Source organism: Aquarana catesbeiana, linkage group LG05 (genome assembly GCF_042186555.1).
Source record: "Aquarana catesbeiana isolate 2022-GZ linkage group LG05, ASM4218655v1, whole genome shotgun sequence".
NCBI lineage: Eukaryota > Metazoa > Chordata > Amphibia > Anura > Ranidae > Aquarana > Aquarana catesbeiana.
The window spans coordinates 376867836-376939924 of NC_133328.1; the positions used below are offsets into that span (position 1 = coordinate 376867836).

Below are 72089 nucleotides of genomic sequence, written 5' to 3' on the forward strand. Positions count from 1 at the left end.
GAAGGAAGGGTGTATACAAGCACTGTATTGAAGTGGTTAAGTTTGTATATATCCATCACCATGGCTAAGGTTATGTCATTAAATGTTCATGGCCTAAACTGCAACAGGAAAAGACATTTGGCGCTTAGGGGGTTTAGGCAGTCGGGGGCAGATATCATCCTGATTCAGGAGACCTTCTTTAATAAGGGGCACTCCTTCGCTTCCAGACATTACCCTCAGGTCGTTTACCCCTGCAAATCGGCCAGGGTAGCTACTTTTTTTAAACGTGGATCCCCGTTTACATGTTTTGAGTCTTTCATTGACCCGCAAGGACACTAATTATCCTGAGCAGACAATGGCAGGCGCAGACAGTCACTTTTTGCACCCTCTATGCCCCGAATGTCCACCAGATTAATTTTCTAACTAAAGTATTTGCACGCCTCTTCCGAACACCCAACTAATTCTTAATAGTAGGTGGAGACTTTAACCTATCTCACTCATCGGTGCTTGATAGCCACGTGGTGAACCCTAGGGATTCGCAAACTTGAGCCACTAGAGACTCAAAACTCTTTTGTCACATCACTAGGCGCTATGCCCTATTAGACTCCTGGAAGGTTCTCCACCCCGGGATCGGCAGTATACGTTTTATTCCGCCCCCCATCATATGCAGTCACGTATTGACTACCTCTTTGTTAATAATGCCACGCTGCGCATCACCCGCGCTGCTCAGATTCTCTTGATCTCCTGGTCAGACCAAGCCCCCATCCTGCTGACACTGGACTTAGGTGCCCCTAATCACAAGCCATGTCACTGGCAGCTGAACATCTTCCTCTTACAACACCTCCCCTCCAAAATGGAATTAGAATCCACACTGAAACTCCACTTCACTGAGAACAACACCCCTGACATAACCTTGTCCACTCTTTGGGAAGCCCATAAGGCAGTTCCCCGGGGTCGCTGCGCTCGCTTTGGCTATGAAAAAAGCAAGAGCCACCAAATCACAAGCTAAGAGGGAACTTAAGACCTTAGAACTTCGACTACAATCCTACCCATCCCTACCCCTACTCAAAAAAATCATCCGTCTCTGTATGACTCTTAAAGACCCAGCACTAGGCCAAATAGAAAAGGCCCTGACTAGACTAAAACAACTGTACTATGATAAGGGTAACAAAGTCCATTCTCTATTAACCTCGAAACTGGCTGAATGTTCTCACATGACTACCCTACATCAAATTGAAAACAGAATGGGCTGCCTCCTATCTCATAGAAACATTGTCCACTCCTTTGAGGAGTTCTACACTGCTCTACACAACAACCCTGAGATCCCTCATGACTCCCCTCCCCCAAACTAACTGACCACATGAACCACTATCTAGAATACCTTCAGACCTCGGACTTCCTTTCCTTCAACGCACCCATCACGGAAGAGGAACTCATGTCCACCATCAAAACCCTGCCTACGAGTAAAATCCCCTGGTCCAGACGGTCTCCCCTATTATAAATCTATTCTTCCCCTACTTCTGCCACATATGTTCAAACTCTTTAACGGCTTCCTTCAGCAAACTCTCATTCCCTCAGACATGCAAAGATCATTCCTCACTTTGATACCGAGACCTGACAAGGACCCCTCTTTATGCGCTAGCTATAGGCCTATAGTACTCTTAAACTCTGACCTGAAAATTTTTACCAAACTCCTCTCAATATGCCTGAACGCTATATTACCCTCCTTAATACACCAAGACCAGGTGGGCTTTGTCCCTCTCCATCAGGTAGGGGACAACACGAGAAGGGTTATTGACCTAATAGATGTGGCAAGCAGGGACAGCCTGGAGTCCTTAGTCCCCGGTCTGGATGCGGAAAAGGCCTTTGACCGCCTTGGCCACATGGGATTCCAGGGACCCTTTCTGCAGGCTATTCTACACCTCTATACCAACCCTACATCTCAAGTGAAAACTCCTTTTGCTCTGTCAACCTCTTTCCTGATTGCAAATGGGACCTGCCAGGGGTGCCAACTCTAACCTCTATTGTTTGCACTATGTGTTGAACCCCTGGCGACATCCATCTGCAGAAACCCAGACATTCGGGGTATTTCAGTCAGGGGAAAGAAGTTTAAACTCTCACTGTTCGTGGATGATGTCATACTCACCCTGACTCAACCTAGGATCTCCCTGACCAACTTGCATGCTGAACTTGACACCTATAGGTCCCTCTCAGGATATAAAATAAATGCGACCAAATAGGAAGCACTCCCAATTAACATCCCGGTAGCCGCAGTGCACCACCTGCAGCAGGTGCTTCCCCTCAGCCCTGAAATATCTAGGGGTTAATTCATCCCGACCTTTGCCACCTTATACTAAGCGAGCTTCCTGCCCGTGTTTCGCTCCATAAGAGATCTACTGCAAAAATGGAAGACCCACCATATATCCCTTCTGGGGTGAGTGGCCTCTATGAAGATGACCATTCTCCCTAAACTTCTGTATCGATTCCAGACACTGCCTATCCCTATCCCTTATATACAACTAAGAAAGCTTCAAGCAGATTTGATACGCTTTGTCTGGAACTACAGGAGGCACAGGATACTCCGCTCGGTCTTGATGGTGTTCCACTTCGATGGGGGGGTAGCGTTTCCTGACTTGATAAAATATTATCAAGCGAATCAACTGCGTGCCTTGACCTCCTGGTTCCCTCAACGATCCTATAATAAATGGACAGAGATTGAAAAGATATGGCTCGTGCCTATACACCCAAATAGTTTACTCTGGAATGCGAATGCGGAGGTGGGCCCTGGTAGGCTTTTGGGGTCTATGTCTCAACTCAGATCGCTCTGGTGCAAAATTTCCCGTGCATATGAGCTCAGCTCAGAAAAGTCACTGTTAACCTCTTTCCTCGGCAACCCCAAGATGCCTGCTGGTGTCACTCACCAGATGTCTTCACCCTGGGCAACGCGGAACTTATTCCACTTTGGACACTTGGTAGACCCTAGATCATGTAAATTGCTAACATTCACTGAACTCCATAAAAAATATGACTTACCTCACCAGGTGTTTTATGGATATCTGCAAATACACCACTATGCCCAATCACCAATCTTCAGCATCATCCCCCTTCGAGAGCTTAATATTAGAGAGCTACGCATGTCAGGTCTAATCTCCGACATATACCGGCTACTTAACTCCTACTCTAAACCAAATCAGGGCAAACATGCCTACATGCTCTAGTGGGAAAAGCTATTCCTGAGATGACGTGGCAGACAATCTGGTCCCAGGCGGCTAAAAGCTCCTTCTGAACGCTCTACAAAGAGAATGCTTATAAAATTCTTTACTTTTGGTACCTGGCACCGGACATACTCCATGCTATATACCCCTCTAGCTCTGATCTAGCTCTGATCAGTGCTGGAGCTGCCAGGGGGACAAAAGGTACCCTCTACCACATTTACTGGAGTTGCCCCATGATAGTGCCCTTCTGGACGGGGACACAGCACTTGTTGTCCCGCCTCTTTGGGGTACAAGTCCCCATGACGCCAACATTTTTGCTACTAGGTATATCACCATTACAAATTACCAAACCATCCAAGAAGCTACTTAGACGTATCCTGACAGCTGCACGATGCCTGGTTGCCCTCAGCTGGAAGCGGCGCTCCCCTCCCTCCTAAGAAGATCTGTACGCCAGAATAAAAGATGTGGAGCTAATGGAAAAAATGACAGCTAGATTACAGGATAGGTTGGAAGTGCACAATAAGGTCTGGGAGGAGTGGCACCAGGCGGGACAACCCACCCAGAGCAGATGGTTGAGCTATTACCTTACTTTCCCATCTTCTCTTTCTTATCTTACTTCTTCAACTCTCTTTATCCCTTCTCTCTTTTCTATCTTTTCTTTTATGTTTTCTCTCACACTCCTTAGGCTCTCACATAGCCTATGGCAAATTTCAATTATTATCTAACTGTTCATAGTGTGATTTAGCAATGATCCTGCACCAATTACTGCTACAATGTCTATACTGGCTATATTCCTGTTCTGTTCTATATGCCTGGAACTTACTGTGTTCTGTCTATGTTCTTTTACCTGCTGAGAAAACTAATAAAACTGTTATTAGAAAAAAAACCTACAACAGAATGCAATCAATGAAAGGGGCATTACTATTTATTTAAACCAGTTGGACACTGGATCTAATTTCTTCATCAGTTTAGGCCAATATGTATTCTGCTACATATTTTTGGTAAAAAAATTCCCAATAAGCGTATATTAATAGGTTTGCGCAAAAGTTATAGCATTTACAAAATAGGGGATAGCTTTATGGACTTTTTTTTTTATTATTGTTTTTACTAGTAATGGCGGCGATCTATGATTTTTAGCAGGACTGTGACATTTAAGCGGACAAATCTGACCCCAAGTGAAACTTTTTGAGGACCAGTGACACCAATATAGTGATCAGTGCTAAAAAAAAATGCACTGATCAATGTATAAATAATACTGGCAGGTAAGGGGTTAACACTAGGAGCGATCAAGGGGTTAACTGTCTTCCCTGGGTGTGTTCTAACTGGGTGGGGGATGAGCTCACTGGGATAACACAGAGATCGCTGTTCCTGATCACTAGGAACAGCAGATCTCCATGTTGTCCCCTGTCAGAACAATGGTCCACCTTGTTTACGTAGGCAGATCCCCGTTCTGCCTCTCTGTACCACAATTGTAGGTGGCTGGTGGGCATCGAGTCCGCCAGACCTGAGCGCGCGCTCCCCTGGAGTGCAACGGATGCGCTCGCAGCCACACTATCTCATGCACAGACCAACGTACAAGTATGCCAGTTTGCGCAGCCGAGCCACCTTGCCGCAGTATATCTGTGGAAGGCGGTCAGCAAGTGGTTAAACACTGTTCAAACACCAGAGAAAAAAATCATTGTTACTTTTGCATCAACTCTGTTTCATTCATCTGCAGATCAAATGGATAAGCTTAATATTTTTGTTTTCTTTTGTTTTTTATTAAAATGTATTCATTTTTCCTTTATTATTCCTTATGCCGCATACACACGGTCGGATTTCCCGACGGTATATGTTGGATGTGAGCTTGTTGTCGGAAAGTCCGACCGTGTGTATGCTCCATCGAACATTTGCTGTCGGACTTTCTGCCAACAAATGTTTGATAGCAGGTTCTCAAATTTTCCACCAACAAAACTTTGTTGTCGGAATTTTCGATCGTGTGTACACAAGTCTGTCACACAAAAGTGCACGCATGCTCGAAATCAAGCAGAAGGAGCCACACTGGCTATTGAACTTCCTTTTTCTTGGCTCGTCGTACATCTTGTACGTCACCATGTTCCCACGTTTGTAATTGTTGCCCAACATTTGTGTGACCGTGTGTATGCAAGACAAGTTTGAGCCAGTATTTTTCGAACAAAAATTGTTGGCGGAAAGTCCGATCGTGTGTACGGGGCATAAGTATACCCTAAATATCCCTAATTAATTCCTTCTTCTCCTTCTTCTGATGATTTTTTAAATTATATTTTTTTAACCATTAAATAAAAACTGATTTTTCTAAACTACAAAAGCTCCACACTATACAACCAAAAGAACCTCTCAATCTCAGCTGCTACATATATTAAACACAAGCCACATAAAATCTGTTACCATTGATAAATTGTGAACAATATGTATGTCGCAGTCATGCCCATCATTCTCACATGATAAAAGCAAAATAATCACTTATAAATTAAAATCTCACACCCAATAATTTGAACAGTTAATAAAAACAGTTCTTTAAAATCACCACACTCACATAAAATTAGTGCTTGCCAACAATGTATACAACCAGGGCCAGGATAAGGGCTGGGCAGAAGGGGTGGCTGCCCTGGGCACTGGGGTATCATGTGAGGTGGGGGGGGGGCACAAGGAGGTTGGGAGAAGGGAATTTGTGTTGGGAAGGGGAATTTGGGGGGTGGCAGGGGATAAGAATTGTTCTAGGAGGGGAAGTTTGGGGATGTGTGCTAGGAGTGATGATTTGAGGGAATTTGTGTTGGGATGGGGAAGAAGACTTGTGTTAGGAGGGGAATTTTGGGGAGTTTGTGCTAGAAAAGGTAATATGGTGGGTGGAAGAGGATGATTGGGGGTATTTGTGCTAGGAGGGGAAATTTTGGGGAGATTTGTGCTAGGATGGGGGATTGAGGAGAATATGTGCTGGGGGGGGGGTGGAGTGGGGAGAGGATTTGTGCTCAGAGGGGAAATTTGAGGGGTTGAGGATTTGTAATGGTAGGGGATTTTTTTTTTTCATGGTGGGGGAGTGAATTTGTGCTGGGGGCATATGGGGAATTAGAGCAGTGGCCTTGTTATGGGGGTGCCAGCCCCACCGGGTGACTCCCGCCAGAGAGGTGACACCGGGGTCGCTGCCCACCACTACACACTGTACTATATTGCTTCTGCTTGCACTTGCAGAGCTGCAGTGGAGAGGTGTGAAAAGGGCACCAAGCCGTGCTTGGTGAGGCTTCCTCTAACACTCCCCCCCATCTTAAGCTGTCCCTCGGGGATCTCCAATATTACCGGAAGCAGCCGGAGTTTGTGGGCGGAGCTGGGGGTGTGGCTGCCTCCTCCACTCCTCCCACAGACTCCTTCACTCTGGCTGATCCCACAGCTGAAGGAGAAAAAGGTGAGAACACAGCAGCCCCGGATGTCTTCATCTTCTGGCATGCTGTAAGTTACTGCACATTGTCTGTCTCTACATAGAGTCCTAACCTGCACTATACCACCCCAGCCTGCCCTATACCATCCCAACCTGGCACTATACCACCCCAACCTGCCCTTTACCCCCCCAACCTGCCCAATGCCACCCAACCTGCCCTATACCACCACAACCTGCCCTATACCACCCTAACCTGCCCTATACCACCCCAGCCTGACCTATACCACCCTAACCTGCCCTATACCACCCTATACTATCATTTACAGGGGACGTTTGGGGTGCCCCCCAGGACCGTGTCCTGCCTGCAGGGCGCTGGGCAGGATATACAGGCGGGGGGCTGACACTATGTTTTGCCACACCTGGTGACACCAACCCTAGTGACGCCACTGAATGAGAAGATTTGAGCTGGGGGTTGGTGGGGGGGGTATAAATTTGTGCTGGGAAGGGGATTTTAGTATGAGACGGTTTTGTATTGTGAGGAGGGGGAATTCACGCTCAGGGGTAAGCATGGCAATTGGCAGCTGTTTACAGTACAGATCTATTTATAATATGGGGTAGGGGTGTGGCTATGTCATTCCATCACATCATAAGTGCACCATGACATAATTTTGCATCATGATGTAAATATACGTTGTGCGTCATGCCATAAATACCCATCCAAAGGTCAAAATGGCTTCAATGTCCCAATGCATAACCTGCAATTCAATACAATCTGCGTCTGACGCCCTCAAGTGGCCATAAAGTATATTGCATTTTCCTATTAATTAGGGGGAAAAACATACTGCAAAACATATTTGTCATTAACAAGACTTCCTAAAACTTATACAAATATTTATGTTCCAAATTATGTTTCTGCTATATAGGGGGACATTCAGACACTCTATCATGCTCCATGATGCCAAATTGTTTGTTACTCAATTAGAGCTTTCTTTTGGTGGTATTTGATCACCTCTGCAGTTTTTATGTTTTGCGCTATAAACAAAAAAAGAGCAACAATTTTGAAAAAACAACAACATTTTTTACTTTTTGCTATAATACACATCCAAAAAAAAATGTAAAAAATCTAATTTCTTCATCAGTTTAGGCCAATATGTATTCTGCTACATATTTTTGGTAAAAAAATTCCCAATTAGCGTATATTGATTGGTTTGCCCAAAAGTTATAGTGTCTACAATATAAGGGATAGATTTATGGACTTTTTTTTATTTTTATTGTTTTTACTGGTAATGGCAGTGATTTTAGCAGTACTGCGACATTGCATCAGAGAAATGAAATGATCAGAGGTTTGCTAGAGAACCTTAGTGAACAAAGAGCATCATGAAGTTCAAGGAACACACCAGACAGGTCAGGGATAAAGTTGTGGAGAAGTTTAAAGCAGGGTTAGGTTATAAAAAAAATATCCTAAGCTTTGAACATCTCATGGAGCACTGTTCAATCCATCATCCGAAAGTGGAAAGAGTAAGGCACAACTGCAAACTTACCAAGACATGGCCGTCCACCTAAACTACAGGCTGGGCAAGGAGAGTATTAATCAGAGAAGCCCCCAAGAGGCCCATGGTAATTCTGGAGAAGCTGCAGAGATCCACAGTTCAGGTGGGAGAATCTGTCCACAGGACAACTATTAGTCATGCACTCTACAAATCTGGCCTTATGGAAGAGTGGCAAGAAGAAATCCATTGTTGAAAGAAAGCCATAAGAAGTCCCGTTTGCAATTTACTAGAAGCCATGTGGGGGACACAGCAAACAGAAGGTGCTCTGGTCAGATGTGACCAAAATTAAACTTTTTGGCATGAAAGCAAAAAGCTATGTGTGGCGAAAAACTAACACTGCACATCATCCTGAACACTCCACCCCCACCGTGAAACATGGTGGTGGCAGCATCATGTTAGGGGATATCTTTTCTTTAGCAGGGACAGGGAAGTTGTTCAGAGTTGACGGGAAGATGAATGAAGCCAAATACAGGGCAATCTTAAAAGAAAACCTGTTAAGAGTCTGCAAAAGACTTGAGACTGTGGCAGAGGTTCGCCTTCCAGCAGGACAACGACCCTAAACATACAGCCAGAACTACAATGGAATGGTTTAGATTAAAGCATATTCATGTGTTTGAATGGCCCAGTCAAAGTCCAGCCTTAAATACAATTGAGAATCTGTGGCAAGACCTGAAAATTGCCGTTCACAGACACTCTCCATCCAATCTGACAGAGCTTGAGCTATTTTGCAAAGAATAATGGGCAAAATTTCACTCTCTAGATGTGCAAAGCTGGTAGAGACATCCCCAAATAAACTTGCAGTTGGAATTGCAGTGACTCAGGGGGCTGAATACAAATGCACGCCATACTTTTCATATTTTTTTTTTTTAAATGTTGAAAACTATTTATCATTTTCCTTTCACTTCACAATTATGTGCCGCTTTGTGTTGATCTATCACATAAAATCCCAATAAAATACTTTTACATTTTTGGTTGTAACATGACAAAATGTGGAAAATTTCAAGGAGTATGAATACTTTCTCAAGGCACTGTATATGAATAAATATAGATAATGATTTCTGATAAATAATTATATATTTTTTATACAATGAATTTTTCCATACATTTTTTCCATGTATTGTGTTCATGCAATTTTTGCATATAATAATTTTTTATAAATTTTTCACACTGTGTCATTGGTTTCATAGGATGTTGTTTCTATTGGTTTTGTAGATTGTGAGACAGTGGGTTACTGATAATTGTCTGCGGCTGTGTCTCATTGTTCCATGAAAGATTTTTGCAATTAAGAGATTATCAAGTAAATCTGTATGTGTATACCGTATCTCACAAAAGTAAATACACCCCTCACATTTTTGTAAATATTATATTATATCTTTTCATGTGACAACACTGAAGAAATTACACGTTGCTACAATATAAAGCACAGAGTGTACAGCTTGTATAACAGTGTACATTTGCTGTCCCCTTAAAATAACTCAACAAACAGCCATTAGTGTCTAAACTGCTGACAACAAAAGTGAGTACACCCCTAAGTGAAAATGTCCAAAGTGGGCCCAATTAGCCATTTTACCTCCCTGGTGTCATGTGACTCATTAGTGTTACAAGTTCTCAGGTGTGAATGGGGAGCAGGTGTGTTAAATTTGGTGTTATTGCTCTCACTCTCTCATACTGAATAATAGGGGGGGGTTTAGGACCTTAAATGAAGCATACGGTGTGTGCCTTCATCCCTGGTTCAGGTATGAGAAAAGATGAGACTTTAAATGAGGCTATTGATTTGTGGGGGTGAGATAATTAGAAAATGTATTTAATTGGCATATTGAGTCTAACAATACATAACAATGATGCACATAGTAGAAAAGGTTTAATATGTATACACACACACACATACATGGTGTTGACCTCATGAATACATTACATATACATAACAAAGGGACCGCATATAAAATTGACAAGAGATTTAATATGGATAAAATGAATTATTGCAAATTCATATGTGTACGTGTCATCTAAATGGCACTATGCAGTGAAATCAATGGTAAAAAACACAGTATAATCATTTGGTTGTAGATACTGAGTCCGACTAGGTTCCTATCAGTAGGCGTGAGAATGCATCCTATAAGCCTGATGCGTTTCGTGGATAATACCACTCTTCAGGGCAGATGCATGCAACTCTATAAAAGATAACAAAACATGAGTAGACCAGTATTAGGGATGAGCCGAACACCCCCCTGTTCGGTTTGCACCAGAACATGCGAACAGGAAAAAAATTTGTTCGAACACGCGAACACCAGTAAAGTCTATGGGACACGAACATGAATAATCAAAAGTGCTAATTTTAAAGGCTTATATACAAGTTATTGTCATAAAAAGTGTTTGGGGACCTAGGTCCTGCCCCAGGGGACATGGATCAATGCAAAAAAAAGTTTTAAAAACGGTAGTTTTTTCGGGAGCAGTGATTTTAATAATGCTTAAAGTGAAACAATAAAAGTGTAATATCCCTTTAAATTTCGTAGCTGGGGGTGTCTATAGTATGCCTGTAAAGGGGCGCATGTTTCCCATGTTTAGAACAGTCTGACAGCAAAATGACATTTCAAAGGAAAAAAAGTCATTTAAAACTACTCGCGGCTATTAATGCATTGCCGGTCTGACAATACGCATAGAAGTTCATTGATAAAAACGGCATGGGAATACCCCACAGGGGAACCCCGAACCATTTTTTATTTTTTTTTAAATGACGTGGGGGGTCCACTTAAATTCCATACCAGCCCCCCAAAACACCTTGTCCCCATGTTGATGAGGACAAGGGCCTCATCCCCCACAACCCTGACTTTCTTCTTTCTTCTATCTTCTATCTTCCTTCCTTTTCTTCCTACATCTTCTTCTTCTTCTGGTTCTTCTGGTTCTTCTGGTTCTTCCTCCGGTGTTCTTGTCCAGCATCTCCTCCGCGGCGTCTTCTTCCCTTCTTCTCCTCGGGCCGCTCTGCATCCATGGCATAGAGGGAGGCTCCCTCTCTTCTCTTCATCTTCTTCTCTTCTTCATCTTCTTTTCTTCATCATCTTCTTCTCCGGGCCGCTCCATGGTGGCATGGAGGGAGGCTCCCGCTGTGTGACGCTTCTCCTCTTCTGACGGTTCTTAAATAACGGAGGGGGGCGGGGCCACCCGGTGACCCCGCCCCCCTCTGACGCACGGTGACTTGACGGGACTTCCCTGTGGCATCATGGGGAATGCCACAGGGAAGTCCCGCCATGTCCCCGTGCGTCAGAGGGGGGTGGGGTCACCGGGTGCCCCCGCCCCCCATTATTTAAGAACCGTCAGAAGAGGAGAAGCATCACACAGCGGGAGCCTCCCTCCATGCCAGCATAGATGCGGAGCGGCCCGAAAAGAAGATGAAGAGAAGAAGATGAAGAGAAGAAGATGAAGAGAAGAGCGGGAGCCTCCCTCCATGCCATGGATGCGGAGCGGCCCGAGGAGAAGAAGGGAAGAAGACGCCGTGGAGGAGATGCTGGACGAGAACACCGGAGGAAGAACCAGAAGAACCAGAAGAAGAAGAAGATGAAGGAAGATAGAAGAAAGAAGAAAGAAGAAGGAAGAAGCATTTAAATAAAGGAATTGTCAAAAACTGTCTCTTGTCATTTTTAACATTTTTGACAGATTTTTAGTGAAATGGTAGGCCCTTACCATTTCACACAGGGGGGGGCGGGATCTGGGGGTCCCCTTGTTAAAGGGGGCTTCCAGATTCCAATAAGCCCCCCGCCCACAGACCCCCACAACCACCGGCCAGGGTTGTGGGGATGAGGCCCTTGTCCTCATCAACATGGGGACAAGGTGTTTTGGGGGGCTACCCCCAAAGCACCCTCCCAATGTTGAGGGCATGTGGCCTGGTATGGTTCAGGAGGGGGGGCGCTCTCTCGTCTTCCCTCTTTTCCTGCAGCCTGCCAGGTTGTGTGCTCAGATAAGGGTCTGGTATGGATTTTTGGGGGGACCCCAAAAAAAAGAAATGTGTAAGCTGCAACCAACCAATTAGTGCTGAGACACCTATTGCTATAAATCAATATAAAATATGTTGGTGCGCTTATCAAACTATCCCCATCTGTTGGAGTGGTGCTTATATACAAAATCCTAAACTCTAAACCATAAAAATACCCTGATATCACAATCAATAAAGTGAATAAGTGCAAATAAATAATCAATCAATAAAGTGAATGAATGCAAAAAAATGCAACAAAAAAACATATACCCTGATATCACAATCAGTAAAGTGAATAGGTATCATCACATGCCGAACACTATGCAAAGACGTCACTGACTCCTTCTCCCCACGCGTATCATCACATTTGATGTGATGATACGCGTGGGGAGAAGGAGTCAGTGACGTCTTCGCATAGTGTTCGGCAAACACAGCGATAGCTGTATGAGTGGTGAAGCTGTCTGACCATTATAGCTCTGCAGGGGCAGGTTCAGAGGTGGTTGATGCCACGCCAGCTTAAGCCAGGTATAGTGGTTTGCGACAATGGCACCAACCTCATCTCCGCCCTCCGACAGGGTCAACTGACCCATGTGCCCTGTTTGGCTCACGTCCTTAACTTGGTGGTGCAGCGGTTCTTGGGCAGGTACCCGGGTTTACAGGATGTCCTGAGACAGGCCAGTAAAGTCTGTTTGCATTTTCGCAGGCCATATAATGCCAGTGCTCAGTTGGCTGACCTCCAAAATGAAATTTAACCTGCCCAAGAACCGCCTAATCTGAGACATGCCCACCAGGTGGAACTCAACGTTGGCCATGCTGCAGCAGCAAAGGGCCATCAATGAGTACCTATGGCACCAGGACAGGATCAGGGGACCTTGTATTTTTTCCCACGCCAGTGGGCTATGATCAGGAATGCATACACTGTCCTGTCACCATTTGAGGAGGCCACGAGGATGGTGAGCAGTGACAGTACATGCATCAGTGACACTGTCCCTCTTGTCCACCTGTTGGAGCTCACGCTACCTGGAATAATGGACAGGGCACTTGAGGCAGAACAGAGGGAGGAAGAGGAGGACTTCCTTACCTCTCAAGGCCCCCTTTATCCAGACAGTGTTCCTACGTTCCTGCTGATTACACAGGAAGAGGACGAGGAGGAGGATTGTGTCAGCATGGAGGTGGAGCCTGGCACTCAACATCAGCAGCAGTCTTTAAGGGATCATTTACAGTCCGAAGAAACCCATGGACTTGTACGTGGCTGGGTGTCAGGAACGGTGTCATCTCCGGTTTCTCCTGCTGGTGGCACTATTACATTCAGCACCAAAAGGGTGTAATTCCAGTGGCCACCAGCGGGGGTCTCCCTGCCTGGTCTGCAGACTTGCCATCAAGCACACCTGTCATGGTTTTGCTGGACTATATAAACCCGCCCTGAACTAACCTCCAGTGCTTCAGTATTCCTCTGCTAGCCCTTGTCCCTGCCAGTACCTGCTCTTGTTCCAGCCTGTTCCTGTTTGTTCCTGAACCCCGTTTGTGTATCCTGTCCTTGAACCCTGTTTCCTGTTCCCTGTTACCTGCTCCTTGGTCTGCTTCATTATTCCTGGTTTCTGTTCCCTTGTCGCTTTGGCCCATGCCTTATATTTTGCATGTTGGTTTCCTTGCTTGTGTATTATATTAGTTAGATAGATAGTTAGGTTGGTTTGGGGGTTTGCTGTGTTTTCACCATTTTCTTGTTTTTGGTTTGCTGTCTTGTTTTCACGTGTATCGTTATCATTATAATAAACATACTTTCTTTATTTACTCGTTTGTCCCTGATTCCTTGGTGCAGCCCAGCGATCTGATCACCTGCATTGGATGTTGTGTATAACATCCCCTGACAGAATACTGAAGCCATACAATCAGATCGGTTGCACCTGGGAATTGGGGCCTGAGTCCCAGCTATTGTTGAAATATGGATTTTGAAAGTATTTTGTATTTATCGCTCCTGGCAACTGATGACAGAGACCTTTGTTATCAGACATTGGCTGCATACACTAGGGAACAGTTGTTAGAAGGCATCCGCCTAGCTCATGTTTTCATTGAGCAAGGCAGTTTTTTGTTTGAAGATGTGCAACCATTCATTTGGATCTGTACTGAGTTGGCCCTGTCTGATGTCGCTGAGGGAGGTGATGACTATACACCCCCTTTTAGTGCAGCTCAGGTAGAATCTTTAGTTTGGCTGTTGGAGGATGACTCAGCATTCTTTTTTGAACAATATTCAGCTTGTCCCCAGCAGGTGCTTGCAAAATGCATTGAATCAGTGCAGTCTCTGGTCAGACAAGCCAAGTGCAAACCTGATGCAGTGCAATCATTAATACAGGCCTGGTCAAGTCTGTTGCATTCAGCTTCTGTTAGCTCCAAATATACTTCTCTACCAATGAAATACCAGTACCCTGTTTCCTCCTGTTGCACCTACCCTGCCTTTAACTCCCCTGATGCTTCTCAACTGCCTCCATCAGCTCCACTAAATCTCCCTTCAAAACCTACTCCCTCTGTCTTGCCATCCTTTCACTCTTCGCTTCTACCAGCTGCATTCCCTACCTACAGCCCTGTACCCACTTATAGATCCCTAGTGGCTAAAAGCAAAAAGAAGCGGAAGTTTTTTCCAACCCATACCATCATGCCAGTATCCAATCCTGCCTCCCCACCAGCTGATCTGTTCCAGCCTGATGTGCCAGCACCTGTGCCCACTGTCCAGTCTGAAGTTCCAGTACCAGCTGCCCGGTTTGAAGTTCCAGTACCTGCTATCCAGTCCGATGTACCTGCTGTTCAGCCTGTTGTGCCAGTACCTGCTGTTCTGCCTGATGTGCCAGCACCTGTGCCCACTGTCCAGTCTGCAGTTCCAGTACCAGCTGCCCGGTTTGAAGTTCCAGTACCTGCTATCCAGTCCGATGTACCTGCTGTTCTGCCTGATGTGCCAGCGCCTGTGCCCACGGCCCAGTCTGAAGTTCCAGTACCAGCTGCCCGGTTTGCAGTTCCAGTACCTGCTATCCAGTCCGATGTACCTGCTGTTCTGCCTGATGTGCCAGCACCTGTGCCCACTGTCCAGTCTGCAGTTCCAGTACCAGCTGCCCAGTTTGAAGTTCCAGTACCTGCTATCCAGTCCGATGTACCTGCTGTTCTGCCTGATGTGCCAGCGCCTGTGCCCACGGCCCAGTCTGAAGTTCCAGTACCAGCTGCCCGGTTTGCAGTTCCAGTACCTGCTATCCAATCCGATGCACCTGCTGTTCAGACTGTTGTGCCAGTACCTGCTGTTCTGCCTGATGTGCCAGCACCTGTGCCCACTGTCCAGTCTGAAGTTCCAGTACCAGCTGTCCGGTTTGGAGTTCCAGTACCTGCTATCCAGTCTGATGTACCTGCTGTTCAGCCTGTTGTGCCAGTACCTGCTGTTCTGCCTGATGTGCCAGCACCTGTGCCCATTGTCCAGTCTGAAGTTCCAGTACCAGCTGCCCGGTTTGCAGTTCCAGTACCTGCTATCCGGTCCGATGTACCTGCTGTTCTGCCTGATGTGCCAGCACCTGTGCCCACTGTCCAGTCTGCAGTTCCAGTACCAGCTGCCCGGTTTGGAGTTCCAGTACCTGCTATCCAGTCCGATGTACCTGCTGTTCAGCCTGCTGTGCCAGCACCTGTGCCCACTGTCCAGTCTGAAGTTCCAGTACCAGCTGCCCGGTTTGAAGTTCCAGTACCTGCTATCCAGTCCGATGTACCTGCTGTTCAGCCTGTTGTGCCAGTACCTGCTGTTCTGCCTGATGTGCCAGCACCTGTGCCCACTGTCCAATCTGAAGTTCCAGTACCAGCTGCCCGGTTTGAAGTTCCAGTACCTGCTATCCAATCCGATGCACCTGCTGTTCAGACTGTTGTGCCAGTACCTGCTGTTCTGCCTGATGTGCCAGCACCTGTGCCCACTGTCCAGTCTGAAGTTCCAGTACCAGCTGTCCGGTTTGGAGTTCCAGTACCTGCTATCCAGTCCGCTGTACCTGCTGTTCAGCCTGTTGTGCCAGTACCTGCTGTTCTGCCTGATGTGCCAGCACCTGTGCCCACTGTCCAGTCTGAAGTTCCAGTACCAGCTGCCCAGTTTGAAGTTCCAGTACCTGCTATCCAGTCCGATGTACCTGCTGTTCAGCCTGTTGTGCCAGTACCTGCTGTTCTGCCTGATGTGCCAGCACCTGTGCCCATTGTCCAGTCTGAAGTTCCAGTACCAGCTGCCCGGTTTGCAGTTCCAGTACCTGCTATCCGGTCCGATGTACCTGCTGTTCTGCCTGATGTGCCAGCACCTGTGCCCACTGTCCAGTCTGCAGTTCCAGTACCAGCTGCCCGGTTTGAAGTTCCAGTACCTGCTGTTTTGCCTGATGTGCCAACGCCTGTGCCCACGGCCCAGTCTGAAGTTCCAGTACCAGCTGCCCGGTTTGCAGTTCCAGTACCTGCTATCCAGTCTGATGTACCTGCTGTTCTGCCTGTTGTGCCAGTACCTGCTGTTCTGCCTGACGTGCCAGCGCCTGTGCCCACGGCCCAGTCTGAAGTTCCAGTACTGACTATCCAGTCCGATTCACCTGCTGTTCTGCCTGTTGTTCCAGCACCTGCTGTTCTGCCTGATGTGCCAGTGTCTGTGCTTGCTGCCCAGTCTAAAGTTCCAGTACCGGCTGCCCGGTTTGAAGTTCCAGTACCTGCTATCCAGTCCGATGTGCCTTCTGTTCAGCTTGTTGTGCCAGCACCTGCTGTTCTGCCTGATGGGCCTACTGCCCAGTCTGAAGTTCCAGTACCTCCCGCCTGGTCTGATGTCTCGGTGCCAACCCTCCAGCCTGATGTCTCTGTGCCAGCCCTCCAGCCTGATGTCTCGATGCCAGTATTCCAGTCTGAGGTGCCAGTGTTCCAGCCGGAAGTACCAGTGCCTGCTCTCCAGCTTGATGAGTCCGCTGCCCAGCTCGATGTGCTTTTGCCTGCTGCCCAGCTCGATGTGCTTTTGCCTGCTGCCCAGCTCGATGTGCTTTTGCCTGCTGCCCAGCTCGATGTGCTTTTGCCTGCTGCCCAGCTCGATGTGCTTTTGCCTGCTGCCCAGCTCGATGTGCTTTTGCCTGCTGCCCAGCTCGATGTGCTTTTGCCTGCTGCCCAGCTCGATGTGCTTTTGCCTGCTGCCCAGCTCGATGTGCTTTTGCCTGCTGCCCAGCTCGATGCGGATGTGCTACTGCCCAGCGTGATGTACCTCTGCTTTCTGCTCAGCCTGATGACATGGTGCCTGCTAAAACTGTTCCTGACTGATGGCCATCTTGCCGCTGGGTCAATCCTGTCTGTCGCCTGGCTTGAATGTAATGCTCCTGTGTGGTCTGCCTCCGATGGTTTCTTTCCCGTTACCCTGCTAATTTTCATCTCCAGATCCAAACTTCCTGACCCGGGTGGTGGGGTACGTGTCCTATTTTCAGACTCTGATGGCACGTCCCCCATTGAACTAAAAGACTCTGACCTTGGAAGTGCGAAGAAGTCCGCAGACTCTGTAGGGAAACATTTTAAGGTGTTTCTGCACCCACTCGGACTGCCGTACCCAGGGCTGAATGGAGTGTCCGGAGGCCACTCCTTTAGGAGGGGGAACTGTCAGGAACGGTGTCATCTCCGGTTTCTCCTGCTGGTGGCACTATTACATTCAGCACCAAAAGGGTGTAATTCCAGTGGCCACCAGCGGGGGTCTCCCTGCCTGGTCTGCAGACTTGCCATCAAGCACACCTGTCATGGTTTTGCTGGACTATATAAACCCGCCCTGAACTAACCTCCAGTGCTTCAGTATTCCTCTGCTAGCCCTTGTCCCTGCCAGTACCTGCTCTTGTTCCAGCCTGTTCCTGTTTGTTCCTGAACCCCGTTTGTGTATCCTGTCCTTGAACCCTGTTTCCTGTTCCCTGTTACCTGCTCCTTGGTCTGCTTCATTATTCCTGGTTTCTGTTCCCTTGTCGCTTTGGCCCATGCCTTATATTTTGCATGTTGGTTTCCTTGCTTGTGTATTATATTAGTTAGATAGATAGTTAGGTTGGTTTGGGGGTTTGCTGTGTTTTCACCATTTTCTTGTTTTTGGTTTGCTGTCTTGTTTTCACGTGTATCGTTATCATTATAATAAACATACTTTCTTTATTTACTCGTTTGTCCCTGATTCCTTGGTGCAGCCCAGCGATCTGATCACCTGCATTGGATGTTGTGTATAACATCCCCTGACACTGGGAGGAGGTGGCTGCGGATCATGTCATCCTTAGTGACCCAGAGGACTCTGGACCGAATGCCTCAGCAAACCTTCACTGCATGGCCTCCCTGATCCTGCAAAGCCTGCGTAAGGATCCTCGTATTTGCAGTATCAAGGGGACGGATGATTACTGGCTGGCAACCCTCCTTGATCCACGTTACAAGGGTAAGGTTGCGGACCTTATCTTGCCGTCGCAGAGGGAGCAGAGGATGAAACATCTTCGGGAGGCCTTGCAGAAAGGTTTGTGCAACGCGTTTCCAGAGCCTGGGAGGTTACAATTTCCTTGTCCTCCTGTACAACGTGTTGCTGAGGCTTCGGTCAGTCACAAAAAGAGCGGTGGAGAAGGTGGCCGTCTGACTGATGCGTTCAGACAATTTTTTAGTCCACAGCCCCAAGGTCTGATCGGTTCCAGCAACCATCGCCAGTGTCTGATTCACATGGTGCAGGATTACCTAGGGGCAAGATCAGACTTGGACATCTTTCCCACCGAAAATCCTCTGGGTTACTGCGTCTTGAGGATGGATCACTGGCCAGACCTTGCACAGTATGCAATTGAGCTACTGGCCTGTCCTGCATCCAGCGTTCTTTTGGAATGCACATTCAGTGCTGCTGGAGGCTTTGTAACCGATCACAGGGTGCGCCTGTCCACCGAATCGGTCGATCGGCTGACCTTCATAAAAATGAATCAGTCTTGGATCACCAGCTACCAAGCACCTGATGCTGATGTAACCGAATAATTTTGGAAATGCCATATTTTTTTTTTAATGTGAGATCCCTTCAAGACTGCCTATGCTGATGCTGAGTGACTATCCTGTTATGCTGAGTGACAATCCTCTTCCTCCTCAATTTTCATGCTGATAGCTTGTAAGAACATTTTTGGTTCTGGGCACAGCCACCAGTGGCCAAGGCCCAATTTTTCTGCCCCTGTCTAACAGGGGCATGTAATTACAATTTTTGATGCAATACTTTGCAGCAGGGCTCATTCCTGCGCTCCAACTATAGCATCTGTGAGGGGTTGCAGTGTTGTGGCACCAGTGCCTAAGGCCCAATTTTTCTGCCCCTGTTCAACAGGGACATGTTATTACAATTCTTGATCTAATATTTCACAGCAGGGCCCATTCCTGCTCCCACCAACAGTAACTGTGAGGGCTTACAGTTTTGTGGCAACACCACCACCAAAGGCCCAATTTTTCTGCCCCTGTTCAACAGGTGCATGTAATTACAATTCTTGATATAATATTTCACAGCAGGGCCCGTTCCAGCTCCCGCCAAGAGTAACTGTGAGGACTTACAGTGTTGTGGCAAGAGCACCACCAAAGGCCCAATTTTTCTACCACTGTTCAACAATGGCATGTAATTACAATTCTTGATCTAATATTTCACAGCACGGCCCCTTCCTGCGCCCACCAAGAGTAACTGTGGGAGCTTACAGTGTTGTGGCAACACCAACACCTAAGGCCCCAATTTCTGCAGAGTATATAGGGCAGGCCCCTACTTTAAAACATCCAACTTACAAACGACTCCTACTTGCAAACAGAAGGAGACAACAGGAAGTGAAATGAAATCTACCCCTAGGAAGGGAAATTCTCTCCTGTAAGAGTTAATATGGGAAAAACGTGTCTCCTCTTCACTGATGCTTTATCACCAATCCTTGTTTCACTAAAAAAAAACAAATTTTCAAAAAACATTTGTCATTGGGACAGAAAGTGAGGTGAAATCTTCTGAAGAGGTGCACAGACAGCAGAACAAATGTTACAGGGGTGATAACCCTTCCCTATGTTTTCCAAAAAGCTTAAAAATAGATTTTTTGGCTGGAGCTACACTTTAAAAATGTACCAGTTCAAAATTACAAACATATTCTACTTAACAACAAACCTACAGTCCCTGTCTTGTTTGCACCGTCTGTATACTGCTGTTCAGAGTATATAGGGCCTGGGGGCCCCACGCCTTTCCTTTTTTTAATTTGCATGCGGGGTTCCCCTTAATATCCATACAGGACCCAAAGAGCCTGGTAATGGACTGGGAGGGGGGGTACCCATGCCGTTTGTCTCACTGATTTTCATCTATATTGCCGGGACCCGACATTACATTAAAGCCGCAAGCAGTTTTAAATGACTTTTATTCCTTTAAAAATGTAATTTTGTGGCGGGACTGTTCTAAGCACGGGAAACAAGCGCCACTTTACAGACATACTATAGACACCCCCAGGTACAATATTTAAAGGAATATTTCACTTTTATTTTTTCACTTTAAGCATCATTAACCACTTGATCACTAGGCACTTAAACCCCCTTCCTAACCAGACCAATTTTCAGGTTTCGGTGCTCTCACATTTTGAATGACAATTAATCAGTCATGCAACACTGTACCCATATGAAATTTTCGTCCTTTTTGTCACACAAATAGAGCTTTCTTTTTGTGGTATTTGATCACCTCTGGGTTTTTAATTTATTGTGCTATAAATGAAAAAAGACCAAGAATTTTGTAAAAAAATGAATTTTTCTTCATTTCTATTATAACATTTTGCAAATAAGTAATTTTTCTTCATAAATTTGGCCAACATTTATACTGCTACATATCTTTGGTAAAAATAACCTAAATTAGTGGATATTATTTAGTCTGTGTGAAAGTTATAGAGTCTACAAGCTATGGTACCAATCACTGAAAATTGATCACATCTGATCACACCTGATGTATTGAGGTCTATCTCATTTCTTGAGGCCCTAACAAGCCAGGCAAGTACAAATACCCAAAATGACCCCTTTTTGGAAAGTAGACATTCCAAGGTATTTAGTAAGAGGCATGGTGAGTTTTTTGAAGTTGTTATTTTTTCCCACAATTCTTTGCAAAATTAAGATTTTTTTTATTTTTATTTTTTTCACACCAAATTGTCATTATAATAGGTTAATTCTCTCACATGGCATGTACATTACACAAATGACACCTCAAAATATATTCTGCTACTCCTGAGTATGGTGATACCACATGTGTGAGACTTTTACACAGCCTGGCCACATACAGAGGCGCAACATTGAAGTAGCACATACAGGCGTTCTAGGAGCATAAATTACACATCTAATCTCTCAACTACCTATTACACTTTTGAAGGCCCTAGAGCACCAGGACAATGGAAACGCCCACAAAGTGACCCAAATTTGGAAAGCAAGCACCCCAACGTATAATCAATGAGGCATGATGAGTCTTTTGAATGGTTCATTTTTTTCCAGAAGTTTTTGGAAAATGTGGGAAAAAAATGAAAACACATTTTTTTTACACAAAATTGTCCATTTCTAAGATATTTCCAACACATAGCATGTACATAGCAAAAATGACAACTCAAAATATATTCTGCAACTCCTCCTAAGTGTGGCGATACCACATGTGTGAGACTTTTACACAGCCTGACCACATACAGAGGCCCAACATTGAAATAGCACATTCAGGCGTTCTAGGAGCATAAATTACACATCTAATCTCTCAACCACCTATTACAATTTTGAAGGCCCTGGAGCACCAGGACAATGGAAACGCCCACAAAGTGACCCCATTTTGGAAAGCAAACACCCCAAAGTATAATCTATGAGGCATAATGAATCTTTTGAATGGTTAATTTTTTTGCAGAAGTTTTTGGAAAATGTGGAAAAAAAAATGAAAACAGATTTTTTTTACACAAAGTTGTCCATTTCTAAGATATTTCCAACACATAGCATGTACATAGCAAAAATAACACCCCAAAATATATTCTGCTACTCCTCCTGAGTATGGCGATACCACATGTGTGAGACTTTTACACAGCTTGGCCACATACAGAGGCCCAACATTGAAGTAGCACATTCAGGCGTTCTAGGAGCATAAATTACACATCTAATTTCCTTACAATCTATCACATTTTTGAAGGCCCTTCATATTTCTACCACATAGCATGAACATACCAAGAATTACACCCTAAAATAAATTCTGCTGAGCAAAGGGTAAACAAAAGATTACCTGTGGTTTTAGTAGTGCAGTTGTCCACAGGAGGAGAGCCCTGATCCAGGCAGCAGGCAGGCACATGGTCAGCGACAGTGAATGGAATTGTCCAGGAAGCAGGCAAGAATATTGTCCATAGTCAGTACAGGCAGGGATACTGTCCTTATACAGTCCAGGGTCAGTGCAAGTAGAGACATTGCCAGCAGTGCCAAAATATTGGTCCTGGTAGTAAGCAGGAACATGGTCCAAGTAGCAGGCCAGGAAAGAATGGGGACAGGGGTAGAGGCTTCTCCCACCCAAATCTCTTTGAAGCCTCCGAGTCTCCAGACTCTAAATCTGGGAATGAGAAAACTAAAAAAATAGTTTTCTTCATCCAGAAAAACATTTCTGGAGCCCCTCACGTATGTGAGACCCCTGTGTTACCACTAGCATAGCAGGGTAAATGATCAGTCCGAGACAGGCAAAAAAAAGTGGTCAAACAGTCCAGGGTCAGTTCCAGAGCAGGCAGAGGTAGGTACAATTTAGTGTTAGGCATAAGCTTGGTTGTATAACAGGCCAGGGTCAGTTCCGGAGAAGGCAGAGGTATGTTTATCGTTAGGCAGAAGCTTGGTCGTATAACAGGACAGGGTCAGTTCCGGAGAAGGCAGAGGTAGGTACAGTTTAGCGTTAGGCAGAAGCTTGGTCATATAACAGGCCAGGGTCGGTTCCGGAGAAGGCAGAGGTATGTACAGTTCAGTGCAGTGGCATAAGGGGTGTGGAGGAAAATGACAGGAAATGAGAATTACGTTTACCATACTTCCCTAATAGTGTAGAGAAGTATGGTAACGTTGGAAACATTCACCTATACAGAGGCCTGGTTGGGAAGGACATTGGGGACAATAAAACATGGTGTCTCTTCTAATTCCTCCTCTGGAGCACACCCGGCATCTCTTCTGACGTCTGTGGCCTGTTTCACTGGGGATAAATTGTTTGATGCCCAGCCTGCCGGAGAATTTTACAAGGGACTCATGCACGGAAATATTCTGTTTGGGGGTATATACAGTCAGGTCCATAAATATTGGGACATCAACACAATTCAAATCTTTTTGGCTCTACACACCACCATAACAATGGATTTGAAATGAAATGAACAAGTGCTTTAACTGCAGACTTTCAGCTTTAATTTGAGGGTATTTACATCCAAATCAGGTGAACGGTGTAGGAATTACAACAGTTTGTATATGTGCCTCCCACTTTTTAAGGGACCAAAAGTAATGGGACAATTGGCTGCTCAGCTTTTCCATGGCCAGGTGTGTGTTATTCCCTCATTATCCCATTTACAAGGAGCAGATAAAAGGTCCAGAGTTCATTTCAAGTGTGCTATTTGCTTTTGGAATCTGTTGCTGTCAACTCTCAATGTGAGATCCAAAGAGCTGCCACTATCAGTGAAGCAAGCCATCATTAGGTTGAAAAAACAAAAAAAACCCATCAGAGAGATAGCAATAACATTAGGTGTGGCCAAATCAACTGTTTGGAACATCCTTAAAAAGAAAGAACGCACCAGTGAGCTCAGAAACACCAAAAGACCCGGAAGACCACAGAAAACAACTGTGGTGGATGACCGAAGAATTCTTTCCCTGGTGAAGAAAACACCCTTCACAACAGTTGGCCAGATCAAGGACATTCTCCAGGAGGTAGGTGTATGTGTGTCAAAGTCAACAATCAAGAGAAGACTTCACCAGAGTGAATACAGAGGGTCCACTACAAGATGTAAACCATTGGTGAGCCTCAAAAACAGGAAGGCCAGATTAGAGTTTGCCAAACAACATCTAAAAAAGCCTTCACAGTTCTGGAACAACATCCTATGGACAGATGAGACCAAGATCAACTTGTACCAGAGTGATGGGAAGAGAAGTGTATGGAGAAGGAAAGGAACTGCTCATGATCATCAGTGAAGCGTGGTGGTGGTAGTCTCATTGCGTGGGCATGTATGACTGCCAATGGAACTGGTTCTCTTGTATTTATTGATGATGTGACTGCTGACAAAAGCAGCAGGATGAATTCTGAAGTGTTTCGGGCAATATTATCTGCTCATATTCAGCAAAATGCTTCAGAACTCATTGGACGGCGCTTCACAGTTTAGATGGACAATGACCCAAAGCATACTGCGAAAGCAACCAAAGAGTTTTTTAAGGGAAAGAAGTGGAATGTTATGCAATGGCCAACTCAACCACCTGACCTGAATCTGATTGATCATGCATTTCACTTGCTGAAGACAAAACTGAAGGGAAAATGCCCCAAGAGCAAGCAGGAACTGAAGACAGTTGCACTAGAGGCCTGGCAAAGCATCACCAGGGATGAAACCCAACGTCTGGTGATGTCTATGTGTTCCAGACTTCAGGCTGTAATTGATTGCAAAGAATTTGCAACCAAGTATTAAAAAGTGAAAGTTTGATGGATAAGTGTTAATCTGTCCCATTACTTTTGGTCCCTTAAAAAGTGGGAGGCACAGATACAAACTGTTGTAATTCCTACACCGTTCACCTGATTTGGATGTAAGTACCCTCAAATTTAAGCTGAAAGTCTGCAGTTAAAGCACATCTTATTTGTTTCATTTCAAATCCATTGTGGTGGTGTATAGAGCCAAAAAGATTAGAATTGTGTTGATGTCCCAATATTTATGGACCTGACTGTAAATGGGGAAATTTTTCAGAGAAATAATTTAAGAGTGGACGAATTTTGAATAATTTGTCAAATGCTGGGTCATTTCGGGGAGGGCACTGGGTGTTGTCATTGTAGTGGAGGAAGCGCAAAATTATAAGGTATCTTGATCTTGGCATAATCGATGAGAAGAGTGGCATGTAGTGGATGGGGTTAGTTGACCAATATGAGTACATTTCGTTTTTTTTTTTGTGAGTCCCACAAGAATTTTGAATTCCTCTATGGTAAGCTCTCTCCACTCCTAGGGACGGGAATAACTAGAGCCAGGGTTGCTTACTATGTACTGCTGTGCATAGAGGTTGCACTGGGCTACAAAGGACGATAGTAAATCTTCGGTGAAAATCAAATAAAAAAAAATCAAGCATGACAAAATCATCCGTGTTCACCTGGACACCTGGCTGGGCGGTAAAAGGGGGGATATTTGCTGCTCCGGAATGAGGGGGGAAGCCACAGGGGGTTTTGAAGGGCATAGGGAAGGGTGGCATGGCCTCTATCCTTTTGGGGCTGAGAGGACACCCTACTGGTACCTGGCCTTTGTTGCAGTGTCACTGCGCTTGAAGTGGACGGCACTGCTCTTGAGGTGGACAGCACTGCGCTCGAGGTGGTGGTAGGCTGCTGCTCCACGCCAGAACGCCTTCTTTTCATGCGCACATGTTCCTTTTCCGATTCTGTATCAGACCCGCTGTTTGTTCATAGGCTGAATCTGAATTGGACTGAGACTCAGAGAGCTCCCCGCTGCTCTCATCGGTCATGCTGAGACACTGGTTGGCCTCCTTGGCCGTAAAAATTTATTTTGCCATACTGGTGGCTGGTGAGGTTGATGTGGCTCGGATGAGCACTGATGGGCACAGGTGGCACTGATGGGCACAGGTGGCACTGGTGTGGCACTGGTGTGCACTGTAGTGGCACTGGAGTAGCTCCGGTTGCACTGGTGTGGCTCTGGTGGCACAGCAGTGGCTCTGGTGGGCTCAGGTGGCACTGGTGGGCTCAGGCAAAACTGGTGGGCTCAGGTGGCACTGGTGGGCACAGGTGGCACTGATGAGGCACTGCAGTGGTGCAGATGAGAACAAGTGGCACTGATGGGGCACTGGTGTGCACTGTAGTGGCACTGGTGTGGCTCTGGTTGCACTGGTGTGGCTCTGGTGGCACAAAGGTGGGACTGGTGGGCTCAGGTGGCACTGGTGGGCACAGGCGGCACTGGTGGGCACAGGCGGCACTGATGTGGCACTGCAATGGCGCAGATGAGCACAAGTGGCACTGATGGGCACAGGTGGCACTGATGGGCACAGGTGGCACTGGTGTAGCACAGGTGTGGCACTGGTGTGCACTGTAGTATCACTGGTGTGCACTGTAGTATCACTGGTGTGGCTCTGGTGGCACAGGTGGTACAGATGGCACAGATGGCACAGATGTGGCACAGTTGTGGCACAGATGACACTATTGTGGCACAGATGACACTGTTGGGCACTGTTGTGGCACTGTTGGGCACCGCTGTGGCGCTGTTGAACACTGATATATGGTGAAAAACTCATAGATTGGCACCGTAAAGCTCTCCTCTCCTCTCACGCTGCATTGGTGTGAGGTGAGGAGAGCGGTGAACTCCTGATGACCCTGCTTCCCTGCTTTGTTGACATTTGTGATCGCTCCGTCATTGGATGGAGCGATCACATGGTAAAGGGCCGCTGTCATTGGCCCTTTACCGCGATCCGTGTTGCGCCGGGTCCCGTGGACCCGGCAAACACGGATGTTCCCGAGTGCACGCCCCGGGGGGGCGTGCGGGAGCGGTTTTCCGGTATCACGTCATATGACGGGATCCCAGAGTTATCCAACCGCCCTGCTGCCGTCATTCGGCTATGGGCCGGTTGGCAACTGGTTAAAATCACTGCTGCCGAAAAAACAGCTGTTTTTAAAACTTTTTTTGCATTGATACATGTCCCCTGGGGCAGGACCCAGGTCCCCAAACCCTTTTTAGGACAATAACTTGCATATTAGCCTTTAAAATTAGCACTTTTGATTTTGAACGTTCGAGTACCATAGACTTTAATGGTGTTCTAAAGTTTGCGCAAACTTTCGGTCCGTTCGCAGGTTCTGGTGTGAACCGAACCGGGGGGTGTTCGGGTCATCCCTACTCCTACAGTGGTTGCAACATTACCCACACTACTCCCCATAAGTGATCAAGCCTGAGCGGCACACTATACTAACTGTGGTACACAATATCAGAGCTGGTCTTAATTGCTGCTAGTTTGCAAATCTGGCAGTAATTCTTTAAAGGAGCTATTGCAGACATAGTGGCAGGTTTTTTAAGTGCCGCTGAGAAGAACTTTATGTGTTGGGCTACACTGTGGAGCATTACAGCTTAAGTGTGTTTGGGTGCCATTTACAATGAATTGCACTGCAGTGTATCAACACACATGCATCAACACACATAAAGTTTGGTGTGAATGGGTCCTAGGAAGAACAACACCAGAGCAGACATAAGTTATACGCCGTTTTATTGCATAAAATTAAATTTAAACTCAATGTGAGCTGCAAACATTTATGCACAATTACACTTCAGATTTTGCTTTACTTATCACAGATTTTATGGAACAAGAGCCAATATATTGGAGAATACACATATCACAAAGTCAGCAGATACCCAGATCTCATTCAAATCTTCATTAAAAGTTTTCAATCCAAAAATGTTTACAACCACTTTAAGCAGCACTTTCTCCAGCTAAACAGGTTCACTTTAAGAAAGCCAGCCAGTTGGAGGTATATTACTGTAAATGAAAAGCAATATCATTAACATTTCCATTCTTTGACTTCCACTTGATAAAGTAAGATCCTACTTTAAGATTCATACTCTGAAATTCCTGAGTGAATCATATCTCCTTGTTAAACTAGATAATTGTTGGTGTGCTTTGCTCTTGAAAGAAAATCTAGAAGGCAACTGTAAGGTTAGTTTAGCTTGATGTGTTAATTGTTCTGTTGCTGTTTGAGTCATCAGTCTCATCATCTTCCTCCCTAAAGGCGCTTTGGAGGGCTTCCTGGATTGAGTGAGGGGTCTTTTGTTTCCATTTATTTCCAACAATAAAGAAAATGTAGTGATTGATGGTCCAGTTAAGCACTGTGCAATAATTTGTTACATAGAAATGAATAACTTTTGCCGAATCTGTTGGTGTTAATTTGAAGTATAATAAAAGCGACAAAAAACTAAACGGAAGAACTGATAGGATGAATACAAGAACTGCAATAAGGATGATGATGTACAGTTTAGGTGTGTATTGCTGCTTTAATGACCTCTTTACTTTGATGAGCAAGGTGAAGCTGGAAATGACCATAATTGGTAGGCAGATGCCAATGGCTAAAATAAAAACTATGATTTGAACTGCTGAACATTGTGGGGTTTGTTCCAAGAAAGCATCTGCTATACACACAAGGTTCTTAAGAAGACTTTCCAAAGAGCCAAGAATCCAAAGAGCAGTGCACATAATAGTGGACAAGTTCCTAGGGCGATGGCGTGGGTACCAAAAGGGGAACAGAACAGAGTTACATCGTTCCTTGCTGAAAGCTGTAAGGATATACATTCCGGAAAACTGCATAATTTCATAAAATATTTCTATGAATAAATATAAACTCTCCTTCCCTATAAATTCAGGATATGTAGCAATGATTGTATTTATCTGGATCATAAGCAAGGTAGTAAATACAATAAACAGAGCATCAGCTACAGATTCATAATATACACTGCGTATTTGTTTCTCTGGATCTTGAAGCACAGGTACCAAAACACAATAACATTTCCAACCAGGCCAACGATACAAAGACAGTGCTACAACGGCCACTATGGTGAAATGTATGTACGAATATTCCGAATAGCTGCTAGAGGGTTCATCCAGGGTGTCATTCATGCTGGTTACATTCATGTTTTCTTTAGTATTGGTATAAATATTCCAACTGTGTTATTAAAACGTATCTTCTTTTTCCATCTGTGTAAAATACATTACCACAAATCATTATTAGTAAATCAGAAGTCAGTACCTTAGGATGGATAGATAGATAGATAGATAGATAGATAGATAGATAGATAGATAGATAGATAGATAGATAGATAGATAGATAGATAGATAGATAGATAGATAGATAGATAGATAGATAGATAGATGGTAACTATGGTAAATTAGTTTGAATCTTATAGAAAAATAGTACAAAGATAGTGATTTTACTTTTCCATTTAATTTAGATATTTATATCCTACCAAATAATGCAACAGCATAAAAGTGAATTGTTTTAGGACAGTAACAACAATAATTGCAATCTGTTCTCCATAACCACCAGATCAGATTTATCTTTTCATCTTTGCAGAGCAGGTTGCAATATAAGAAAAACATAACAACATGCTGGTTGACAACAAGTGAGAAAAAATATTTCCAAACGGGAAACATGCCAACTTTTTTTGTCCAAATTGGGAGATTTCACCTCTACTCCTGTTCAAGTGACCACTGGAAATACTGGAAGATTGTGACCATCTTCTTTATATATTACCTTTCTATCTTTTCGACAATGGTCACCAGCAAAGAAAGTGAATCTCCCACCTGGGAACACAGACAGCAATAAAAAGCCGACAAAGGTTCCAACCCTTCTCCACTATGCTCACGACTAAAGATGTCTGGGCTGGAGTTTCACATTAACCAATGTATTCTTTATGACTGCCAACATTTTATATATATATATATATATATATATATATATATATATATATATATATATGTACATTGTTATGTAAATTCACCATGTTGTACTCAAAAACTTACGTGTATGAAACTACCACCAATAGTGGAAGTTTCATATATGTAATTTATTTAGCACAACACTATGCATTTGTATTTTTTGTATTTTAAGATGATATTCCCTTTTGTGTTTGCAACTTATTTTTATTTTCAGTTTATTATTTTCAGGGCCAATTCACCCGTGGACATCGCTGGATAGAGATGGGGCCCAGGTAAGTTTTGGGGGGCTGAGGGGGGCTGCTGCACACAGAAGGCTTTTTATCTTAATGCATAGAATACATTAAGATAAAAAACCTTCTGACTTTACAATCACTTTAAGTGCTGGTTCACACTAATGCGGTGCAAATCTGATGCAATTTCACAGTGCGATTTCTTTTGTGACAGGTGTGAATTTAATGCGATTTCTGAGGGTACTGGGCATAGCTGAAGATTGAATTTACACAGAACCCGTACTAAACTTGCACAGGACCCTTTTTGTAACTGTATCAATATTGCACCATCTGGATGTGAATGATCTTCATTGGAAATAATGCTTTTTTAGATGACATATGAATCTATGCTTTTCAGATTGCATTTGATCCGCATAGAATTGGCTTAGGTGTGAACCAGCATTCAAAGTGCCATGTCCTGCTTGTGTTAGTTGCTTACTGATAACAACAGAAGACAGAACTAGTGCGCAAAAACCACACTCACTAATAAACGTGGAGCCGCCAACATAAAAAAGTGTACTCGAAAATAATTAAAATAAATATGTGGCGCTACCTCACCCTAAGTGCAACAACTAATACACCAATATTAAAAATAGAAATATTGCAATAAATGCAATAATGGATGATCAATAAATGACATGTGCAATGATCAATGAGTATAAAACATTGACAATGATAAAGTGCAATAGAGTAATGAAATAACCTCAATCAAGAAAGTGCAATGTACACGAAAAATAAAAAAATAAATATGAAAAGAATACATATAAATATATAGATGTGCAAAAACTGTGTGAGCTAATAACACATAATATCATATAATGAATGTCCAAACCGGATGTTGATGAGTATAAAAGCAAAAAGTACAATTCAAAGAAGCATACAGTGCGACTCCCAACCTCAATCAGGAAAGTGCAATGTGCATGAAAAATAAATAAATAAATACGTAAAGAATATAAATATAAATATAAGTATAGATGTGCAAAAATGTGTGAGCTAATAACACATAATACCAAATAATAAATGTCCAAACCGGATATAAATAAGTAAAAAAGCAAAAAGTGCAATTCAAAGAAGCATATATTGCGACTCCCAATATCAGCACAATGCAATCTTCTATGGGTGATAAAAAAGTGCAAGTGCAGTGAGCAAACACTGTGATTTCCAATACAAACAACAATATGTACAAAATTGTACAGACGTTTGCTAAAATCCTTTAAACGTATGTATGTTACCAGGGGAGGTTTTTTTGAAGCAAAAGTGGAGTCAAACTATTGGCAGGTTTACTGTAAATGTTATAATGTTTTACTGCCTTCTGCATAACTGAATTTTTAAAATCCAGCACTGGGGTCTTAATCACTACCATAATTACAAAACAGAAAAAATGCATCTATTTTCTAAAGTTGCCATTCTTATCCAATAAAAGCCTTAAAAACTCACAAATAGTCTATATCTTTAGAAATGTCCCACGTTAATGAAGGTCTGCAAAGTTTATATTCTGTACATCTTATACAGTTCTGATTAGCAATTATTTATTTATTTTAGAAATCTAAGCTAACAGTGATTTAAAAAAAAAAAACATTTATAAATGATATAAGCCTAAATTAGTAGATCTCACCTGTAATATGTTGTTTTTATGTTTCCAGGTAACTACAAATACTGAATATAGTTACACCATTCCAGGATAACCCGTAAACTGCTGTCTTTGTAATAGATGCATCTATATGAGATAAATGACTTAAATAGGCAGATGTGTGTAATGCCCTGTACACACGGTCGGATTTTCCGACGTAAAATGTGCGATCGGAGCTTGTTGTCGGAAATTCCGACCATGTGTGGGGTCCATCGGACTTTTTCCATCGGAATTTCCGACACACAAAGTTTGAGAGCAGGCTATAAAATTTTCTGACAACAAAATCCGTTTGCATCAATTCCTACCGTGTGTGGACAATTCCGACGCACAAAGTGCCACGCATGCTCATAATAAATTCCGAGACGGAACTGCTCGGTCTGGTAAAATTAGCGTTCATAATGGATATAGCACTTTCGTCACGCTGCAATGTTTTAAATTGTTTAACGCAGCGCACTCTCTTCTTCTTTATAATGCTAGAAGAAATGAAGTTGTTTTGTTGCTCATATTCACACAGACTTCTCACAAACTTCTTTCTTTATTATTTATCATGATTTCATGAATATAATATTTTGATTAGTCACATCTCCCGAAAAGAAATTTTTTTTTTTTATGTTTTTAGATTTTGTATTATTTTGTTTTAGTTTGTTAAATCCTGATCTCCTGTTATTTTTTTTATTAATTTTTTTTTACTCCAGAATATTTTTGGGCGTGTTTTGTGTGTCAAGTTACCACAACACGATTATTATCTTGTATTATTTAATCTCAAGGAGATTGTTTGGTGTTGGTGTCTCTTGTTAATTTCACATTGTGTTTTTGAAATGTACCTGCCTCCTCACAAACAAACTGTCCAAACACACATAGGCGAGTATAATAAAACAAACCAAAAATGTATTAAGGGGTACTAACCAAAGAAAGAGGGAGGCAACGCTGGAGAGACAGCAGAAATTGGCAAAGCCTTTGGCCCCCAGGGCACACATCAATTATTTTACTGCAAAATTGGTGGCCTGAGGAGTCCATATATAAGGGAGTACAATCTGGTCCAGAAGTTCAAGAGATCATGAACAGCAGCAGATGACATGTATGTCCCCAGGCTGTGGTCATACAAGAGCCTGCATCTTTTGTCAGACCAGACTGAACCCAGGTCATCACTTTCTTGTCTTCCTTCCACTCTTTCTTCCACGCTGTGTCTGTGGTGGTGGAGTTGTGGCAGGAGGAGGAGGAGGATGATGCAACTCACACAGGTGGGTATTGGGTGTGATTTCGCCCTTCACCCCCTTAGTTAATGTTTTATAAAGGATGTCCTCACCCTTAAGCGTTGGCCCTCCTGCATGTCCTGCAGTTTTGTGGCAGTCATGCAGGCAAAGGCCTCTTCATGAGTGGGGGTTGCTCTGAGGAATGCAGAAGCCTCCTGAATCAGCCTGAGTGCTGAATCCTCCATGTTACTCCCCTTCCTGGCTCTTTTGTTTGGAAGGTGGCGGGGAGGAACCTGCAATTCTGTAAGGCTCCTACTGCAAGCATACACAGGTTGCCGTAAAGAGGCCTTGCAGCTTATGCATGTGTTTGCAAATGCGTGCTACCTAAACCCCTGTTTTTAACGCAGACTGTTGGACAGGTTAATTTGGTCAGACTGGTTGGTGAGTTGAGCTATGGAATGTTCTGTTTTTGTCTTTCATGTGATAGCCCTTCCATGTGCTCCTTGCTGTGAAGGCCAGTTATAGGTGGGGGCAGGGGCCATTTGTTTGTTACTGGTGTATATTGGTCCAGGAACACACTGTACAACTTTGCTGCCATTGTGCTCTTGCTGGGTGTCCAGTGTGCTCCTGTTGCTTTAAGGGGGATTGGGCTGCCTCCAGGCCCACCTGCTCCTCATCTATCCATTTAATGCATGTGCTTCCATTGTGGAGACACTTATAAATTCAGTAGTGTTAGGACTGCAAGCATACACAGGGTGCCGTGAAGAGGCCTTGCAGCTTATGCATGCGTTTGCAAATGCGTGCTAACTAAACCCCTGTTTTTAATGCAGACTGTTGGACAGGTTAATTTGGTCAGTTGGCAGACTGATTGGTGAGTTGAGCTATGAAATGTTCTGTTTTTGTCTTTCATGTGATAGCCCTTCCATGTGCTCCTTGCTGTGAAGGCCAGTTTTAGGTGGGGGCAGGGGCCATTTGTTCGTTCCTACTGAGCCCGGCCTTCTCCTGGCTAACACTTAGCCCCGCCTCCTTCTGGCTGCCACTAACCCCGCCTCCTCCTGGCTGCCACATTCCACAGCCTCCTCCTGTTTGCCACATTCCACAGCCTCCTCCTGGCTGAGGTCTTCCTGTGTATGAAAAAGGGACATAGTTTTAGTTTTTTCTACATCAATCACACACAATTTTCAGCTCATGACTGTTGCAAATTGAATGTTAATAAATAGAAAAGACTCTCATTCTGAGCCCAGCATTTTTCATTCTTGTCCCAATTCTTTTTGCCCACTACTGTCTATTGATATGTAAAACACTTTATTAAATCAGCAATTAGTGATCAATAATAACATCTAGTAAACATCATTTATTTATTGACCAGAAATCTGTAGAAGAATGCTACACCTGGCTCAAGCTGGGCTCCCCCACTTCTTCCTGGCTGGAAGTCCCAGGTTGGACATCGGAAGCCTCAGCTGGGGTGGAAGATAGGGTGGAAGGAAGAGTGGAAGGAAGGGTTGAGAGGGATTCCCTGACTTCAGTTTGGTCTGACAGAAAACAAAGTCTCTCATAGTACCACAGCCTGGGGACATAAATGTCATCTGCTGCAGCTCCGGATCTCTGGGAATCCTGGATCTTCTTGCACTACCTAAGATAAGTACTCCTCAGGCCACCAATTTTGGCTTTTAAATAGGGGATGGTTGCCGTGGGGACCACCAGCTTCACCAAATCCAGCAGTTTCTCCAGCGCTGTCTGCCTCTTTTGTTTATGATTATAATGCGGGTGTTTCACCTGCCACAGACAGGGCAGCTCCCTGTATTTGTCTATGAACAGGGGGAGGAAGTTGTGGTAATTGAAGCCATCCATTTTATCTGCAATACACAAGACAAACCCTAATGTCAGGCTAAAGTCTCCTAATCTTGTCCCAATATAGGCCTCAATCTATAAGCAGTATAGGCCCAAGTTTAAATGTTACCTTCATTATCACGATCGGCGCTTCCTTATACTCCTTCCTCCGCTCACAGATCGTACGTACGACGCATGCTTGTTACGCTTTATATACACTGCGCATGCGTGAAACTCAGCCTGCCCCTGACGTTCTTTCTAGTCTATTCCCCGCCCCTTCTCGTTCGGCGAAGTGGGGAAGAGCACATGGTGGAGACAGAGCAGCTGCGTGCTAATTACAGCAACGAGGAGGAGGAGGAGGAAAGGCCGGAGCCAGAAACGTCACGATCCCGGAGGAGACGATTTAAGGCCTCAAATATGTTCTTTGTAGAGATGGTGGAGATGGTGGACATACTGAAGAGGGCCGACTATGATAGGAAGTATGGACCCTACCCCAAGCCAAATGTCAGAAAGGCCAAGATCATGGTGAAAGTTGTGAAGAGGAAACGGTGGTCGGACCTCAAAATCAGAGAGCATGATCAGTATAGAAGGATCAGGAGAGTGCTGCAAAAAAGTAAGTAGTTGTGCTGTGTTCCTATTCGTTATTTTTATAATGTTCGTGCTGCTCCCTGTGCTTTTCTTTACTGTTGTACAGTTTAAAATGGCAGTTTTCATGTTCATGGACACATTATTTGTTCGTAGGAAACATTGTGCGTTCGGGCCAATAAAACACCATGTTTTGTCCAGATGCAGTTCAGTACATTTTTTATGGTCTACTTCTCTTAAAATAATTTTGTTGTCTAGATGGGTTAGTAACTAGAATGAAATGCAAACTAAATTCTGTGTAAGGAGAGGACACTCAGCAGCTGTTTACACATCTGGACGCTGGAACACTAGTGTGGAACACCAGAAAACCCTTTTTATTAGGGGCCCCACACAGGTGCTCCAGTGTATACTATAGGGGTGCCTCCATCTGTGAAGCTTGTACAAAACAGGTAAGTAGTCAAGCTTGACAAAGGAAAAAAATATTTCTTTATCTTGCAACTCTGCCAAAACAGACAATTGTACCCCACTTCCACGCAATGTTTCATATTCCTATTTCTGCCATCAGATATCTGTGTGCTAAGTATACCTATTTTTTTAACATAGGGGAGAAAAGACTCGGAGGACACCACTCATCAGAGGAGACAACAGACCCCCCACCTCATGAAGAAGTGGAAATCCCCCAAACCCAACCAGAGGAGGAGGAGGGAGATGTTGTGGAAATAGTCACCACAACAGGTGAGTGTCTGCGACCACAGGCTCAGGTAAGAGATGGATGCCGGCATATTTATAATACATGGTGTGTTTTTGTATTTTATATTTTAGGTGATCATGAGTTTGTGGAAGAAGGTCATTTCACCAGTGAAAGTGCCCACATCCTGATCGGGGAGATAATGGGGTGTAATAGGGACTTGGAAAACATCAAGCAAAACATCAATGATGTTCAAAACAAAATGAAGAACATCATTGATGTTTTAGGGAGAATTTAAAACCCCTAGAAATCCCTAACTTATTTCTGCTTTGTGTTTTTTTTTTCTGACAATTTAGAGACAATTTTGTAACATATTATAGAAAAGCCAAATTTTAAAGATGCACACTTTGTGTCAACATGTGCTATCTGCCATCACAGGAGATCAATGTACGCATTTTGAGGGTGCAACCCCTTCCTCAATAATAAAGTAGCTGAGAGGAAGGGGTTGCACCCACAAAACACATCCATTGATCCCCCATGATGGCAGATAGCACATGTTGACATTAGGCAATTTGTGTGCATCTTCAAAATCTGGCTTTTCCAGGGGTGACTTCGCCCCATCTGCTGAACGCAATATCAAACACAGTTTATAAATACTCATGTCTGATATTGCCTTCACTTTCTATAAAAGTTGAACTTTGTAAGTTCGAGAGTTGTGTATTTCTTTTTGGTTTTAAACATGCCTGTTTTACCTTAAAAGGCAATTTCTACTTTTAATGTGACGTAAAAAATTGTTATACAACAAACATGTTGGTTTGTTCTAAAAACCTTTTATAAATGCACATGTGATTGTGCTTTGATTAAAAAGATTGATAATCAACAATGTGTGGCTTCTTCTTTCAATGCTCAAAAGCATTTTTTGCAGTAAAGTTGGTGTATTCAGTGACAAGGGGGGTTATTTACTAAAGGCAAATCCACTTTGCACTACAAGTGCAGTTTCAGTGTAGTCTCAAGTGCACTTGTAGTGCAAAGTGTATTTTCCTTTAGTAAATAACACACAACAGTGCTTTCTAATTTTACACAATCACGCCATTTTCAGGACTCCCCAAATTTCAGTCATGGTCAGCTAAAAGAAAGCCAAGCCGTAAAATCAAAGCAAATATTTGTTCAGTTTAAAATATATTTTTATTTAAAAAATGTCTCAGACATTGTCTGGCATATCGATGGCCCCCCTACCCGCAAAGTATTCCATGTATCTTAGACGGACCCCGTGGGCACTCTGGGAGGGCAAGCCAAGATGGCCAGTTTTAAGCGTCGTCAGGGTTGGTTCATTAATATGAATTCCGGCCTCAGGCCCAACTGAGCCAGCATAGTTCCAAGAATTTCTCCTTAAAAAGTTGTGGAAAACACAGAAATCCAGGATGATGTGATTGAGTTTATATTCTGCCATGTGTATCGGTGTAAGAAATAGGCGGAACCGGCTGGCCATTATTCCAAACGTGTTCTCCACCACTCTTCTGGCTCTGGCCAGCCAGTAATTAAAAACCCACTGGTCCGGGGTGAGGGTCCTCATAGGGAATGGCCGCATAAGATGGTCCCCCAGCACAAACGCTTCATCCGCAACAAAGACAAATGGGAGTCCTTCCGCATTGTCTTCTGGAGGTGGCAAGCCCAAGCTGCCATTCTGGAGATGTCTTTGGAACTCCGCGTGGGCGATGACTCCACCATCTGACATCCGGCCATTCTTCCCCACGTCCACATACAGGAACTCGTAAGTAGCCGACACCACCGCCAACATCACAATACTATTGAACCCCTTGTAGTTGTAATAGTATGACCCCGAGTTGGGGGGTGGGACGATGTGGACGTGTTTCCCATCAATTGCCCCGATGTAGTTAGGAAAGTCCCACCGCTGGGCAAAGTGGGATGCCACAGTCTGCCATTCCTGTGGGTTGGAAGGAAACTGTGGAGTCAAACAAGAAATATAAATTAATAATTTTGCACATAAACATGGAAAGCAGATTAGACACAAACATTCTTGGCCAACATCAGTATAACATTTATTTTAGGGAGTATTTAAAGACAAAGGAATAAGGTCCACCTATCAGATCCCCCCCCCCCCCCAATGGGCCATTTTAAAAAAAATTAGGAGGGGGGGTGTTTTGGCCACGTAACCCTCTCCACTTCATTGAGAGATGAATGCCTTAATAATGTGTATTACTTTGGCCAGCCCCTCCTTACTTACACTATTGTCAGCCCACTGGACAGGTAAGAAGTGTCATAATACAAAGATATAAATACACACTGTACACATTTTAGCACATTTTTACATTCTGCTATTACCTATCAAGATAATAATAGGATACAACAACTTTAAACAGTACCATTTGAAAGTATTCAGGCAGGCCCTTGCACTACATGCTTTGAGGAATTCATTCATAAATCTGACCACAAAAGAGGTAGGTATAACGTGTATGGGGTTGGCAAAGTCAGCAGATAGAGGATTGGTATCAGCTGAGTTAGCAGTTGGGGGGGAGGGAGGGCTCCAAATGATTTTGGGACCCCCCAAAAAAAGCCTCTGCCTGAATTTAAAGCACAAATCACAATTTTACACATTTTAGGGGATATTTAGGGTAAAGCACTACTATGGAGCTGACAAAATACATTGTTAATTGACTAGACGAAGTGGATATAGGCCCAGGAGAGCATGCTGGGGAGGTACGTGAAGGCAAATATGTATGAAGGACAAAAAAAAAAAATCCTGCATGCATGAGGACAAAGGGGACATTCACAGCATATTACAATCATGGTAGGGAATGAGGAAAGAAATACAATACATTATAAAACATTAAATACAATAAAATGTGATGTTAAAGGATAAAAATCTTACCTTAATATACCTGAATAATGGCAAAACAGGTCTCTGGGATAATGACCCCCAGATGCCTGTCGAGAACTTGAGGTCCTGCAGGCTTCTCCCCGTCGCCAAGTACTGCAGGGTGGCGACTAGCCTCTGCTCCGCAGTGATGGCTTGCCTCATGCAGGTATACTGCCTGCTGATATAAGGGGTCAGCAAAGCAAACAACTGGTGAAAAAAGGGGTCCCTCACCCGGAGAAAGTTCCTGAAATCGTCAGGATTATTCTCACGGATCTCACGGAGCAAAGGCATGTGACAAAATTGGTCACGCTGGAGCAACCAATTCTTGGTCCATTAAGAAGCCCAAAGGGTGCCGCGCATGGTATTGAACTGCCCTTTTATAGTCTCGTCATACGTGGTGTATGGCACCGCGTTCTTGGCGTTCGGAAATTCCGACAACTTTGTACGACCGTGTGTATGCAAAACAAGTTTGAGCCAACATCCGTCGGAAAAAATCCATGGATTTTGTTGTCGGAATGTCTGATCAATGTCCGACAGGGCATAAGAGATGGAGTCATAAAAAGCACAGAGGTGGAGCTACAGCTGTCATAATTAGGCACCAAATTTAGAAATTGAGGTACGTCAGGTTCTCTATAACACCTTATCTTGTAATTATTGGGAAATACAAGGAAGTAATAAGATTTACATACCAGTGATATGTACGCTACCGGACCAGTTTTGTGTTCTGCATACACCTAGGAAAATGCACATATGGTTTTGAATTTACAGTATCTCACAAAAGTAGTACACCCCTCACATTTTTGTAAATATTTTATTATATGTTTTCATGTGACAAGACTGAAGAAGTGACACTTTGCTACAATGTAAAGTAGTGAGTGTACAGCTTGTATAACAGTGTAAATTTGCGGTCCCCTCAAAATAACACACAGCCATTAATGTCTAAACTGCTGGCAACAAAAGTGAGTACATCCCTAAGTGAAAATGTCCAAATTGGGCCCAATTAGCCATTTTCCCTCGCTGCTGTCACGTGACTCGGTAGTGTTACAAGGTTTCAGGTGTGAATGGGGAGCAGTTGTGTCAAATTTGGTGTTATCGCTCTCACTCTCTCATACTGGTCACTGGAAGTTCAACATTGCTCAGCATCATATCCAGAGGTTGTCTTTGGAAAATAGACATATGAGTGCTGCCAGCATTGTTGCAGAGGTTGAAGGGGTGGGGGGGTCAGCCTGTCAGTGCTCAGACCATACACCGCACACTGCATCAAATTGGTCTGCATGGCTGTTGTCCCAAAAGGAAGCCTCTTCTAAAGATGATGCACAAGAAAGCCCACAGACAGTTTGCTGAAGACAAGCAGACTAAGGACATAGATTACTGTAACCAGGTCTTGTGGTCTAATGAGACCAAGATAAACTTATTTGGTTCAGATGGTGTCAAGCGGCAACCAGGTGAGGAGTACAAAGACAAGTGTGTCTTGCCTACAGTCAAGCATGGTGGTGGGAGTGTCATGGTCTGGGGCGGCATGAGTGCTGCCGGCACTGGGGAACTACAGTCCATTGAGGGAACCATGAATACCAACATGTACTATGACATACTGAAGCAGAGCATGATCCCCTCCCTACGGAGACTGGGCCGCAGGGCAGTATTCCAACATGATAATCCCAAACACACCTCCAAGATGACCACTGCTTTGCTAAAGAAGCTAAGGGTAAAGGTGATGGACTGGTCAAGCATGTCTCCAGACCTAAACCCTATTGAGCATCTGTGGGGCATCCTCAAACGGAAAGTGGAGGAGCGCAAGATCTCCTTGTCAAAAGAAGTTTATTGAGTATACAATGTTATAAAGATACATAAAGTAAGTTTACAAGGATCTATAAAGTAAGCTCATTGTTTTACAGTAGGGTTTATATAGGTAAATATCATGAAATTTCAAATATTAAACATTAGGTTCACGTAAACCTAAATTAAAGATATATATCATTTCCTTAGTTACTTTTGTAGGTATTTAAATGATTTATACCTACTATACATATTGTTTACAAGTAGAGTGTATATAGGTCAAATAAATTCTGATAATGAGCTTTAATCGTAAGGTGGAGAAAAGGAAAGAGAAAGAAGAAAAAGGGTTGAAAGGTAGAGGTATGGTCCACAAGGTTGTCCCGCTCGTCAGTTTATTATTCTTTTTAGTTCTCTTTGAAGCCTTAGAATGGGTGTCTCTGTAAGTCATTTAATCTGTTACCATGGCAACAGGACAGAGTCATTGAAGTTTGACAGGAACTGTTGTTTTATCCAAGGATGCCAAAGTTTTTCAAATTTTGGAATTTGATTTTGATCGATGGCAACCATCTTAGCATGGGACATTGTATTATTCATTCTGTGAATTGTTTCTGCTAGTACCAATGTAGGAGATTTCCATGCCTTGGCCACTGTTTGTTTTGCAGCCGTTATTAGTTGGATCATAAGTTTGAATTGAGAGAGTGTTAACCATTCCGGTTTTAGATTAAGTAAAGTTAAATATGGATCTGGTTGTATTATTTTTTTAAATATTTTAGATGCAATCACGAAGACTTCCTTCCAGAAGGTTTGGATTACTGGGCACGTCCACCATATGTGTAAATATGTGCCTATTTCTGGGCATCCTCGAAAACAAAGAGCTGAGGTATTAGGTGAATATTTTGCCACTCTAGCGGGTACAAGGTACCAGCGAGTTAGGACTTTATAATTTGTCTCCAGTGCTAAGATGTTGGGTGAAGATGACTTAGATGTGAGCCATATGTTAGACCAGTCCGTTTCTTCTAAAGTTCGTCCCAGGTCCTCCTCCCACCTCTGAACGTAAGAGGGTCTATTAAGATTTGCTACTCCATATAATTGATTATAAAGTGATGAAATTGTACCTTTAGCAAATGGATCTTTTGTACAGATTGATTCAAAAATGGATAATTGGGATAATGGTGTATCCCCCTTTAGGAATGGTGTATAGAAATTTTTGATTTGGAGATATCTAAATATCTCAGAGTTTGGTAGATCATATTTTTCTCTAAGCGATGGGAATGAAAGGAATGATTTAGATGCTATGAAGTCATTTAGTGTCTGAATGCCTGATGTTGTCCAAGCTTTAAAAGAATTTGGGTAGATCCATGCCGGATAAAAGGCCGGATTTCTGATAAAAGAAAGGAGAGGATTGTGTGGAGATTGTAACTGATATTTGGTTTTTAGTTTATCCCAGAGAGATAAGAAGTGTTTAGTTATGGGATTATGAATTTTAAAGCGGTCTTTAGGATCAAGCCATAATAAATTTGATATTAATAGAGGGTCATTTTCTGAAGCCTCTATAAATACCCATAATGGGATTTCCTGTTTTGCATGGTATTTGGACAGACTGGCCAAATGTGCTGCTCTGTAGTAGTTAGTAAAATTAGGGTATCCTAGGCCTCCTTTATTTTTGGGAAGATGTAGTGTGTGTATAGGTATACGTGGTTTAGAAGAGCCCCATATAAACGAAGTTGCTCTTTTTTGTACTATTCTCAAAAAATAGGAAGGAATTGGAATAGGGAGGACTCTGAATAGATAAAGCAATTTGGGTAGAATAGTCATTTTGATTGCATTAATCTTCCCTATCCAGGATAAAGGAAGTTGCGACCATTGTTTTATTAGATTTGTGATCTGTCTTAATACAGGAGGATAATTGGTTGAGAATAAGTCAGAATGAGATGCTGTTAAATGAATTCCAAGATATGGGATTGATTTTTCTGCCCATGTGAATGGGAGTGCAGCCCTAGCCGGGATCAATTCCATGTTTGTGAGTGAAATATTAAGCACTAGGCATTTCTTAGGATTAATCATAAGGCCGGATAGGGCTGCAAATCCATCAAGAGCTGGTATTAAGTTAGGACCAGAGACCTGTGGTGATGATAGAAAAAGTAATATATCGTCTGCAAATATACATAATTTGTGGGTAATACCTCCTACTTCAATGCCAGTTATAGTTTGGTTTGTTCTGATGTATTGGGCCATGGGTTCGAGTATAAGGGCAAATAATAAGGGAGATAATGGGCAACCCTGTCGGGTACCTCTTTCGATATTAAAGGCTTCAGATTTGTATCCAGCATATTTTATATAGGCTTTGGGTTTATTATATAATGCTTTGATCCATGTTAAAAAGTGGGGTCCAAAACCCCATTTTTGTAATGAATATTGCATATATTGCCAGGATACTGTGTCAAATGCCCTCTTAATATCGAGAGATAGAAAACATAAAGGGATTTTCCGTTTTTTAGCAATATGTGCCAATAACACTGCCCTGCGTACATTATCGCCTGCCTGTCTATTTGGCATGAAGCCTACTTGATCTCTATGTATTAATTTTCCTATAATGCTATTGAGGCGTTTTGCTATTATTTTTGCTAATAATTTAATATCGAGGTTTAACAGAGAGATAGGCCGATAATTCACACAGGAAGTATCATCAGAAAGGGGTTTTGGGATCATACAAACAATTGCCATTAGTGTTTCTTGCCGAAAAGAATGTCCATCTGGAAGTTTGTTAAAAGTTTCAGTGAGAATGGGAGAGAGTATTTCTGAGAATGTTTTATAGTATAAAGCCGAGTAGCCGTCTGGGCCTGGTCTTTTGTTAAGTTTTAGGTCTTTTATGGCGTTAGCAACTTCATCTATAGTTATAGGCTCATCCAAACTGCTTTTTTGATTCTGAGATAACTCAGGTAAGGTTATTTTTGAGAAGAAGGATTCAGCCTCTGTAGGATTAAATTCATTGTTTGTCTTGTATAAAGTTGCGAGATGTGAGTGAAATTTATGGACTATTTTAACTGGATTACAAGTGTAAACATTTTTTGATAATTTCAAACGTATTGGTTTGAAAGATTTGTTAGTTGAATTTAATGCCCGAGCCAAATATGTACCTGGTTTGTTTGTATTCATGTAGAAATTGTGTTTGGAGCGTTTGAGGGATTTATCAACTGACTCAGTGAGAAATAGATCGTATTCCAATCTAGATTTTTCCAGATGAGATTTTGTACTCTGAGATGGATTATCTTGAAATGATATGTAGGCTGCATTAAAATTGAGTTCTAGTTTTTTTGCTAGATTTTTGCGTTCCCGTTTAAATAGTGCCATTTGTCTTTGTATTGTACCACGCAAGACAGGCTTATGAGCTTCCCACAGTGTTATTGGGGAGATGTCTGTTGTATTATTAATTGATATGTATTCCTTTAAAGCTTGTTCAATGGCCATCTGATGTAGTGGGTGTTTGAGCATTATGTCCGGTAAGTACCACGTTGGGTCATGCGCTTTTGGTATGGCTGAGGCTATAGTAGTGTATACTGCATTATGGTCAGACCACGGAATCGGAATTATATCTGATGCAATAATTTCTGGTATCATTCCTATTGTTAGAAAAATATGATCTATTCTGGTGAAGGTTTGATGAGGGTGCGAGAAATAAGTGAATTTCTTTTTCATTGGGTTACTTTCTCTCCACGAATCTACCAGATTGTATTTGGAAAGAAGTTGAGAAAAAGGTAATCTAGAGGTTATTTTGGATGGTGTAAAAGGTGATTTATCTAGAAATGGGAGGAGGACCTGGTTCGAATCCACACACATTATCACTGTTCCTATTTTGTGTTAATCACTTGTAATATATGTGAGAGGAATGGTGTAGGTTGTTTGTTAGGAGCGTAGTAGGAAATCACCGTGATTGCTGTATCCATTATATAACCCATGAGTATCAGGTATCTACCTTCTGGGTCTTTAATTTCTGATGATAAGGTGAATGGTGTGGATCGGTGAAATGCAATTAGAGTTCCCCTTTGCTTGGTACAGGCAGAAGCCGTGTAAATTTGTTGATAAAAAGGAGAAATATATTTTGGAGTAGAATCTTTGGTGAAGTGTGTTTCTTGGAGGCATACTATGTGAGCCTTCTTGTTATGGAAAGTACGGAAGGCTTTGGTCCTTTTTTGAGGGACATTTATTCCCTGAACATTCAGGGAAAGTATATTCAGTGGTGCCATGGCAACAGATCAAATAGTTTTGACTTACTTTTTGTTCTGCAGAGCTGACTGCGCAGATCAACCTGTGTGGACTGAAGAGATGAATAGATAGAAAAGAAACCAGTGAATTCTGGAGTAAAGAGTAAACAAAAAACATATGAGATTAGATGATACATTGTATAAATTATTTTTTGCAAGTAATCACAATTTACCCGTGAAAGAGAATAAATATCTCTCTCAGGGGAATAAGTGCCTTCGTCACACTCCCACATAATATGGTTGGGAGAATGAGGAGGGCTAATGGGGGTACACGGATCTTCCGCTTACAGGAGAGAAGTGCTATGTCAAAAAACATCAAAATGATGTTTCATTAATTGGAGTGCAGAATATAGTTTTTGTTGAAATGATTTACTCAAGGGTGGTTGTATATGGTTAGTCTTGCCCTAGGCTAAATAATTCAGTTAGAAAGGTACTGTTAATAACTTTGGTATTGATGAAGATAGTTTGAATTATTTTGGGAATTTAACCCTTTTAGAGTAAACAATTACATATTTTATTCATATGTAACTGTTTAGATATGTTAACTCATAAAATTGAGGTTGTATTGCTTCAGATTAGAATAAACAAAAACATAATTCTAGGAACTAGTTAGGTAATAATATATTTGTTTTAAGAAAAGAAAGAAAAAGCTTCCATTACTTCTGGGTTATTGAACATATTTGTCTTAAAAAGTAATAAATCTATTGTTATTACCTGATAATATATAACTGAACAAGAATTTCCTTATTTCACTTATATATTCTAAGGCTATATGAATCAGAAGTAATAAGAAATATAACTGGAATGTAACATGATCCCACACAGTGTGTGACTATCAGAATGCAGTTACATTCAGTTATAAATATAGGTTTTTTATAGAGAACCATCTCTTAGTATAATAAATGAAGAGATATCAGGAATTAGGATGTCAGTCCATTGAATCTTCTTGGTCCATGGATGATGTGGCATAACGGCCTTTTTTGTGAGAATGATGCTTCTCATTTTGTTCTGAAATTTTCTGGGTGCTGCCTGAAGGTGAAGATGATGCCATTCTTCTGCGTGTGGGAGTGTTGCTGCTTGTGGGTTCTGTCAGATTTAATTTTAAAAGGGTTTGTTGTAGTTCATCTGCTGATCTGCTTCTGTAAATTGTACCTTGGTAGTTAAATCTGACTGAAAAGGGGAAGCCCCATTGATACATAATGTTGTGGCGTTGCAGTTCCATTAGTTGGGGTTGCATGGATCGTCTTTTAGTAATAGTAAGTTGGGATAGGTCAGCAAAAATTTGATAATTGTGTCCTTGAAAATTAAGTTCCTTTTTTTCTCTTGCAGCAATTAGTATTTGTTCTTTCGTTCTGTAATAATGAAATTTTGTGATTATATCACGTGGGGGTCCATCTTTCTTTTTGGCTGTGAGGGCTCTGTGTACTCTGTCCAGTTCTAAACGTTCAATAGGGATATCTGGCTTTAGTTCTTGTAATAGAGCAGTAATAGTAGATTGCAGGTCTGTCACAGTTTCAGGTATTCCCCTTATGCGCAAGTTTGAACGTCTGGCTCTATTTTCGTAATCTTCGAGCTTAGTTTGAAGTATTAAATTCTCTTTTTTTAATTGTTCCAATTCTGTTATATTTTCTTGGGTTGTAATTTCAATTTCATCCATTTTTATTTCTAGGGCTGTGGTGCAGTTTCCCAGCTCTCTTATTTCTTTGGTTAGGCTTTTTGTTATTTGGTCTGAGGTTTGTTTTAAAGCCTTATGAAGCATCTTTTCAAATTGTAATAATATTATTGGGGATGCTGAGGAGGCTTGTGGAGAAGTTTGTGAGAGGATTTGTTCTGTATCTGACTCAAATGGAGAGTCTTGCTGTGACATTTTCTGTCTGTGAGAGCGCCCTGATGCTGTATCTTGTGAGGTGACTGGAGCTGCTTCAGCTGCAGTGAGTGCCTGTGAGCTCTTTGTGAGGTGATTTTTATTTCTGCCACGGTTTCCTCCCAGTACCATATTTCCTGCCCAAACTTTCACAGTTTGTTCCCAGGGGCAAAAAGGTTCAAATGGATACCTTTTGAGCCTGCAGGCTCCGCTTTGTCCTTCTCTTCTCTCCTCAGCGGTGTGGAGCTCTAACAATGCATGTCTGCTCTGCTAGGCTCCGCCTCCTGCCCCGCCTTGAGCGCAAGATCTCTAACATCCACCAGCTCCATGATGTTGTCTTGAAGGAGTGGAAGAGGACTCCAGTGGCAACCTGTGAAGGTCTGGTGAACTCCATGCCCAAGAGGGTTAAGGCAGTGCTTTAACCCTCTACAAGACTCTACAAGTCTCTACAAGACTCTGGTCCGGCCGCACCTAAAGTATGCTGTCCAGTTCTGGGCACCAGTCCTCAGGAAGGATGTACTGGAAATGGAGCGAGTACAAAGAAGGGCAACAAAGCTAATAAAGGGTCTGGAGGATCTTAGTTATGAGGAAAGGTTGCGAGCACTGAACTTATTCTCTCTGGAGAAGAGACGCTTGAGAGGGGATATGATTTCAATATACAAATACCGTACTGGTGACCCTACAATAGAAATAAAACTTTTTCACAGAAGAGAGTTTAACAAGACTCGTGGCCACTCATTAAAATTAGAAGAAAAGAGGTTTAACCTTAAACTACGTAGAGGGTTCTTTACTGATATGCCCCGTACACACGGTCGGACATTGAGCGGACATTCCGACAACAAAATCCTAGGATTTTTTCCGACAGATGTTGGCTCAAACTTGTCTTGCATACACACGGTCACACAAAGCTGTTGGAAAATCCGATCATTCTGAACGAGGTGACGTAAAACACGTATGTCGGGACTATAAACGGGGCAGTAGCCAATAGCTTTCATCTCTTTATTTATTCTGAGCATGCGTGGCACTTTGTGCGTCGGATTTGTGTACACACGATCAGAAATTCCGACAACAGATTTTGTTGTCTGAAAATTTTATAGCCTGTTCGCAAACTTTGTGTGTCGGAAAATCCGATGGAAAATGTGTGATGGAGCCTACACACAGTCGGAATTTCCGACAACAAGGTCCTATCACACATTTTCCGTCGGAAAATCCGACCGTGTGTATGGGGAGCGGCAAGGATGTGGAATTCCCTTCCACAGGCGGTGGTCTCAGCGGGGAGCATCGATAGTTTCAAGAAACTATTAGATAAGCACCTAAATGAACGCAACATACAGGGATATACAATGTAATACTGACACATAATCACACATAGGTTGGACTTGATGGACTTGTGTCTTTTTTCAACCTCGCCTACTATGTAACTATGTAAAATAAATGTGGCCACACAAAATATTGACACTTTGGGCGCAATTTGGACATTTTCACTTAGGGGTGTACTCACTTTTTTTGCCAGCGGTTTAGACATTAATGCCTGTGCGTTGAGTTATTTTGCGGGGACACCAAATTTACACTGTTATACAAGCTGTACACTCACTATTTTACATTATAACAAAGTGTAATTTCTTCAGTGTTGTCACATGAAAAGATATAACAAAATATTTACAAAAATGTGAGGGGTGTACTTTTGTGAGATACTGTATATATATATATATATATATATATATATATATATATATATCCATACATTGTAATGACACCCCGAGTATGAAAGGGGTTAAAGCGGTTTAGGACATTCTATTTCCAAACACAAGGGCAGCTACCGAACCCTCCAATCAGCCGAACAAGAAACCCATACGAATAATTCTTCCCCCCAAGTACGAGACCAGGCTTTGTACGGAGGGTCAAACAGGAATCAGACTCTTTTATTAGAACCAGGATACAGTCTTATATACAGTAGAAGAGGAGGTTCCTCCCTCCTGCTCATATTACTTTAACAATACAACTGTAACCAGAAACAGAATTAACATGAACTAATTAACTAATCCCTTAAAGCAGCTGATGTGACTCTGTGCCCTCCTGAGCATTGTATGATTAATCAGGATTTCACTACAGGTCAGATTTGTTGTCACTGAGCTTCACACATAAGTATAATCACAGGACACCTTCTCACAATAGCAGGAGCTCATTACAATTAACAAAACAAACAGTGATCTCCCCTCCTCCTCAGCCTAGTAGGCAACAAACTATAGTATGAGTAGACTGTTCGGCTCCTACCCAGTTCTAGAGGCCAATGTGATCAGCTCTCTCAACTAACATGTTGAGTTCAGAATCAAACAAACCAAGAATAGTCTTTACACATATCCTGGGAGATATTGTGGATAAATATTACTGTCCCATTTTAAGTAATCCAAGATATATTTTCTCAGTCACCCTGTGCCCAAAAGTGACTCCCGTCATATACTGAGAAAAATTATAAACGCAACACTTTTGTGTTTGCCCCTATTTATCGTGAGCTGAGTGCATAGATCTATGACTTTATCTATGTACACAAAAGGCCTATTTCTCTCAAATATTGTTCACAAATCTGTCTAAATCTGTGTTAGTGAGCACTTCTCCTTTGCCAAGAGAATCCATCCACCTCACAAGTGTGGCATATCAAGATGCTGATTAGACCGCATGATTATTGCACAGGTGTGCCTTAGGCTGGCCACACTAAAAGGCCACTCTAAAATGTGCAGTTTTATCACACAGCACAATGCCACCGATGTCACAAGTTTTGAGGGAGCCTGCAATTGGCATGCTGACGGCAGGAATGTCCACCAGAGCTGTTGCCCTTGAATTGAATGTTCATTTCTCTACTATAAGCCGTCTCCAAAGGCGTTTCAGAGAATTTGGCAGTACATCCAACCGGCCTCACAACCGCCGACCAAGTGTAACCACACCCGCCCAGGACCTCCCCATCCAGTATCTTTACCTCCAAGATCGTCCGAGACCAGCCACTCAGACAGCTGCTGCAACAATCAATTTGCATAACCAAAGAATTTCTGCACAAACTGTCAGGAACTGTCTCAGGTAAGCTCATCTGCATGCTCGTCGTCCTAATCGGTGTCTCGACCTGACTGCAGTTCATCGTCGTAACTGACTTGAGTGGGCAAATGCTCACATTCAATGGCATCTGGCACTTTGGAGAGGTGTTCTCTTCACGGATGAATCCCGGTTTTCCCTGTACAGGGCAGATGGCAGACAGCGTGTATGGCGTAGTGTAGGTGAGCGGCTTGCCGATGTCAACGTTGTGGATCAAGTGGCCCATGGTGGCGGTGGGGTTATGATATGGTCAGGCATATGCTATGGACAACAAACACAGGTGCATTTTATTGATGCCATTTTGAATGCATAGAGATACCATGGTGAGATCCTGAGGCCCATTGTTGTGCCATTCATCCACGACCATCACCTCATGTTGCAGCATGATAATGTATGGCCCCATGTTGCAAGGATCTGTACACAATTCCTGGAAGCTGAAAACTTCCCAGTTCTTGCATGGCCAGCATACTCACCTGACATGAACACCTTGAGCATGTTTGGCATGCTCTGGATCGGCGTATACGACAGCATGTTCCAGTTCCTGCCAATATCCAGCAACTCTGCACAGCCATTGAAGAGGAATGGACCAACAATCCACAGGCCACAATCAACAACCTGATCATCTCTATGCGAAGGAGATGTGCTGCACTGTGTGAGGCAGATGGTGGTCACACCAGATACTGACTGGTTATTCGGACCCCCCGGACCCCCCCCCCCCAATACAGTAAAACTGCACATTTTAGAATGGCCTTTTATTGTGGCCAGCCTAAGGCACACCTGTGAAATAATCATGCTGTCTAATCAGAATCTTGATATGCCACATCTGTGAGGTGGATAGATTATCTTGGCAAAGGAGAAGTGCTCACTAACACCGATATAGACAGATTTGTGAACAATTTTTGAGAGAAATAGGACTTTTGTGTACATAAAAAAAGTCGTAAATCTTGATCATGATAAATAGGGGCAAACACAAAAGTGTTGCGTTTATAATTTTGCTCAGTGTATATATATATATATATATATATATATATATATACTTGTGTTAACATTGTATTATCAGCTATGATTAAATGCTGATGTTGGTGTGAAACGCGTTAGCAGGAATGCTATTTTTTGTATATTGTGGTGTTGTTCAGTAAAGGAGTGTGCACCAAATCACCACATATTTATTCCATAGCTGACAATAAATTTAGTCAATCACTTTTATTGAATATGCCAGGCAGGCCTAAAGTGAATGGCAAAGGTCCTACATGTGAAGATAGTAGGGTGCAGGAAGGTTCTGCAGTACAAAGCGATAGTTGGGCCAAGCGTCATCCAAAGGCAGAACACATCTATCTCTTCTGTTTCAGAATGGTCATGCTATACAGCCAGTTTTGGATTACCATTGACTACAAAAACCCCACTGCTGATGCTACAGATGAAAACTTTTTAATTGCCATCTAGCCCCACCTCCTCACACCCCAAAAAATTCTCCTGGTCTATTCCAGTACTCCAGCACTGTAAATGTGCCACACAATGTTTTGCCAGCTGGGCCTCATCTGCCAAATTTCTAATGTTTGCTGCAGCTCAAGTCCTGCCTTGTGTCTCAATGTTTATGGCCTATTCACTCTTAAGTTGCGACTTTACCAAGCTGCTTATATACTGTCTATTCTGATTTCTATCTCAAGATAAAACCTGTCTCCCTCTCCCTAACCAAGCTGCTTGGTTCAGTTCTGTTCAGTTACGGAAAAATGTTTGTGGCTATTGTCTCCTAAATAATATACTTTAACAATTTACAGCAAGATTAAACTTGTCTTGCCTCTTTTGCTGCCTGTTTAAGTGCTTGCATGCTGTTCTACAGTGGTCGAGGGGAAGTGACATCTAAAATCTGTAGATAATGAAATCCTCATCACTTCCAGGTTCTTACAAACTAGGCGAGATCAGCAACCAGGAATTGTTGCATGGAGGCATGGTGGAGGGTGGCATAATGGACACTCCATCCTCAGTGCAGGCTCAGCCCATTTCCTCAACCCCGCCATACAGCAGCATTGGCTGCTAACAACCAATGACTCATTCCTGGATTCAGCTGCCAGGCAGGAGATTCCCTGGCTCACAACTGAAAGTAAGCAAAGGAGTAGAGATCCAAATAAGCAAAAGTATGTAGGCATAGAATACTTCCCCTTCCACACCCTCCTTAAAGTTGAATTGTGCAAAAAAAAAAAATGGTTAAGCCGACAAGTGCTTTTTTACCACTACTATTCCTTTATTTTGGCTTTTGGAATTTACAAATGCAGCAATTTAGAAATTGGATGAAAGGTTTAGCATTGGGAAACAGTTTTTGATGAATTAACAGTGCATTTTATATACAGCTATATAGATCAGACCAAAATGAGGGACAGTCCCTCTCAATCAGGGACAGTTGGGAGCTATGTTCATCCCACATGACAGCTCTGTCTATATCCCTACCTCCACAATGCTGCAGTGCTTCCTGTGCTATGTGTGCCTTCCCCCCACTCACCCTCACTCTTGTATCTGCCATCTCCTAGGAAACTTTTGATGCCGTGCAATAGTTGGAACCTCACTCCTACTTTGCAATCACAGCCCTGTGCAGGGAGATAGTGAGGCTGAGTGGGGCGAAACAACACTTAGCACAGGGAATGCAGTAGCATCATGTTATCACAAATATAGAACAGACTGGCCTAGACATGGAGTGTTGAATTATCATTTTATGTTTAATATTTATTTTATTTGGCAGCTGGATGGGTCCAGGGATAAAGTATTGGATGCCATGACGCTGGCTAGACGCTGGCTTTATGGCAACCAGGGAGCCTGCCCCTACTCAGGGTACTGGCATAACCTCTGTACACAATATCAGAGGAAGGAAGAGAGAGAAGATCCCTGGTGCCACACATCCACGGAGTCCTATGGTGGTACAGGTAAAGCGATGCAGTGTCGTATTGCGAAAAATGGCCTGGTCATTAAGGGGGCAAATCCTTCCGGTCCTTAAGTAGTTAAAGGAACTATTGCAGACATAGTGGCAGGTTTTTAAAGTGCTGCTAACAAGAAATGTGTTGTGCTACACTGTGGAGCATTACAGCTGTTGGAGTGCCATTTACAATGAATGGCACTGCAGTGTACCAACACACATGAAGTTTGGTGTGAATGGACCCTAGGAAGAACAACACCAGAGCAGACATAAGTTATACTCAGTTTTATTACAAAAAAAATAATTTCAACTCAATGTGAGCTGCAAATATTTATGCACAAATACACTTCAGATTTTGCTTATCACAGATTTTATGGAACAGGAAGCAATATTTTGGAGAATACACATATTCACAAAGTCAGCAGATACCCAGATCCCATCTTCATTAAAAGTTTTCAATCCAAAACTGTACAACTGCTTTATTTTTTAAAATAAAAAAAAGGGTAAGAAGGCATGTGATGGAACCTGTTAGCGATGTGTAAATGAAATTAAGTATGAAAGTACATTTAAAGCACCTCAAACTCTTAAACAACCTTATATATTTATAGCAGCTATGTGCAAATGAAGGACAAGTTTAGGTAATGAATATGAGCTTGGTTTAAAGTGGTTCTAAAGCCTGAAGGCTTTTTATCTTAATGCACTCTCTGCATTAAGGTAAAAAACCTTCAGTATGTAGCTCCCCCACCTCCCCCACATATACTAAGCCCGATCTCGATACAGTGATGTGCATGAGGGCACAGGCTCTCTCTGCTCTCTCCCTCCTCATTGGCCCCCACTGCTGGCAATCAAAGCCAGTGAGGAGGGAGCCATGGGTGAGGTCAAGCCACACTCTGTGTGTCTTATGGACACACCGAAAGGGGCTTAGGAGCGAGCAAATTTGAGTGCTCTAATAACAAGCAGCTTGCCATGGGGGCACTTGGTGGGAGAGAGTAAGTATAACATGTTTGTTATTTTTTTTTATATGTTTACAACCACTTTAAGCAGCACTTTCTCCAGCTAAACCGGTTCAATTTAAGAAAGCCTGCCAGTTGGAGGTATATTAAATAAAAAGCAATATCATTAACATTTCCAGTCTTTGCCCTTTGACTTCCACTTGATAAAGTAAGATCCTACTTTAAGATTCATATTCTGAAATTCCTGAGTGAATCATATTTCCTTGTTAAACTAGATAATTGTTGGTGTGCTTTGCTCTTGAAAGAAAATCTAGAAGGCAACTGTAAGGTTAGTTTAGCTTGATGTGTTAATTGTTTTGTTGCTGTTTGAGTCATCATTCTCATCATCTTCCTCTCTAAAGGCTCTTTGGAGGGCTTCCTGGATTGAGTGAGGGGTCTTTTGTTTCCATTTCCTTCCAACAATAAAGTAAATGTAGGGATTGATGGTGCAGTTAAGCACTGTGCAATAAGTTGTTACATAGAAAAAACTAACAGTTACCAAACCTTTTGGTGTTAATTTGAAGTATATTAAAAATGACAGAAAATTAAATGGAAGAACTGATAGGATGAATACAAGAACTGCAATAAGGATGATGATGTACAGTTTAGGTGTGTATCGCTGCTTTAATGACCTCTTTACTTTGATGAGCAAGGTGAAGCTGGAAATGACCATAATTGGTAGGCAGATGCCAATGGCTAAAATAAAAACTATGATTTGAACTGCTGAACATTGTGGGGTTTGTTCCAATAAAGCATCTGCTGTACACACAAGGTTCACAAGGAGACTTTCCAAAGAGCCAAGAATCCAAAGAGCAGTGCAAATAATAGTGGATAAGTTCCTAGGGCGATGACTTCGGTACCAAAAGGGGAACAGAACAGAGCTACATCGTTCCATGCTGACAGCTGTAAGGATATACATTCCGGAATACTGCATAATATCATAAAATATTTCTATGAATAAATATAAACTCTTCTTCCCTATAAATTTACGATCTTTACCAATTATTGTATTTATCTGGATCATCAAAAGCAAGGTAGTAAATATAATAAACAGGGCATCAGCTACAGACAGATTCATAATATAAACTGTATATTTGTTTCTCTGGATCTTGAAGCACAGGTACCAAAACACAATAACATTTCCAACCAGGCCAACGATACAAAGACATAGTGCTACAACAGCCACTATGGTGAAATGTATGTACGAATATTCCGAATAGCTGCTAGAGGGTTCATCCAGGGTGTCATTCATGCTGGTAACATTCATGTTTTCTTTAGTATTGGTATAAATATTCCAACTGTGTTATTAAAACGTATCTTCTTTTTCCATCTGTGTAAAATACATTACCACAAATGATTATTAGTAAATCAGAAGTCAGTACCTGAGGATAAGATAGATAGATAGATAGATAGATAGATAGATAGATAGATAGATAGATAGATAGATAGATAGATAGATAGATAGATAGATAGTGATTTTCATTTTCCATTTAATTTAGAAATTCATATCCTACCAAATAATGTAGCAGCATAAAAGTCATGAGACAATCATGAGATTGTCTTATAATGCCTACAGGCCCTGCTCATGATCCGGAGGCAGATGTGAATGTGGATATAGAAATCCTGCTCTATCAGAAAGATATAGGTGAGTCAATCAGAGGGCATCTACCCAAAACTAAAATATGAGTGGTAAAGCCACGTTTGTAAAAAAAAAAAAAAAATTATGTAGCATATACTGTATATATGCTATTTATATAATTTAGTGTTGAAAAAACGCTCTTTTATTTCAGTCTGCAACCAGCTTTGGTTTTCTAAAATTCGCAAAAAAATTCAAACATGCCTTATTTGTATAGGGATGTTGTGTACACTGTTGGTATACAGCAATAAAGGATTAAGCTGGCCATACACTTGCAGAATTTAGTTTGAACTTTTTTGTCTCAAGAATGTTTGTTTAATTTTCTAATCATTAGGTGGGTCAAATTGATATCCGTTTTCAGTGATGAGAAAATTCAAAGGAAACGGATGTAAATTATTTCTCGAACAAACAAATTTCTAGCAGTGTATGTGGTTTTCATCAATTGTTAAAAGCAAACAGAATTTTGAATTACTTTCAAATGACATTGGTAAAGTAATTGAATGGACGACAAATGTTTGTATGAAGAGAATTTTTAAATATGATTAGCTTAGGTTGATGCTATTTTGTGTAGTGACTGCATAGAGTGTTTTTGTTTTAAAAGGTAAACTAACACTTTAATTTAAAGTGATTGTAAAGTCTCGTTTTTTTTTTTCTATTAAAATAACAAACATTACTGCATATAGCACTTTATGTTATGATGGGGTTTGGTATCAGTTAGTATAAATTGTGAGTTCCATCTGTGAAGTGTTGATTTTATATCTGGATACCGTAGTCAGTTACATATGGTATTAATATGGGAAAATGCTAATTCTTTATGTGAAACTGTTGTGGGCCCTTACCATGACATAGATCCTCATTATCTATTGGGCCATGCTGGCTACTTGTGCTGGTGTATGACTCATTTAAGTTTTTGTTTTTTTCTTTCTTGTGTTGTTACTATGCTTATACTATGTTGAACATTTAAATAAAAAGAATAAAAAAAACCCCAAAAACAAACATGTTATACTTACCTGCTCTGTGAATGGTTTTTGCACAGAGTAGCCCAGATCCTGCTCTGCTAGGGTCCCTGGCTGAAGCTCCTCGCACCCCCCTCCTGTCACGTGCCCCCATAGCAAGCAGCTTGCTATGAGAGGACCCGAGCTGAGCCAAGCTGCAGCTCTGGTTATCCATTCAGACACAGAGCTGCAGTTAGGCCCCGCCCCTCTCTCATCTGAATGGCTAACAGAGTTTGATTGACAGCTGCGGAAGCAAATGGCACCACTGCTGTGTCTCAGCCAATCAGGAGGGAGAGTCCTGGAGGGCCAATTCAATTGTGGACATCGCTGGATAAAGGTGGGGCTCAGGTAAGTATTGGGGGGCTAACAGGGGCTGCTGCACACAGAAGGCTTTTTATCTTAATACATAGAATGCATTAAGATAAAAAACCTTCTGACTTTACAATAACTTTAAGTGCTGTGCGAATCTGATGCAATTTCACAGTGCAATTTCTTTTGTGACAGGTTTGAATTTAATGCGATTTCTGAGGGGACTGGGCATAGCTGGAGATTGAATTTACACAGCACCCATACTAAACTTGCACAGGATCCTTTTTTTAACCAGATCAAAATCACACTGCATGGATGTGAATGGCCTTCATTGGAAATAATGCTTTTTTAGATGATATACAAATCTATGCTTTTCAGATTGCATTTGATCCGCATAGAATTTGCTTAGTTGTGAACCAGCACTCAAAGTGCCATGTACTGCTTGTGTGAGTCGCTTACTGATGCTCCCAGGGGGATTGATTTACTAGAACTGGAGAATGCAGCTGTGCATAAAAATCAGTCAGCTTCCAGTTTTTTTGTCAAAGCTTAATTGAACAAGCTGAAGTTAGAAGCTGATACCATGCACAGCTGCTCCTGATTCTGCACTCTCCAAGTAAGAACTGAGTAAGGCCCTTTTCACACCAATGGACCAATCGGGTCCGCCTGTCTGTTTTTCAGGCAGACCCAATCAGACCACCCATTGTTCTGAGCGGCAGATGTCAGTGGACATGTGTCTTCTGACACCCACCTGTGTCCAAACCAGTCTGCTAAAAACAGATGGATGGAGATACATTCGCCGTCCCTCCAGGGGATTGGATTTCAGTCAGATGGAAACGGACAGGCAGTCTGTTTCCATCTGACCGCCCCATAGAGAACAGCAGGCTTTGTCTGTGTATGTATACACTTCACCCCCTTTAACCCTACACCCCCTTCCTGTATACACTGCCCCCCCTTTAACCTTACACCACCCTTCCTGTATACACTGCCTCCCTTTAACCCTACACCCCCTTCCTGCGCACACTGCCCTGTATAGTCTATACCCCCCTGTGATGTGTGTTGCCTTATTGAACTGACCTGAGCTGCTTCGCCGGACACAGCAAGCAGCGGATGGCTGGAGTACCTGTTCTGTCTGTCCCTGCTCAGTCCTGCCACCTAACTTGGTGCTTCCACCTGGCAGCAGAGTTCGTATAACGGCTCTCAAGGTGACATCTACCAGGGATGAGGAGGTAACAGGAGAGGACTGTGGCAGTGCACCCTAGGCGGCTGCCTAGTTCGCCTAGTTGTAGCACCGGCTCTGAATACAAAATAGACAAAATGCATCTATTTTCTAAAGTTGCCATTCTTAGCCAATAAAAGCCTTAAAAAACTCACAAATAGTCTCTATCTTTAAAAATGTCCCATGTTAATAAAGGTCTGCAAAGTTCATATTCTATACATCTTATACAGTTCTGATTAGCAATCATTTAGTTTAGAAATGTAAGCTAACAGCGATTTAAAAAAAATAACATTTATAAATGATACAAGCCTAAAATAGTAGATCTCACCTGTAATATGTTATTTTTATGTTTCCAGGTAACTACAAATACTGAATATAGTTACACCATTCCAGCACACTCAGCCATAAACTGCTGTCTTTGTAATAAATGCATTGATATGAGATAATTTACTTAAATAGGCAGCTGTGTCTGAGAGATGGAGTCATAAAAAGCACAGAGGTGGAGCTACATCTGTCATAATTAGGCACCAAATTTGGAAATTGAGGTACGTCAGCTTCTCTATAACACGTTAGGCTGTAATTATTGGGAAATACAAGGAAGTAATAATATTTACATACCACTGATGTGTACTGCCCCGTACATACGGTCGGACTTTGTTCGGACATTCCGACAACAAAATCCTAGGATTTTTTCCGACGGACGTTGGCTCAAACTTTTCTTGCATACACACGGTCACACAAAGTTGTCGGAAAATCCCATCGTTCTAAACGCGGTGACGTAACACACGTATGTCGGGACTATAAACGGGGCAGTGGCCAATAGCTTTCATCTCTTTATTTATTCTGAGCATGCGTTGCACTTTGTCCGTCGGATTTGTGTACACACGATCGGAATTTCTGACAACGGATTTTGTTGTCGGAAAATTTTATATCCTGCTCTCAAACTTTGTGTGTCGGAAAATCCGATGGAAAATGTGTGATGGAGCCTACACATGGTCAGAATTTCCGACAACAAGGTCCTATCACAAATTTTCCGTCGGAAAATCCGACCGTGTGTACGGGGCATACCAGTTTTTGTTCTGCATACACCTAGGAATATGCACCTAGGAAAATGCACATATGGTTTTGAATTTACAGTATCTCACAAAAGTGAGTATACTCCTCCCATTTTTGTAAATATTTTATTATATCTTTTCATGTGACTACACTGAAGAAATTACACTTTGCTACAATGTAAAGTAGTGAGTGTACAGCTTGTATAACAGTGTAAATTTGCTGTCCCCTCAAAATAACTCAACACACAGCCATTAATGTCTAAATCCCTGGCAACAAAAGTGAGTACACTCCTAAGTGAAAATGGCCAAATTGGGCCCAATTAGCCATTTTCCCTTGCCGCTGAGAAGTGACTCATTAGTAGGGATGAGCCGAACACCCCCCGGTTCGGTTCGCACCAGAACCCGCGAACGGACCGAAAGTTCGCACGAACGTTAGAACCCCATTGACGTCTATGGGACTCGAACGTTCGAAATCAAAAGTGCTCATTTTAAAGGCTAATTTGCATGGTATTGTCCTAAAAAGGGTTTGGGGACCCGGGTCCTACCCCAGGGGACATGTATCAATGCAAAAAAAACTTTTAAAAACGGCCGTTTTTTCGGGAGCAGTGATTTTAATGATGCTTAAAGTAAAAAAAAAAAGTGAAATATTCCTTTAAATATCGTACCTGGGGGGTGTCTATAGTATGCCTGTAAAGTGACGCGTGTTTCCCATGTTTAGAACAGTCCCTGCACCAAATGTCATTTTTAAAGGAAAAAATCTCATTTAAAACTGCTTGCGGGTTTAATGTCATGTCGGGTCATGGCAATATGGATGAAAATCAGTGAGACAAACGGCATGGGTACCCCCCAGTCCATTACCAGGCCCTTTGGGTCTTGTATGGATATTAAGGGGAACCCCACACCCAAATTAAAATAAGGAAAGGTGTGGGGCCACCAGGCCCTATATACTCTGAACAGCAGTATACAGGCGGTGCAAACAAGACAGGGACTGTAGGTTTGTTGTTAAGTAGAATCTGTTTGTAATTTTGAACATTTTTAATGTGTTTAGCTCCAGCCAAAAAATCTTTTCTAAGCTTTTTGGAAAACATAGGGAAGGGTTATCACCCCTGTGACATTTGTTTTGCTGTCTTTCCTCCTCTTCAGAAGATTTCACCTCACTTTTTTGTCCCAATGAAAAATGTTTTTTGAAAATTTGGTTTTTTTTGTGGAACAAGGATTGGAAAGCATCAGTGGAAAGGAGAAATTGTTTTCCCATATTAACTCTTACAGGAGAGAATTTCCCTTCCTAGGGGTAGATTTCATCTCACTTCCTGTTGTCTCCTTCCGTTTGCAAGTAGGAGTCGTTTGTAAGTTAGATGTTTGAAAGTAGGGTCCTGCCCTATATACTCAGCAGAAATTTGGGCCTTAGGTGTTGCTGTGGCCACAACACTGTAAGCCCTCACAGGGCCCTGCTGTGAAATATTAGATCAAGAATTGTAATTACATGCCCCTGTTGAACAGGAGCTGAAAAATTAGGCCTTAGGCACTGGTGCTGGTGCCACAACACTGCAACCCCTCACAGACACTCTAGTTGGAACGCAGGAACGAGCCCTGCTGCAAATTATTGCTTCAAAAATTGTAATTACACGCCCCTGTTAGACAGGGGCAGAAAAATTGGGCCTTAGGCACTGGTGCTGGTGCCACAACACTGCAACCCCTCACAGACACTCTAGTTGGAACGCAGGAACGAGCCCTGCTGCAAAGTATTGCATCAAAAATTGTAATTACACGCCCCTGTTAGACAGGGGCAGAAAAATTGGGCCTTAGGCACTGGTGCTGGTGCCACAACACTGCAACCCCTCACAGACACTCTAGTTGGAACGCAGGAACGAGCCCTGCTGCAAAGTATTGCATCAAAAATTGTAATTACACGCCCCTGTTAGACAGGGGCAGAAAAATTGGGCCCTAGGCACTGGTGCTGGTGCCACAACACTGCAACCCCTCACAGACACTCTAGTTGGAATGCAGGAACGAGCCCTGCTGCAAAGTATTACATCAAAAATTGTAATTACACGCCCCTGTTAAACAGGGGCTGAAAAATTGTGCCTTAGGCACTGGTGGTGGCGCCCAGAACCAAAAATGTTCTTACAAGCTATCAGCGTGATGATTGAGGAGGAAGAGGATAATTACTCAGGGATAGTCACTCAGCATCAGCATAGGCAGTCTTTGAAGGGATCTGAGATTTCAAAAAAAATTATTCGGTTACATCAGCATCAGGTGCTTGGTAGCTGGTGGTGATCCAAGACTCATTCATTTTTATGAAGGTCAGCCGATCGACCGAGTCGGTGGACAGACGCACCCTGTGATCGGTTACCACGCCTCCAGCAGCACTGAATGTGCGTTCCGAAAGAACGCTGGATGCAGGACAGGCCAGTAGCTCAATTGCATACTGTGCAAGCTCTGGCCAGTGATCCATCCTCAAGACCCAGTAACCCAGAGGATTTTCGGTGGGAAAGGTGTCCAAGTCTGATCTTGCCCCTAGGTATTCCTGCACCATGTAAAACAGACGCTGGCGATGGTTGCTGGAACCGATCATACCTTGGGGCTGCGGACCAAAAAATTGTCTGAACGCATCGGTCAGACGGCCACCTTCTCCACCGCTCCTTCTTTGACTGACCGAAGCCTCAGCAACACGTTGTCCAGAAACAGGAGTTTGTAACCTCCCAGTCTCTGGGAACGCGTTGCACAGACCTTTCTGCAAGGCCTCCCGAAGATGTTTCATCCTCTGCTCCCTCTGCGATGGCAAGATAAGGTCCGCAACCTTACCCTTGTAACGTGGATCAAGGAGGGTTGCCAGCCAGTATTGGTCCTTCTCCTTGATACCACGAATACGAGGATCCTTACGCAGGCTTTGCAGGATCAGGGAGGCCATGCAGCGTAGGTTTGCTGAGGCATTCGGTCCGGAGTCCTCTGGGTCACTAAGAACGACATGGTCCGCAGCCACCTCCTCCCAGCCACGTACAAGTCCATGTGTTTCTTGGGACTGATCCCTTAAAGACTGCTGCTGATGCTGAGTGCCAGGCTCCACCTCCATACTGACACAATCTTCCTCCTCCTCCTCTTCCTCCTCGTCCTCTTCCTGTGTGATCGGCGGGCACGCAGGAACACTGTCTGGATAAAGGGGGCCTTGAGAGCTAAGGAAGTCCTCCTCTTCCTGCCTCTGTTCTGCCTCAAGTGCCCTGTCCATTATTCCACGCAGCGTGTGCTCCAACAGGTGGACAAGGGGGACAGTGTCACTGATGCATGCACTGTCACTGCTCACCATCCTCGTGGCCTCCTCGAATGGTGACAGGACAGTGCATGCATCCCTGATCATGGCCCACTGGCGTGGGGAAAAAAAAACAAGCTCCCCTGACCCTGTCCTGGTGCCATAGTCGCACAGGTACTCATTGATGGCCCTCTGCTGCGTGTGCAGCCGCTGCAGCATGGCCAACGTTGAGTTCCACCTGGTGGGCATGTCACAGATTAGGCGGTTCTTGGGCAGGTTAAACTCCTTTTGGAGGTCCGTCAGCCGAGCACTGGCATTATATGACCGGCGGAAATGCACACAGACTTTCCTGGCCTGCCTCAGGACATCCTGTAAGCCCGGGTACCTGCCCAAGAACCGCTGCACCACCAAGTTAAGGACGTGAGCCAAACAGGGCACATGGGTCATTTGTCCCTGTCGGAGGGCAGAGAGGAGGTTGGTGCCATTGTCGCAAACCACCATTCCTGCCTTAAGTTGGCGTGGCGTCAACCACCTCTGAACCTGCCCCTGCAGAGCTGACAGAACCTCTGCCCCAGTGTGGCTCCTGTCCCCCAAGCACACCAGCTCAAGCACCGCATGGCATCTTTTGGCCTGCGTACTTGCGTAGCGCCTTGAACGCCTACGGAGCACCGCTGGTTCCGAGGAAGAGGCCATGGAGGAAGAAGAAGAGGAGGGGGTGGAGGAGAGAGGTGTGTCACAATCAGCATTTTGGAGGCGTGGTGGCGGAACAACCTCCAACACTACTGCACCTTGTCCTGCATCCTTCCCAGCTGCCAGCAGAGTCACCCAATGCGCCGTGAAACTTAGGTAACGTCCCTGTCCATGCCTGCTGGACCATGAGTCAGCGGTAATATGCACCTTACCGCTGACCGCCCTGTCCAGCGAGGCATGGACATTGCCTTCCACATGCCGGTAGAGAGCCGGAATCGCCTTCCGTGAGAAAAAGTGGCGTTTGGGTACCTGCCACTGAGGAACCGCACATTCCACAAACTCACGGAAGGGGGCAGAGTCTACCAACTGAAAAGGCAGCAGTTGAAGTGCTAGCAATTTTGCCAAGCTAGCATTCAACCGCTGGGCATGTGGATGGCTGGGAGCAAACTTCTTTCGGCGGTGCAGCAGCTGGGGCAGGGAAATTTGCCTGGTACAATCTGACGTCGGTGTACCAAAAGCAGATTGCCCACAAGTACTTGGCTGTGACACACCTAATTCTACACCTTCATTCCTCTCACTGCAGGTCTCAGAGAGGACTGAAGGTCTAGTGGGGTTGGAAATCTCAGCTGATGAGGAGCAAGGAGAGATCCTCTTTGTTCTTTGGTGTGGGTCTTTTAGATACGCTTGCCAACGAACTGCATGGCAGGTCAACATATGTCTGGTCAAGCATGTGGTACCCAAGCGGGAGATATTTTGGCCACGCGAGATACGCTTGAGACATATGTTGCAAATAGCAGCGGTGCGATCTGATGCACTCGTCTCAAAAAAGGCCCACACCAAAGAACTTTTTGAATAACGCGCAGAGACTGCAGCGCCCTGCACATGTGGAGCTTTGGGGTGTGATGCAGTCAATGTGCTGCCCTTAGGCTGGCCCCTGGAGGGCATCCTGCCTCGTTGGTGATGTGCTGCCGCCTCCTCCTCCTCCTCCTCCTCCTCCTCTCTCCTATCAGGCACCCACGTTGAGTCAGTGACCTCATCATCCCCTCCCTCCTCATCACTGGAGCAAACCTGGCAGTATGCTGCAGCAGGGGGAGCATGACTGCCAGATTGCTGTCCTTCTTGGGCACCCCCTCTGTCCGCGCTCATGTTACTGCCTTCATCGAGCTCAGTATCGTCATCAGAGCCTTCCAAACGCTGGACATCCTCCTGGAGCATGTACCCAACACTGTGGTCAAACAGTTCGAGGGAATCCTCATGAGGACATGGTGGAGCTAGGGAAGGAGTCACTGATGACATTGAGCTGAGGGAAGAGGCCGCTGCTTTGCCAGACAAAGCACCCTGGGCATGGGTGAGAGAGGATGAGGAGGATGAGGACGGCTTGGTCATCCACTCGACCAAGTCTTCCGCATGTTGCGGCTCAACATGGCCAGCTGCCGAAAAAAAGGCCAAGCGTGTCCCATGGCCACGTGCTGATGAGGATGCACCGTCTCCACGACCAGCACTAGACACAGAGCCTGCTTGCCCTCTCTTATTGGCTTGTGACTGTCTGCCTCTCCTTCTTGGCCTTCCAGACATACTAATGGCCTGTAGCTGCACTAAGCTGGGATAGAACACCTGTAATTTTCTTCAAGTAGCTTTATATACTGTAACCAGACAAGCCTGCCTGTCAGTAGGAAGATAACAGGAACGGATCTAGCTGAACACTGTGAGCAGGACGCACTGTACTAAATGTAAATAGTCTAGCTGCCTGACCGTGGTACTAATAGGATCAAATAGAACACCTGTAATTTTCTTCAGGTAGCTTTATATACTGTAACCAGACAAGCCTGCCGGTCAGTAGGAATTTAACAGGAACGGATCTAGCTGAACACTGTGAGCAGGACGCACTGCACTAAATGTAAATAGCAGGAACGGATCTAGCTGAACACTGTGAGCAGGACGCACTGCACTAAATGTAAATAGTCTAGAAGATAACAGGAACGGATCTAGCTGAACACTGTGAGCAGGACGCACTGCACTAAATGTAAATAGCAGGAACGGATCTAGCTGAACACTGTGAGCAGGACGCACTGCACTAAATGTAAATAGTCTAGAAGATAACAGGAACGGATCTAGCTGAACACTGTGAGCAGGACGCACTGCACTAAATGTAAATAGTCTAGAAGATAACAGGAACGGATCTAGCTGAACACTGTGAGCAGGACGCACTGCACTAAATGTAAATAGCAGGAACGGATCTAGCTGAACACTGTGAGCAGGACGCACTGCACTAAATGTAAATAGTCTAGAAGATAACAGGAACGGATCTAGCTGAACACTGTGAGCAGGACGCACTGCACTAAATGTAAATAGCAGGAACGGCTCTAGCTGAACACTGTGCGCAGGACGCACTGCACTAAATGTAAATAGCAGGAACGGATCTAGCTGAACACTGTGAGCAGGACGCACTGCACTAAATGTAAATAGCAGGAACGGATCTAGCTGAACACTGTGAGCAGGACGCACTGCACTAAATGTAAATAGCAGGAACGGATCTAGCTGAACACTGTGAGCAGGACGCACTGCACTAAATGTAAATAGCAGGAACGGATCTAGCTGAACACTGTGAGCAGGACGCACTGCACTAAATGTAAATTGCAGGAACGGATCTAGCTGAACACTGTGAGCAGGACGCACTGCACTAAATGTAAATAGTCTAGAAGATAACAGGAACGGATCTAGCTGAACACTGTGAGCAGGACGCACTGCACTAAATGTAAATAGCAGGAACGGATCTAGCTGAACACTGTGAGCAGGACGCACTGCACTAAATGTAAATAGCAGGAACGGATCTAGCTGAACACTGTGAGCAGGACGCACTGCACTAAATGTAAATAGCAGGAACGGATCTAGCTGAACACTGTGAGCAGGACACACTGCACTAAATGTAAATTGCAGGAACGGATCTAGCTGAACACTGTGAGCAGGACGCACTGCACTAAATGTAAATAGTCTAGAAGATAACAGGAACGGATCTAGCTGAACACTGTGAGCAGGACGCACTGCACTAAATGTAAATAGCAGGAACGGATCTAGCTGAACACTGTGAGCAGGACGCACTGCATTAAATGTAAATAGTCTAGATAGAAGATAACAGGAACGGATCTAGCTAAACTGAATACAGTGTATATATATATATGCAACACCTGGGATGCATATATATACACAATACACTGTAAGTGCAGCTAACTGACTGACTGTTCTGCCTAATCTATCTAACTCAAATCAAATGACACTCTCTCTCTCTCTCTCTATCTCTCAGCACACCGGAACACACACTACACAGGGCCGCCGTGCAGGCGGCCTTATATAGTGTGGGGTGTGTACTAAATCCCCTGAGCCATAATTGGCCAAAGCCACCCTGGCTTTGGCCAATTACATCTCTCTCTACTGACGGCGCTGTGATTGGCCAAGCATGCGGGTCATAGTGCATGCTTGGCCAATCATCAGCCAGCAATGCACTGCGATGCCGCAGTGAATTATGGGCCGTGACGCGCCACACGAATTTAGCGCGAACAGCCCATAACGTTCGCAATTCGGCGAACGATCGAACAGCCGATGTTCGAGTCGAACATGGGTTCGACTCGAACACGAAGCTCATCCCTACTCATTAGTGTTACAAGGTCTCAGGTGTGAATGGGGAGCAGTTGTGTTAAATTTGATGTTAACGCTCTCACGCCCGCATACTGGTCACTGGAAGTTTAACATGGCACCTCATGACAAAGAACTCTCTAAGGATCTAAAAAAAAGAATTGATGCTCTACATAAAGTTGGCCTAGGCTATAAGAAGATTGGCAAGACCCTGAAACTAAGTTGCAGCACGGTGGCCAAGACCATACAGCGGTTTAACAGGACAGGTTCCACTCAGAACAGGCCTCGCCATGGTCAACTAAAAAAGTTGAGTGCACGTGCTCAGCGTCATATCCAGAGTCTGTCTTTGGGAAATAGACATATGAGTGCTGCCAGCATTGCTGCAGAGGTTGAAGGGGTGGGGGAGTCAGCCTGTCAGTGCTCAGACCATACGCCGCACACTGCATCAAATTGGTCTTCATGGCTGTCGTCCCAGAAGGAAGCCTCTTCTAAAGTTGATGCACAAGAAATCCCACAAACAGTTTGACAAGCTGAAGACAAGCAGACTAAGCTGAAGACAAGCAGACTAAGGACATTGATAACTGAAACCATGCCCTGTTGTCTGATGAGACCGAAATAAACTTATTTGGTCCAGATGGTGTCAAGCGTGTGTGGTGGCAACCAGGTGAGGAGTACAAAGACAAGTATGTCTTGCCTACAGTCAAACATGGTGGTTGGAGTGTCATGGTCTGGGGCTGCATGAGTGCTGCCGGCACTGGGGAGCTACAGTTCATTGAGAGAACCATGAATGCCAACATGCACTGTGACACACTGAAGCAGAGTATGATCACCTCCTTTCGGAGGCTGGGCCACAGGGCAGTATTCCAACATGATTATGACCCCAAACACACCTCCAAGACGACCACTGCCTTGCTAAAGAAGCTGAGGATAAAGGTGATGAACTGGCCAAGCATGTCTCCGGACCTAAACCCTATTGAGCATCTGTGAGGCATTCTCAAATGGAAGGTGGAGGAGCGCAAGTCTCTAACATCCACCAGCACCACAATGTTGTCATGGAGGAGTGGAAGAGGATTGCATTGGCAACCTGTGAAGCTCTGGTGAACTCCATGCCTAAGAGGGTTAAGGCAGTGCTGGAAAATAATGGTGGCCACACAAAATATTGACACTTTGGGCCCAATTTGGACATTTTCACTTAGGGGTGTACTCACTTTTGTTGCCAGTGGTTTAGACATTAATGGTTGTGTGTGGAGTTATTTTCAGGGGCAGCAAATTTACACTGTTATACAAGCTGTACACTCACTACTTTACATTGTAGCAAAGTGTCATTTCTTCAGTGTTGTCACATGAAAAGATATAATAAAATACAGTGGAACCTTGGATTATGAGCATAATCCGTTCCAGGAGAATGCTTGTAATCCAGCACTCGCATATCAAAGCGAGTTTCCCCATAGAAGCCAATTGAAACGAAAATAATTTGTTCCACATTGACTTCTATTGCATGCAATACCACATGTGGCCAGAGGAGGGGGGGGGGGCGCTGGAGAGCCTCGGAAATACTCGGGGACAGCTCGGCTGAACTCAGAAAGCCTCGGAAAGGCTCGGAAACACTCAGGAACGGAGTACTTCCAAGTGTTTACGAGTATTTCCGGGTGGTTCCGAGTATTTCCGAACGGCTCCAAACCGTTCCGTGTGTCACCGGGCCCCCGCACCTCTGGCCAAATGCGGTACTGCCCACCCCATTAGCTTGAATTCTGCTCGTTTTGCAAGACAACACTCGCAAACCGAGTCAGAATTTTTTCTTAAAAGTTGCTTGTCTTTCAAAACGCTTGTTTACCTGCATTATTTGTTAACCAAGGTTCCACTGTATTTACAAAAATGTGAGGGGTGTACGCTCTTTTGTGATATACTGTATATCAAAGACCCCACACACATTATATTTTCCAAAAGCAGAGGACCTATACAATAAAAATATGGTAGACCTGATTTTATAGGACACATAATAGTTGTGCAAATGTTTATGAAATCAATATTTTCAGTAAAAAAAGTACACAAAAACTTTTTGTGAATGTAAACACAAAAAGTTTATTGAAGATGGGACTGCTGAGTGTAATAACTACCAAATGTATCTAGCCTCAAAATCATATGCAATGGAGAAATTGTAACAAAGTTACCTATTAAAAAACCTTTACAGCTCCACACTTTTGATTTTAACCCCAAACATGACTCAGGTCACTGGTTACTTTGGCTGCAAATTCCATGTAGAATGTTAATCTCAAGCACTGCTATTCTTACATAGTACCCTGTGCTTGGGTAAGGCTAAACACTAAGAAGGCTATATCAGGATGGCACAGTACAGGGAGGATTGCCAAACACTTTGGTGTTTGCAGCTGTCAGAATCTGGCCTCTGGCAAACAGGGTTATCATTGACAAACTATGGTCACATCCAAATATGATCAATGATGTCACCCAAGTGAACCCAAACCTTTATTTATTTAAGCTGTCATCTGGCCAAAGCAGTCCGATGTGAGTGAGCAGTCATCAGGGTAAGATCACATTGGCTGGTGGCATTTTTTTTTCTGTTGACAGGTTGACAGGCGCCAGACAGCGTGATTGCCATGGATCTACATTGCTGGATGATTGACGTGATTTGACAATTCGTTTTATTTTATATTTAAGGACTTGTCAAAAACTGTGTGTGTTAAAAATGTAACCTTCTGCAGTCAGTTGTGGTGTTTAGAAACCACTTACCGACCGGCCACTGTATATATACGTCATTACTTTGAAGATGGATATCTTGGTAACGGCAGCAGCTGCTGCCACAACTGAGGTATCCATCTTTAGGGCCGGCGGTTCTGTGTACGATAATGGTGGTCTCTGCGCTGGGTTTGCCGCGAGATCACCGTTAACGGCGGTGGGAGAGGTGCCCACCCCCCTCCCGCCAGTCTCCCGTGCCCTCCGCCGCTTACCGGAGCCGTCGGTAGCGATCAGGTCCTCTCACTTCCTAGGTATGGAGACAAGTGAGGCTAAGATGGCCCCCACCCATCTCTATACCATAGGAGAGCGGAAGCGACGTCATGACGTCAGCTCCGCCCATTTGTCTTAAAGGCACATTTTTTTTGTCATTTTTTCAAACGACTTTTTTTTTTTTCTTTTTTTTTGCATTAAAGTCCAAATATGAGATCTGAGGACTTTTTGACCCCAGATCTCATATTTGAGAGGACCTGTCATGCTTTTTTCTATTACAAGGGATGTTTACATTCCTTGTAATAGGAATAAAAGTGATCCAATTTTTTTTTTTTTTAAAACAGTGAAAAAATAAATAAAATAAAGTAAAATAAATAAGAAAAAAAATTTAAAGAGCCTTGTCCTGACGAGCTCGCACGCAGAAGCGAACGCATATGTGAGTAGCGCCCGCATATGAAAACGGTGGTCAAACCACACATGTGAGGTGTCGCCACGACCGGTAGAGCAAGAGCAATAATTCTAGCTCTAGACCTCCTCTGTAATGCAAAACATGCAACCTGTAGAATTTTTTAAACGTCGCCTATGGAGATTTTTAAGGTTAAAAGTTTGACGTCATTCCACGAGCGGGCGCAATTTTGAAGCGTGACATGTTGGGTATCAATTTACTCAGCGTAACATTATATTTCACAATATAGAAAAAATTGGGCTAACTTTACTGTTATATATAAAGTCTTTTCTTCTGTGCGGTCACGGCGGACCGGAGGTATGCAGGTGGATCCCCATGAATAAGTCACTGTGTGACGAAACATGTCGGGGCGTGGCTGTATGACAGTGTTCACCGATGACGAGTGACGCTTTCTAGCTGTACCGGGAAGTGGGGATCTGTCAGAGCGGCTGGCCATTGAAGAGTAGGTGAGAGAAGCGAACTGACGCCTGCATACCTCGGGTCGCAACCCTTAACTGTGGTATCCAATTGTTTGTTGTGCTGTGCTTTGGAGTTCATTGTGCTGTGGAAGTTTATTCTGCATTTTTTGAATTTGGAAAGTGTGAGTTTAAACATTGAAGATTGTGTGTGTTTTTCAATAAACTGGTTATACGATTTACACTATTGGAGCACTATTTTCAATTACATGTGGAACGATTCCTGCACACATATTTGGATGTTTGGTTTGCCGTTATGACCCTTCCTGTTTGGGCATAAAAAGCACTTAAGCCTTACACGAGAGTGTGGGCAAATGGAGTTGGAGAGTAAAATTCTTTAGGGAGTGGGCTCACTCAACACCTGGGTGTGGTGGAAGCTGCAAAGAAGACATCACTATTTAAAGACTTTATTTAGGATTTTTCATGCATCTTTTTATGCATTTTTTTGCAATATAATCATTTGTTGTGCACTTTTGTATATTTTTCACTTGGTGTTTATTATATATATTTGCATTTTTACATTTGTATTTTCATCTAGTCAAAGGTTTCACTCTAATGCCCCGTACACACGGTCGGATTTTCCGATGGAAAATGTCCGATCGGAGCGTGTTGTCGGAAATTCCGACCGTGTGTGGGCTCCATCGGATTTTCCGACACACAAAGTTTGAGAGCAGGCTATAAAATTTTCCGACAACAAAATCCGATCTCGTCAATTCCGACTGTGTGTGGCCTGTTCCGACACGCAAAGTGCTACGCATGCTCAGAAGAAATTCCGAGACGGAACAGCTCGGTCTGGTAAAATTAGCGTTCGCAATGGATACAACACTTTCGTCACGGTGCAATGTTAAAAATGGTTTAATACAGCGCACTCTCTTCTTCTTTATAATGTGAGAAGAATGAAGTAGTTTTGCTGCTCATATTCACACAGACTTCTCACAAACTTCTTTCTTTATTATTTATCGGGATTCCCTCAATATATTTTGATTTGTCACATCTGACAAAAATATTTTTTTTTTTGTTTTTTTTTTTAAATGCATTTTTTTTTTTTTTTTTTAGGTTTGTATTTTTTCCAAGGCTGATCTTTGTTTTATTTTATTTTTAGTTTTACACAAATATTTTTGTGTGTGTTTTATGTGTCAAGTTACCACAACACCATTGATATCTTATATGATTTAATCTCAAGGAGATTGTTTGGTGTTGGTGTCTCTTGTTAATTTCACATTGTACTTTAGAAATGTACCTGAATCCTCACAAACAAACTGTCCTTTTTGAAGTATAATTGAAACCAAAAATCCTTTATTAAGGGCTCAGAACCAAACAAAGAGGGAGGCAACACTGGAGAAACCTCAGAAATTAACGAAGCCTTGGACCCCCAGGGCAGACATCAATTCTTTAACATCAAAATTGGTGGCCTGAGGAGTCCATATGTAAGGGAATGCAGTCTGGTCCAGAAGTCCCAGAGATCCTGAAAGCAGCAGATGACATCTGTGTCCCCAGGCTGTGGCACCACAAGAGGCTGCATCTTTTGCCAGACCAGACTGGACCCAGGGTCATCACTTTCTGGTCTTCTTTCCACGCTTCCTTCCTGGCTGTGGCTCTGCTGTTGCAGATGTGGCAGGAGGAGGAGTATGACCTGGAGGAGGAGGAGGACTAGTAGGACCTGGAGGAGGAGGAGGAGGAGAAGGAGGAGGAGAAGTAGAAGGACCTGGAGGAGGAGGACCATGCGTGAAGTCACAA

At 43.5% G+C, this 72089-nt stretch overlaps 1 protein-coding gene and 1 pseudogene across 1 annotated transcript; both read right to left on the reverse strand.

Annotated features, from left to right (window-relative positions):
- Positions 1 to 27966: 27966 nt before the first annotated feature.
- LOC141145902 (mas-related G-protein coupled receptor member D-like) lies at positions 27967 to 31759 on the reverse strand (annotated as a pseudogene).
- A 21208-nt stretch (positions 31760 to 52967) lies between these two features.
- On the reverse strand, positions 52968 to 58305 carry LOC141145903 (mas-related G-protein coupled receptor member H-like). The gene is made up of 2 exons (XM_073632710.1): positions 58174 to 58305; positions 52968 to 55019 (listed from the first exon to the last, which is right to left on the reverse strand). Exon 2 carries the CDS (start codon positions 54954 to 54956, stop codon positions 53985 to 53987), a length of 972 nt encoding a protein of 323 aa, XP_073488811.1. The 5' UTR covers positions 54957 to 55019; positions 58174 to 58305; the 3' UTR covers positions 52968 to 53984.
- Between the last annotated feature and the right edge of the window lie 13784 nt (positions 58306 to 72089).

Excerpts from the sequence above, each read along its gene's own strand:
- LOC141145903 (XM_073632710.1), bottom strand. The coding sequence starts at position 54,956 with ATGAATGTTACCAGCATGAATGACACCCTGGATGAACCCTCTAGCAGC.